The sequence below is a fragment of the Zea mays genome, chromosome 7, assembly GCF_902167145.1.
Source record: "Zea mays cultivar B73 chromosome 7, Zm-B73-REFERENCE-NAM-5.0, whole genome shotgun sequence".
NCBI classification, from domain to species: Eukaryota; Viridiplantae; Streptophyta; class Magnoliopsida; order Poales; family Poaceae; genus Zea; species Zea mays.
Window position 1 is genome coordinate 7,402,025 of NC_050102.1, and position 72,089 is coordinate 7,474,113.

The 72,089-nt window shown below is 44.5% G+C and overlaps 2 protein-coding genes, 1 non-coding gene and 1 pseudogene across 4 annotated transcripts; 2 read left to right on the top strand and 2 right to left on the bottom strand.

The window, feature by feature from the left end:
- Nucleotides 1-2,822: 2,822 nt before the first annotated feature.
- On the bottom strand, nucleotides 2,823-4,024 carry LOC103631970 (probable carboxylesterase 15). The gene has a single exon (NM_001346965.1). It carries the CDS (start codon nucleotides 3,984-3,986, stop codon nucleotides 3,000-3,002), a length of 987 nt encoding a protein of 328 aa, NP_001333894.1. The 5' UTR covers nucleotides 3,987-4,024; the 3' UTR covers nucleotides 2,823-2,999.
- A 543-nt stretch (nucleotides 4,025-4,567) lies between these two features.
- On the top strand, nucleotides 4,568-4,639 carry TRNAG-UCC (transfer RNA glycine (anticodon UCC)). The gene has a single exon. It is a non-coding gene; the product is annotated as a tRNA-Gly (tRNA).
- A 28,544-nt stretch (nucleotides 4,640-33,183) lies between these two features.
- Nucleotides 33,184-56,075, bottom strand: LOC100193936 (uncharacterized). 2 transcript variants are annotated; one of them, XM_008652713.3, is made up of 32 exons: nucleotides 55,845-56,075; nucleotides 55,465-55,540; nucleotides 54,519-54,666; nucleotides 54,265-54,422; nucleotides 53,882-54,147; nucleotides 53,578-53,796; nucleotides 53,369-53,477; nucleotides 53,176-53,291; nucleotides 51,805-51,903; nucleotides 50,074-50,183; nucleotides 48,938-49,012; nucleotides 48,761-48,839; nucleotides 48,536-48,682; nucleotides 48,382-48,462; nucleotides 48,189-48,308; nucleotides 47,688-47,810; nucleotides 46,808-46,885; nucleotides 46,350-46,438; nucleotides 46,145-46,253; nucleotides 45,924-45,992; nucleotides 45,726-45,836; nucleotides 43,531-43,586; nucleotides 43,274-43,451; nucleotides 43,088-43,189; nucleotides 42,938-43,009; nucleotides 42,790-42,855; nucleotides 42,353-42,418; nucleotides 42,176-42,259; nucleotides 40,947-41,063; nucleotides 34,050-34,124; nucleotides 33,858-33,941; nucleotides 33,184-33,759 (listed from the first exon to the last, which is right to left on the bottom strand). In XM_008652713.3, exons 1-32 carry the CDS (start codon nucleotides 55,869-55,871, stop codon nucleotides 33,718-33,720), a joined length of 3,351 nt encoding a protein of 1,116 aa, XP_008650935.2. In that variant the 5' UTR covers nucleotides 55,872-56,075; the 3' UTR covers nucleotides 33,184-33,717. The 2 variants fall into 2 exon arrangements, with proteins under 2 accessions (XP_008650935.2, NP_001346281.1); NM_001359352.1 differs by having other exon boundaries at nucleotides 33,215-33,759; nucleotides 55,465-55,543; nucleotides 55,845-56,072.
- LOC111589808 (uncharacterized) lies at nucleotides 40,437-40,556 on the top strand (annotated as a pseudogene).
- Nucleotides 56,076-72,089: the final 16,014 nt, after the last annotated feature.

The window sequence follows — 72,089 nt, forward strand, 5'->3', positions numbered from 1 at the left end:
CCAAATGGTCCAAAGGTATATCCGGATTGTCCAGCCGTATATGGTGCTACGTGGGTAGTCTCGTACCCAGACCGTCTGTCGTAAAGAACTGGACGGTCCGTGATCGGGGCGAATGGTCCAGGGTTGTACCCGGACGGATCGGTCATGTATGGCGCGACTTGGGCAGTCTGCGTGTGGACTCGTGTAGAGTCGGATGGTCCGGCGTAATACGTCGGTCGGTTCATGCCATATCCGGACGGTCCGACGTAAGATGCACCGGACTGTCCGGCGTGATGCACTGGACGGTCCGTGATGGGGCCGAATTGTTCGGGGTTGTGCCCTGATGGTTCGGACATGTACGGTGCGACCTGAGTGTTTTGTGTGCGGGCCTGCATCGGGTCGGACGGTCCGGCGAAATACGTCGGACGGTCCGCGGTATAACCGGACTGTCTGAGATGATGCTCAGATGGCCCGGTCGCGTCCAGTACCTGCCGCGTGCCTAGTGGTTGCGGCTGTGATGGTGACACGAAAGCGTGCATCGACATACCATATGATGGCTGGGTCAAGGGTGACCCATTTATAGCCGATGTGTTTGACGCGGGTGGCTCTGTATTAGACTCTCGCGATGGAATGCTAGGAGCAGCTGATTTCTCATATGCACGTAGATGCATTTTAACAGATTCATCTGCATATTGCTTTAACTGATCTCCTCGTTGATCCATGAAAGTCGTAAGAGATAGATCTAGAGTACTTACAGCGGGACCCTAAAGTGGAGGTAGGAGAGATTCCATATCGATCTCCCCTTGACGGATGACCTTCTGGTGGCGATCCACCGTGAAGTGTGACAAGTACTTTTCTGCCGCCTCCTTGCGCCGTTCGGAGAGTTTATGCAGCAGTTCTGCCTCTTCCTTGTCGCGTTGTTCGTTCCATTGCCACATCACCTCCTTCTCATCGCGCATTACGAGGTCTTCAAAGGGTCTTTGGTCATCAGCCGGGAGCGCCTCCATGGCCGGCTTGATGATGTTGGTGGTGGAGATCTTGGTGTGATCCTTAGAACCGGCCATCTATATGCCGATTTTTAGCAAGTCTAGACACCTAGTCCCCAGCGGAGTCGCTAAAAGTATGTTGGTGCCTTTTTCGGGCGCCAAACACTGCATGAGAACCGGTGGCGGTGCCCTCTGCAGAGGCGCGGACGGTCCGTGGCCAGGGCCGGACGGTCCGCGACCTGGTACAGGGGCCGGCGTTCTCTGCCTGACGGCCGGACGGTCTGCGCCCTGGGGCCGGACGGTCCGCGCGTGTGCAGGGGGCGGCGAAGGTCGCCGGCGGCGCCTGGATCTCGCTCCCGGGAGGGACCCCGTCGGGAAGGAGAGATCCTAGGGGTTGTCTAGGCTTGGCAGGCCGACTTAGACTCCTCTAATCGACGTAGAGCCGAAGAGAAGCGGAGAATTTTGGGGATTGGAATATTAAACTAGGGCTAAACTAGAACTACTCCTAATGCGTAAGGTAAAAACGAGAGATAGATTTGATTTGATCGATTGTTCGGGGGTTCAATCGGCCGTAGCCCTTCATCTATATAAATGGGGAGGTCTGGATCCGCTTCGATCTGATTTCCGAGTCAATCCCACGGTTTTAGGTAACAAATCCCGCGAGAAACTAGGAACTCTAACTGTCTCTGCGCACGCGCGGACCGTCCGCGTCGCCACCGCGGACCCGCGAGGCCTTTTTTGGCTTCGAATAGTTACACTTACCGTTTCCATTTATTCTTAATTATATAATATAAAACATAAAGATCCATATATGTTCTGCTGGCTAGATGAGTATGGATATGGTTTAAAGTGAACAACTATAGTTTAAATCTCTATTTATATATAATTTTAGCATTTTTAATTTAAATGCGAAGAACGCGACTCCGTCGCTGGACGCGGGATGGCTCGCTGACAAAAGACGCACGAAGATTTTTTTCATTTAAATATAGTAGTCTCACGTTCTAAATAAATAAGGTCTAAGTAAACTTAAATTTAATGGATACTAGCAAAGTGTTACACTTACAGTTTTCATTTATTCTTAATTTTATAATATAAAACATAAAGATTCATATATGTTCTGTTGGCTAGATGAGTGTGAATATGGTTTAAAGTGAACAACTATGGTTTAAATCTCTATTTATATATAATTTTAGTATTTTTAATTTAAATGCGAAGAACGCGACGACGGTGGAAACCTTGAATCTGGAAAAATTGGTGCTTTAATATAATAGAGATAGATATATACTTTGAAATGTATATATTTTTTATGAAAAGTAAATATTTAGAATATAGCCCACGAATCAAAGAATCTCACAAATGATTTTTTTTATCATCTAGAATGTTCCTCGAGCGAATCTAGATACAAGATTCCTACTTAGAGATGTCCAAACGGGCCGCCCGGCCCGGTCCGGCCCGGGCCCGGTGAAGCCCGGCCCGGTCCGGCCCGGGCCCGGTGAAGCCCGGCCCGTTTTGAGCCCGGCCCGCCAGGCACGATTAAAAAACCGGGCCGGGCCGACTAAGCACGCGGGCTCAATTTCTTGTCCGAGCCCGGCCCGCAACGGGCCTAAACGGGCCACGAAAAAAGCGGGCTATGCGGGCCAAAAAACACGTTTTAGTGTAAAAAAAGCGGCCTTAACGGGCTTAGAGCTAAACGGGCCGTGCCGGGCTAGCCCACCGTGCCTAATTTCCTGTCCGAGCCTGGCCCGCTTATTCGTGCCGGGTCGGCCCGGGCCCGCATATAACCGGGTCGTGCCGGGCTCGGACCGGGCCCAAAAAGCGGGCTTCGTGCCGGGCTCGCGGGCCTCGTGCTTATTGGACATATATATTCCTACTAAACACACCGGGCTACTACTTTTTAACAGGAGAACCGTCCATAATAAAAAACGAGCAAGAAAAATATCACAATCACCAAACCACATTGATTTCAACCCGGGAACAACTCGACGGCTCAACCCTAAACCCTCGGATTTAATACTAGAGTTCGACACCGACGTGTCAGTCGAAGTCGAAGCGGCCGTCGGCGTCGACGAAGCGCTTGATGACGCGCATGAGCTCGGCGGAGGCGTCGGACCAGGGGTCGATGGTGAAGAAGCCGTGCTGCTGGCCGTGGAAGTCCCTGACCACGACGGGCTTCCCAGCGGCCCTGAGCCTGGCGGCGTAGTCGACGGCACGGTCGTGGAGGAGGTCGCGGCCGCCGACGACGACCAGGGTGGGCGCGAAGTCGACGGCGTCCAGCGGCGGCGCGCCCGGGCCGAACGGGTTGGCCACGGGGTGGTCGGGCGTGGCGCCCTCCGGCAGCGACAGGCGCCAGTAGCGGTCGTTGAGGGGGCGGTCGAGGAAGGCGTCGGCGGGGCACTCGGCCTCCGACCGCGTGCGCGCCACGCCGCCGAAGAATGGCATGAGCTGGACGTATCCCCGCACGGCGACGGGGGCCAGGTCCGCGGGCGAGCCGCCGAAGCGCACGGCGAGGTGGTGCGCGATGGTGCCGCCGGCCGAGTCGCCCGACACGAAGACGCGGCCGAGGTCGGCGGCCTCGGCGACCCAGGGGTCCCCGCCGCCCTGCCTCGCCAGCCACAGGACCGCCGCCGCGCCGTCGTCGATGGCGGCGGGGAGGCGGTGCTCGGGCGCGAGGCGGTAGTCCGGCGCCACCACGAGCGCGCCCAGGTCGGAGGCCAGGCGCAGGCAGTAGTTCTGGCAGTTGGGCCAGGCGCGGGACCCGATGCAGAAGCCGCCGCCGTGGTAGTAGAAGAAGACCGGCAGGCGCCGCCCGGCCCCGGCCCCGCGGTCCCGGGGGAGGTAGAGGCGGAGCGCCAGCCCGCGGGCCTCGTCGAACGTCACGTCCTTCCAGTCGACCGTGCCGTCGTCCCGCACCGGTGTCGCGAACCCCGGCTGCGCGCGCCGCACCACCGTGCCGTCGCTGTACACGAACAGCACGCCCCGGCACTCGTCCACGACGACCCGCGGCGCGGCCTCGGACGCCATGGGTGGGTGGGCGCTGGCGCGTGGCTGGAGTGGTCGAGTGGAGCGGCGCGGGGTGAGTGACAAGTGTGAGTCATATAGATAGAGCGGGAAGCGTGGGGTGCGCAAGTGGAGGCGCTTTTTTGTCGTTTGGGAGACGAGTGGTTCGGGCCGGGGCCGGGGCCGGGCGATCGCCGGAAGCGACAGGGGGTAAGGACGTGGCGCGGCCGTCCGGTGGCATGGTGGGTGCCAGCTCCGATCCGACTCGGCCGGCACCGGGCGGGGTGCGTACAAAGAGCTGCCGTATCGCCATCGCCCTGGGTGACTCGATGCCCAACTCCTCCTCCAGGTACTGCCAACGACGAACTAAAGTATTCGTCGACATGATCCCGTGACCGATACAGAGGATGATGTCTTATCAGAAACCATCCATAAACAAGCGAATAAGAATGATGGAAAAAATACAAAGGATACCAAAATACGAGTTATACGATGTTTACGTACCCGTGACCAATACAAAAATACAAAATTTTGATGAAAAGACAACTCTCGTACATTCTTGATAGTCGTACTAATAAAGTGTCCGTAAAAAATTAGCATCAGCGGCGTTTGTAGTCCAACGGTTAGGATAATTGCCTTCCAAGCAATAGACCCGGGTTCGACTCCCGGCAAACGCATTCGGTTTTACCTTTTTTTTTTAAATTTATCAGGCGAACACGCTCAGTTTCGTTTCATTGTAACAATGACACCTGCTGCATGGCGAGTCCACTATGCGTTTGGTTGGACGTTCAGCATAGAAATGCCAAGTCATAGAAGACGAGTTAAACACCAAAATAATTTTTATTGGTGGGGTGGTCTAAAAAAATCGAGTGGTCGTTCCTGTCTCTTTCTATTTTGATCTTAAATCAAATACACCAGGCTTTGACTAGAACCACACTTCTCCTTTCTTTTTTAGCACTGAGAGATTGAAGGGGAGAAAAATCTTCTCTGTACTTAAGGGATGTTTGTTTAAAATATAATCTGATCAGATTATATAATCTCACTTATTTTAAATAAACATCTTAATTATTTTGAACTAACACTTAATTCAAAATAAGTAAGATTATATAATCTAAGTATATTATAATCCTAAACAAACAGACTCTTATAGATAGCTTAATGTCCGTTGATATTAATTATAGACAGCTTAATGTCCGTTGATATTAAGCGGTATACATGACTGGTCTAGTCTAGCTGCCATTTAGTTGCATCCAACATCCTTATGTTTCAGTAGGGAAGGATTTGGAAGACATAAAATCTGGTGTCGAAAACGGTGTTAATTTTTTCCCTTTTGTCAAGGAAGACAAAGTTATTTATAGTTGGCAAGACTAACTAAATCTAATGTATTTCTATTCATTATAGATGTTTACAATATAGATTTGCAGTGCGTTTTTTACCGAGATTGTAATTATGAAACTATGTTGTTTTTTATAAGGCCTGAAAGCATGCAGCCCTAGTATGATTTCGGTGATTAACAATAATACAAGATTATTGAAACTGACACGTGTTTTATAGAAATAAGATAAGTTATATCATAATGACGAAAAAATGATTGGTCTTATATGGTATTTACACCCTTATTGACGGAAGTCAATGGTTGGTTTTCGAAGGATAATCGAGAAGTTTAAGGATCAGCTGGTTCTAAGTGTTAATGAAGTAGTTGTTTGACACTCAGATTATTGATAAGATCTTAATTTTCTTTTAGACATGCTATAAAGAGAGCATAAAATGGATAGCTTGACCAAGAGAAATCTAGTTAGGTGTGGTGGTGCATGTCATATATACTAATAACTTACTCGCGCTCCGCACAAGTCTTCTAACAGTTTTTAAACATTTAATTTAATGTATGTAAACAATAATGATCGATATTGTAAAATTATATAGACAATATATAGATCTTTTAATATACATGGGAGCAAGTACATAGTATAGAGTTTGTGTTTAGAAATTTGCAAGGTTTTTTAGATAGATTCAGTGGCTATGGTGAATATAACGTTCTAACTTGATGTCTTGTACTTGTTTATTACGTAACTGAAAGTCGTCTAGAGGGGGGTGAATAGGCAAATCTGAAATTTATAAAGTTTAAGCACAACTACAAGCCGGGGTTAGCGTTAGAAATATAACCGAGTCCGAAAGAGAGGGCGAAAACAAATCACAAGCGAATAAGAGCGGATGACACGGTGATTTGTTTTACCGAGGTTCAGTTCTTGCATACCTACTCCCCGTTGAGGTGGTCACAAAGACCGGGTCTCTTTCAACCCTTTCCCTCTCTCAAACGGTCACTTAGACCGAGTGAGCTTCTCTTCTCAATCAATTGGGACACTAAGTCCCCACAAGGACCACCACACAATTGGTGTCTCTTGCTTTGATTACAAAGAACTTGGGAACAAGAATAGAGGAAGAAGAAAAGCAATCCAAGCGCAAGAGCTCAAAAGAACACAACAAAACTCTCTCTTCTAGTCACTATTTGCTTTGAGTGGAATTGGGACTTGGAAAGATTTTGATTCACTCTATTTGTGTCTTGTATTGAATGTGTTGGCTGAAAACTTGGATGCCTTGAAGTGTTGGTGGTTGGGGGTATTTATAGCCCCAACCACCAAAGTGGTCGTTGGGGAAGGCTGCTATCAAAGGGCACATCGAACAGTCCGGTGCGCCACCGGATATTGTCCGGTGCGCCAGTCACGTCACCCAACCGTTAGGGTTCGACCGTTGGAGCTCTGACATGTGGGGCCACCGGACAGTCCGGTGGTGCACCGGACAGTCACTGTTCATAGTCCGGTGCACCATCTGGCGCCTGCTCTGACTCTGTGCGCGCAGTCTGCACTGTTCACTTGTCGGGTACCGTAATTAGGGGTACCCCCAATACTCCTAAACACGGCCGAAAAATATCTTCAGAACAAAACCATACACGGCTGATAAAGTGCAGTTCAAGTCAAGGCCACGTCTACCGAGGGACGCGACCTCATCCGAGCCCAGCCTCGGGTGGGAACAGTAATCCCGAACGGATTCACGCCTCGCCCGAGGGTCCCCTCAGTCAGCAGACGCACCCTCGGCTCGCCCGAAGCCCAGCTAGGGTAGACTTTCTCGTGCAGCGACCTTGGCCAAATCGCCTTACCAGCCGACCGTATCGCATGCACATTTAATGCGTAGATCGCCTGACACCTTATCCTGACAGCGTTGTTCGCCCCGCTTCGGCTACCGTGCCAACCACCAGGATAAACTGAGTCACGATCTCCCACGAGTCCGGCTTCGGGCGCAACAAGAAGCTCCGCCTCGCCCGACCTCAGGCCTCGGCCTCAACCTTGGCCTCGGAAGAAGATCTCCACCTCGCCCGAGCCCGACCTCAGGAGAATTCTCCGCCTCGCCCGACCTGGGCCTCGGATCGACTATGCTACAGGGGATACATCATTACCCTACTCCTAGCTAGCTGCCTCAGGCTATGAAGGAACAAGACCGGTGTCCCATCTAAGGTTACTCCGGTAACAGGTAATGATGGTTCCCCGCGTGCGCCCATGTCGTCGGATTGCTCTCAACCTCCTACGGAAGCAACACAACGTCAGCAGGATCCATGCCACGCCGACAGTTGTGCTTCTACAGGGCTCAAGGCACTTCTACGACGGCCACGTTAGCTCGTGTACAGGGCTCAAGGCGCTTCTCCGACAGCCACGTTAGCTCGCAGCTACACCCCATTGTACAGCTGGGCATCTCCTTGTATCTATAAAAGGGGATGTCCAGGGCCTTCCTAAGTGAAAGTTGCCTAGAGGGGGGTGAATAGGCAAGTTGAAACTTTTTCAACAAAAACTAGAAACGAACTGGGTGAAACCGGTTCAACCGGTGTCAAAACCGGTTCAACCGGTTTGCATGAGCTCAACTAAAGAATGAGATATAAAACTGAATTGATCTCGAAATCCACCCAGTTAACTTTGGAAATGAGATGTTCTAGTTGATCCACAGGGTTCAAAGTAGTAGATCTAAGAAGGGCACTTCTCAAAATCCACACACCAAAAAGATATAAACAAATCTTCCACGAAATGGTGAGAGAACGAAGAACACAAACACACAATGAGCAAGAACACAAGAGACACAAGATTTATCCCGAGGTTCGGTCACACCACCAAGGTGCCCTACTTCCTCGTTGAGGCGCCCACAAAGAGCCGGGTCTGTTTTAACCCTAATCCTCCCTTTTCCGACCACAAAGGTCAAGCCCACACAATAATCTTTGCTCAAACGAGCGGGTAATACAAACTTTCTTGTGGTCTTCCACAAGATTTGGAGACTCACAAGAGACACCTAGTCGTCTAGGAACTAGAAGCTCCAAGAGTAATGAATCCACAAAGAACTCGATGTAGTACCAAAGCTCGAATCAAGAAGAGCAAGAGAGATTTGGAGATGAAGCACAAAAACTGCAGCTCTCAAACTCACTCAAAGATTTCTCTCCAAAGATTTGAAATGGGAGAGGCAAGAGGTGTGTGAGAGAGAGTGGGAGGTGTTTCTCAGGTTAGGAATGGAGTCCAAGTCATGCTCTCCTATGGGGGAGAGAGGTAGGAGTGAGTATATATAGGTGGGGCTCCAAAACTAGCCGTTTTTGACTTTTCTGCCCAAAAACCGGTTGAACCGGTTTTCAAAAAGCTGCGCACAACTTTTTGGCTGACACAGCAGACTGGCAGAAAAACGTGAACAGTGCAAAAACCGGTTGAACCTGTTTCCACTAGACAAAAACCGGTTGAGTGTCCGGCTGAACCAGTATTTTCCAAAAAGGTGAACAGTGCAAAAACCGGTTGAACCTGTTTTAAAACTGGTTGAACCTGTATTTTCCAAAAAGCATTTTTGGCCAAGATAGACTTAAAAAGGTTGTACTACATACTTTCACTAAGGATTAACAAGGGTAAAATGGAAGTTTTAGATCAAGGATTTTGAGCTTTAGTACCAACACCAACCTTCTTTATGGATCCCCCTTGATAGTACGACGATTCCTATACTCAAGTCAAATAAAAAATAATTAAGTAAACTCCTTGAGTCATTGGTGTCTCAAGTGTGATTTCTCCATGGTGTTGCTTCATAAGGATCACAAACATCTTAGTCTCACCTTCTGAAGCAAACACAAAGCAAACCATGTGACTTGTACCATTTCACCATATATGAGTTCAAATCATGGCTTCAAGTCACCTTACTGATGTATCAACATGTTGTAACTCTTCATAGCTGATTAGTTCATCGACTTATTGCAAGTACTCTCTTCTTCACCTTAGCCATGGTACCTTGGTCTACAAGTCGTCGCTTGGCCTTCACCTTCGCTTAGTTCCTCGAAGCCCTTTCCTTGCTATCTTCACTCTATCAAGCCATTCTTGAGTCACATCCTTGTGTTGAACCTTTGTTCACTGTCATTATACACTATTCAAGTATGTTCATCATACTGAATTTCCTGTTCAACACTTAGCAAACTTGTTAGTCCTTTAAATGTGTTGTCATCCAATTCACCAAAACTCACAAAAGGGATGAATGCACTTCCACTAAGGCACGTGGTGGAACACACAACACACCACGCGAAGTCGCAGACAGACGTGGCAACACCGCCAACATTGGTCGGTGCCCTCTCGCTCTCGCCCTCGCTGTCTCGCGCGACGCTTGTAACCCCTACTACAAGCACCCCAGTGCGAGATAACACAAGCCACATTTCCCTCTTGTGTTCCATCTTGCATCAACCCATCTGGGAAGGGACACGCAACAACAAATTTACTGGTTGGTTGACGGTCCTCGTGGGTCCGAAACGCTGACAGTTGGCGCGCCAGGTAGGGGCTCGCTGCGTGTTAACTAACACTTTCCCGTTGAGTTCCAGATGGGTAGCCTCCAACAGCCTCTTCAGCCGGGGACGCTGCTCCGCTTCGGGAGTCTCGAGTTCATGTCCCTCGACGGCAGCTACGACATGGTACTCCTCCCCCCGTAGCGCGACAGCAACAACGACAGTCGGCTCGCCCGGCAGCGGCGAGCTCGACGACGACTTCCCACCGTGGCAGAAGAGGAACACCCGGGTTTGCCCCGCCACCCTCCTCGCCGGAGGAGGAGGAGACGGGGAAACCGTGGCCATGCAGAAGGCGGCACCTCGTGGACTGTCGGGCCAGAGCGAGTCGACGACGCCGGCACCCCTGCGAGGGCCATGTCGTGTGTTGTCCTCGCACCTGAGACAACGATGGGTGTCGCTTCCCCGCTACGTGCCAACCCCGAGCGGGCTGATGACGCCAGCACCCTCGCAAAGGACTTGCTGGGCATTAGCCTCGTACCTGAGATAACGGTGCAGTCCGTCCCCGACGCGACTTTGCCACCGTCCATCGACCAAGAGGTACCGTCCGTTTTCCACACTGTCCCTTTTAGATTCAGCCTCGATCCACCAAGCGACCCCGCTTCGGTGAGCGCTTTCGCAAGGGCATACCCTGACCTTCCAGGGTATCCTATGCGGTCATCTTGGGACCGACTGACGGCCGTCTCAACCTCCGGACCTGTGGGTTCCGAGGAAGACGATGACTCCGACTTCGGTTGGGATTTCTCCGGACTCAGTGATCCTAGTGCCATGCGAGACTTCATGTCCGCATGTGACTACTGCCTCTCTGGCTGCTCTGACGATGGCCACAGCCTCGGCGACGAGGGTTGCGACCCGAGTCGCGAGTGTTTCCACATCGATCAGGGGGATCACGGCGAGGACAACCACCTCGGCATGCCGCAATATGACAATGCCCCTGTGCCTGCGTCTCACGTTGACATCCCGCGGGAGCTAGCTATGGTCCTAGTCCTTGCGGGGGGTCAGGACACACAGCTCGAGCAATTCCGCGAGATGCAGGCCAAGCTCGACGAAGAAGCGGGGTGGCTTGTGCAGCTCCGACAAAACATTGAGCAGGAGTGGGCAGGCCGAGCACTTGCCGGAGGAGCGCCTCATCGGGCCTAAGACGTCCAGCGCCGAATCGTTGACGATGCCAGGGCAAGGCTGCCCCCGACCTTCAGCGGGGTCGGCAAGAATCTAGCTGCAGCAGCAATGCTACTCCGAGCAATGCCGGAGCCATCCACCACCGAGAGACGGCGTATCCAGGACGAACTCAAGGGTCTCCTGGAGAACGCAGCGGTCCGACGGGCCAAGAGCTCTGCCTCCTGAAGGCAAGGGTGTCCCTCGGAGCATCGCGCAACGTCCTCCCGACTCCTGCGGGAGGCCTCGGTCCGCACCGGGCGCACGCGGGACGGGACGCCTGCAGCCCCGGATCGCCTCGGCGACGAGCACCATCACCGCGACCATCGAGCCCGCCTCGAAGAGAAGGTGCGCCGAGGCTACCACCCCAGGCGCGGAGGGCGCTACGACAGTGAGGAGGACCGGAGCCCCTCGCCCGAACCGCCAGGGCCGAGGGTCTTCAGCCGGGCCATACGACGGGCGCCGTTCCCAGCCCGGTTCTGAGCCCCGACTACCATCACCAAGTACTCAGGGGAGACAAGGCCGGAGTTGTGGCTTGCGGATTACCGACTGGCATGCCAGTTGGGAGGGACGAGCGACGACAACCTCATCATCCGCAACCTCCCCCTTTTCCTCTCCGACGCTGCCCGAGCATGGCTGGATCATCTGCCTCCTGCGCAGATCTCCGACTGGGACGACCTGGTCAAGGCCTTCGCGAGAAACTTCCAAGGTACGTGCGTACGCCCTGGAAACTCATGGGACCTCCGAAGCTGCCGCCAGCAGTCAGGGGAATCCCTGCGAGAGTACATCCTACGGTTTTCGAAGCAGCGCATCGAGCTACCCAACATCACCGACTTGGACGTAATCGGGGCATTCATCGTCGGCATCATGTGCCGGGACCTGGTGAGCAAACTAGGGTGCAAGACTCCCACCAAGGCGAGCGAATTGATGGACATCGCCACCAAGTTCGCCTCTGGTCAGGAGGCGGTCGAAGCCATCTTCCGAAAGGACAAGCAGCCTCAAGGAAGACAGAAGGAAGACGCCCCCGAGGCGTTCGGCCCGCGCGGCTCGAAAAAGAATGCCAAGAAGAAGGCGCAAGCAAAGCGCGACGCCGTTGACGCGGATCTCGTCGCTGCTGCCGAGCACAGGAATCCTTGGAAGCCTCCCGGAGGAGTCAACACATTTGACAAGATGCTCAAGGAGTCGTGCCCCTATCACAGGGGTCCCGTCAAGCACACCCTTGAGGAGTGTGACATGCTCCGGCGCTACTTCATCAAGGCGGGACCCTCGGTAGAAGGTGGCAAGGACCAAGGCAACAACAAGAAGGGGGCGACAAGGATGAGGAGTTCCCGGAGGTCCGCGACTGCTTCATGATCTACGGCGGGCAGGTGGCGAACGCCTCGGCTCGACACCGCAAGCAGGAGCACCGGGAGGTCTACTCGGTGAAGGTAGCGGCGCCAGTCTACCTAGACTGGTCCGACAAGCCCATCACCTTCGACCAAGGCGACCACCCCGACTATGTGTCGAGCCCAGGAAGGTACCCGCTGAAAGTCGCCTAGAGGGGGGGTGAATAGGGCGAAACTGAAATTTATAAAGTTAATCACAACTACAAGTCGGGTTAGTGTTAGAAATATAATCAAGTCCGCGAGAGGGTGCAAAACAAATCGCAAGCGAATAAAGAGTGAGACACGCGGATTTGTTTTACCGAGGTTCGGTTCTCGCAAACCTACTCCCCGTTGAGGTGGTCACAAAGACCGGGTCTCTTTCAACCCTTTCCCTCTCTCAAACGGTCCCTCGGACCGAGTGAGCTTTCTCTTCTCAAATCAACCGGGAACAAAACTTCCCCGCAAGGACCACCACACAATTGGTGTCTCTTGCCTCGGTTACAAGTGAGTTTTGATCACAAGAAAAGAATCAGAGAAGAAAGCAATCCAAGCGCAAGAGCTCGAAAGAACACAAGCAAATCTCTCTCACTAGTCACTAAGGCGTTGTGTGGAGTTTGGAGAGGATTTGATCACTTGGATGTGTCTAGAATTGAATGCTAGAGCTCTTGTAAGTAGTTGAAGTGGGAAAACTTGGATGACTTGAATGTGGGGTGGTTGGGGGTATTTATAACCCCAACCACCAAACTAGCTGTTTGGTGGGGCTGTCTGTCGCATGGTGCACCGGACAGTCCGGTGCACACCAGACAGTGTCCGGTGCGCCAGCCACGTCACCAGGCCGTTGGGTTTCGATCGTTGGAGCTCTGACTGCTGGGCCCGCCTGGATGTCCGGTGGCACACCGGACATGGCCTGTAGAGTGTCTGGTGCGCCACTTCACGCGTGCCTAACTTCTGCGCGCTCTGGCGCGCATTTAATGTTGTAGCAGGTGACCGTTGGCGCCGAATAGTCGTTGCTCCGCTGGCTCACCGGACAGTCCGGTGTACACCGGACACGTCCGGTGAATTATAGCGGAGCAAATTCCCGAAGCTGGCGAGTTCCAGAGTTGCTCTCCCCTGGGGCACCGGACAGTCCGGTGAATTATAGTGGAGCACCTCTGGATTTTCCCGAAGGTGAAGAGTTCAGTGTGAAGTCCCCTGGTGCACCGGACACTGTCCGGTGGCACACCGAACAGTCCGGTGCGCCAGACCAGGGCACACTTCGGTTATCCCTTGCTCTCTTGTTGAACCCAATTCTTGGTCTTTTTATTGGCTAAGTGTGAACCTTTGGCACCTGTATAACTTATACACTAGAGCAAAACTAGTTAGTCCAATTATTTGTGTTGGGCAATTCAACCACCAAAATTAATTAGGAAATAGGTGTAAGCCTAATTCCCTTTCAATCTCCCCCTTTTTGGTGATTGATGCCAACACAAATCAAAGCAAATATAGAAGTGCATAATTGAACTAGTTTGCATAATGTAAGTGCAAAGGTTGCTTGGAATTGAGCCAATATAAATACTTATAAGATATGCATGGATTGTTTCTTCATTTTTAATATTTTGGACCACGCTTGCACCACTTGTTTTGTTTTTGCAAATTCTTTTGTAAATCCTTTTCAAAGTTCTTTTGCAAATAGTCAAAGGTAAATGAATAAGATTTTGCGAAGCATTTTTAAGATTTAAAGTTTTCTCCCCCTGTTTCAAATGCTTTTCCTTTGACTAAACAAAACTCCCCCTAAATGAAATCCTCCTCTTAGTGTTCAAGAGGGTTTTGTTGTATAAATTTTGAAGTACTACTTTCTCCCCCTTTGGAGCATAATAAGATACCAATTTGAAATTTCCAATTGAAAATTATTTTAAAAGGTGGTGGTGCGGTCCTTTTGCTTTGGGCTAATACTTTCTCCCCCTTTGGCATGAATCGCCAAAAACGGAGTCATTAGAGCCCTTTTAGTAACTTTATCCCCCTTTGGTCATAAATAAATGAGTGAAGATTATACCAAAATAGGAGAGATGCTCTCTCCCCCAAAGATGGAGAGTTGCTCGGAGTGACGGCGAAGGATGAGTTACATAGTGGAAGCCTTTGTCTTCGCCGAGGACTCCAATTCCCTTTCAATATACCTATGACTTGGTTTGAAATTCACTTGAGAACACATTAGTCATAGCATATATAAAAGAGACATGATCATAGGTATATGAATGAGCTATGTGTGCAAATCAACAAAAGAAGTTCCTAGAATCAAGAATATTTAGCTCATGCCTAAGTTTGTTAAAAGTTTGTTCATCTAGTGGCTTGGTAAAGATATCGGCTAATTGATCTTTAGTGTTAATATATGAAATTTCGATATCTCCCTTTTGTTGGTGATCCCTTAGAAAGTGATACCGAATGGCTATATGTTTAGTGCGGCTATGCTCAACGGGATTATCCGCCATGCGGATTGCACTCTCATTATCACATAGAAGAGGAACTTTGGTTAGTTTGTAACCGTAGTCCCTAAGGGTTTGCCTCATCCAAAGCAGTTGCGCGCAACAATGTCCTGCGGCAATGTACTCGGCCTCGGCGGTAGAAAGAGCTACGGAATTTTGCTTCTTTGAAGCCCAAGACACCAAGGATCTTCTTAAGAACTGGCAAGTCCCCGATGTGCTCTTTCTATTGATTTTACACCCCGCCCAATCGGCATCCGAATAACCAATTAAATCAAATGTGGATCCCCTTGGATACCAAAGCCCAAACTTAGGAGTATAAACCAAATATCTCAAGATTCGTTTCACGGCCGTAAGGTGAGCTTCCTTAGGGTCGGCTTGGAATCTTGCACACATGCATACGGAAAGCATAATATCCGGTCAAGATGCACATAATTAGAGTAAAGAGCCAATCATCGACCGGTATACCTTTTGATCCACGGACTTACCTCCTTCGTCGAGATCGAGATGCCCATTGGTTCCCATGGGTGTCTTGATGGGTTTGGCATCCTTCATCCCAAACTTGCTTAGTATACTTCGTTTGGCTAAGGAAGGTGCCCTCTTGGAGTTGCTTCACTTGAAATCCCAAGAAATACTTCAACTCCCCCATCATAGACATCTCGAACTTTTGCGTCATGATCCTACTAAATTCTTCACATGTAGACTCGTTAGTAGACCCAAATATAATATCATCAACATAAATTTGGCATACAAACAAGTCATTCTCAAGAGTTTTAGTGAATAAAGTAGGATCGGCCTTTCCAACTTTGAAGCCATTAGTGATAAGAAAATCTCTAAGGCATTCATACCATGCTCTTGGGGCTTGCTTTAGCCCATAAAGTGCCTTAGAGAGTTTATAGACATGATTAGGGTACTCACTATCTTCAAAGCCGGGAGGTTGCTCAACATAGACCTCTTCCTTGATTGGTCCATTGAGGAAGGCACTTTTCATGTCCATTTGATAAAGCTTAAAGCCATGGTAAGTAGCATAGGCCAATAATATACGAATTGACTCAAGCCTAGCTACGGGTGCATAGGTTTCACCGAAATCCAAACCTTCGACTTGGGAGTATCCCTTGGCCACAAGTCGTGCTTTGTTCCTTGTCACCACACCATGCTCGTCTTGCTTGTTGCGGAACACCCATTTGGTTCCTACAACATTTTGATTAGGACGTGGAACTAAATGCCATACCTCATTCCTAGTGAAGTTGTTGAGCTCCTCTTGCATCGCCACCACCCAATCCGAATCTTGTAGTGCTTCCTCTATCCTGTGTGGCTCAATAGAGGAAACAAAAGAGTAATGCTCACAAAAATGTGCAACACGAGATCTAGTGGTTACCCCCTTATGAATGTCGCCGAGGATGGTGCCGACGGGGTGATCTCGTTGGATTGCTTGGTGGACTCTTGGGTGTGGCGGTCTTGCTTCTTCATCCTCCTTGTCTTGATCATTTGCATCTCCCCCTTGATTATTGCCGTCATCTTGAGGTGGCTCATTTGCTTGATCTTCTACTTCATCAACTTGAGCTTCATCCTCATTTTGAGTTAGTGGAGATGCTTGCGTGGAGGAGGATGGTTGATCTTGTGCATTTGGAGGCTCTTCGGATTCCTTAGGACACACATCCCTAATGGACATGTTCCTTAGCGCGATGCACGGAGCCTCTTCATCACCTATCTCATCAAGATCAACTTGCTCTACTTAAGAGCCGTTAGTCTCATCAAACACAACGTCACAAGAAACTTCAACTTGTCCAGAGGACTTGTTAAAGACTCTATATGCCCTTGTGTTTGAATCATATCCTAGTAAAAAGCCTTCTACAGTCTTAGGAGCAAATTTAGATTATCTACCTCTTTTAACAAGAATAAAGCATTTGCTACCAAAGACTCTAAAATATGAAATATTGGGCTTTTTACTGGTAAGGAGTTCATATGATGTCTTCTTGAGGATTCGGTGTAGATACAACCGGTTGATGGCGTAGCAGGCGGTGTTGACCGCCTCGGCCCAAAACCGATCCGATGTCTTGTACTCATCAAGCATGGTTCTTGCCATGTCCAATAGAGTTCGATTCTTCCTCTCCACTACACCATTTTGTTGTGGCGTGTAGGGAGAAGAGAACTCATGCTTGATGCCCTCCTCCTCAAGGAAGCCTTCAGTTTGAGAATTCTTGAACTCCGTCCCGTTGTCGCTTCTAATTTTCTTGATCCTCAAGCCAAACTCATTTTGAGCCCGTCTCAAGAATCCCTTTAAGGTCTCTTGGGTATGAGATTTTTCCTGCAAAAAGAATACCCAAGTGAAGCGAGAATAATCATCCACAATAACTAGATAGTACTTACTCATGTCGATGCTTATGTAAGCTATCGGGTCGAATAGATCCATGTGTAGGAGCTCCAGTGGCCTGTCAGTCGTCATGATGTTCTTGTGTGGATGGTGAGCACCAACTTGCTTCCCTGCTTGACATGCGCTACAAATCCTGTCTTTCTCAAAATGAACATTGGTTAATCCTAAAATGTGCTCTCCCTTTAGAAGCTTATGAAGATTCTTCATCCCAACATGTGCTAGTCGGCGGTGCCAGAGCCAGCCCATGTTAGTCTTAGGAATTAAGCAAGTGTCGAGTTCAGCTCTATCAAAATCTACCAAGTATAGCTGACCCTCTAACACTCCCTTAAATGCTATTGAATCATCACTTCTTCTAAAGACAGTGACACCTACATCAGTGAATAGACAGTTGTAGCCCATTTGACATAATTGAGATACAGAAAGCAAATTGTAATCTAATGAATCTACAAGAAAAACATTGGAAATAGAATGGTCAGGAGATATAGCAATTTTACCCAGTCCTTTGACCAAACCTTGATTTCCATCCCCGAATGTGATCGCTCTTTGGGGATCTTGGTTTTTCTCATAGGAGGAGAACATTTTCTTCTCCCCTGTCATGTGGTTTGTGCACCCGCTGTCGATGATCCAACTTGAGCCCCCGGATGCATAAACCTACAAAACATTTTTAGTTCCTGACTTTAGGTACCCAAATGGTTTTGGGTCCTTTGGCATTAGATACAAGAACTTTGGGTACCCAAACACAAGTCTTTGACCCCTTGTGCTTGCCCCCAACATATTTGGCAACTACCTTGCCGGATTTGTTAGTTAACACATAAGATGCATCAAAGGTTTTAAATGAAATGTCATGTTCATTTGATGCACTAGGAGTTTTCTTCTTAGGCAACTTAGCACGGGTTGGTTGCCTAGAACTAGATGTCTCACCCTTATACATAAATGCATGGTTAGGGCCAGAGTGAGACTTCCTAGAGTGAATTCTCCTAATCTTGCTCTCAGGATAACCGACAGGGTATAAAATGTAACCCTCGTTATCCTGAGGCATGGGAGCCTTTCCCTTAACAAAGTTAGACAATTTCTTAGGAGGGGCATTAAGTTTGACATTGCCTCCCTGTTGGAAGCCAATGTCATCCTTGATGCCAGGGCGTCTCCCACTATAAAGCATACTACGAGCAAATTTAAATTTTTCATTTTCCAAATCATGCTCGGCAATTTTTGCATCTAGCTTAGCTATATGATCATTTTGTTGTTTAATTAAAGTCATAGGATCATGTATAGCATTAATATCAACATCTCTACATCTAGTGCAAATAGAAGTATGTTCAACGATAGATGTAGAGGGTTTGCAAGAATTAAGTTCAACAATCTTAGAACGCAATATATCATTTTTATCTCTAAGATCGGAAATAGTAGCATTGCAAACATCAAAATTTTTAGCCTTAGCAAGCAATTTTTCATTTTCATCTCTAAGGCTAGCAAGAGAAATGTTTAATTCATTAATCTTAGCAAGTAAATCATCACTATCATTTCTAAGATTTGGAATTGAAACATTACAAGCAATGGAATCAACCTTAGCTAACAAATTAGCATTTTCATTTCTAAGGTTGTCTATAGTCTCATGGCAAGTGCTTAGCTCACTAGATAATTTTTCACATTTTTCAACTTCTAGAGCATAAGCATTTTTAACTTTAACATGCTTTTTGTTTTCCTTGATCAGAAAGTCCTCTTGGGAGTCCAAGAGATCATCCTTCTCATGGATGACACTATTTAATTCATTTAATTTCTCTTTTTGTTGCATGTTTAAGTTGGCAAAAAGAGTACGTAAATTATCTTCCTCATCACTAGCATTATCATCACTAGAGGATTCATATCTAGTGGAGGATTTAGATTTAACCTTTTTCTTTTTGCCGTCCTTTGCAATGAGGCACTTGTGGACGACGTTGGGGAAGAGAGGTCCCTTGGTGACGGTGATGTTGGCGGCGTCCTCGTCGTCGGAGGAGTCGCTAGAGATTTCGTCGGAGTCCCACTCGCGACAAACATGGGCATCGCCGCCCTTCTTCTTGTAGTACCTCTTCTTCTCCTTTCTTCTCCCCTTCTTATCGTCGCCCCTGTCACTAGAAATAGGACATTTTGCTATAAAGTGACCGGGCTTACCACACTTGTAGCAAACCTTCTTGGAGCGGGGCTTGTAATCTTTCCCCCTCCTTTGCTTGAGGATTTGGCGGAAGCTTTTGATGACAAGCGCCATTTCCTCGTTGTCGAGCTTGGAGGCGTCGATGGGTGTTCTACTCGGTGTAGACTCCTCCTTCTTCTCTTCCGTCGCTTTGAATGCGACCGGTTGAGCTTCGGACGTAGAAGGACCGTCAAGCTCGTTGATCTTCCATGAGCCCTTGATCATAAATTCAAAGCTCACAATATTCCCGATTACTTCCTCGGGAGTCATTAGTGTATATCTTGGATTGCCACGAATTAATTGTACTTGAGTAGGGTTAAGGAAAATAAGTGATCTTAAAATAACCTTAACCACTTCGTGGTCATCCCATTTCTTGCTCCCAAGGTTGTGCACTTGATTCACCAAGGTTTTGAGCCGGTTGTACATGTCTTGTGGCTCTTCCCCTTGGCGAAGACGGAAGCGACCGAGCTCCCCCTCTATCATTTCCCGCTTGGTGATCTTGGTGAGTTCATCACCCTCGTGCGCAGTTTTGAGCACGTCCCAAACTTCCTTGGTGCTCTTTAGTCCTTGCACCTTGTTGTACTCCTCCCTACTTAGAGAGGCGAGGAGTATTGTTGTGGCTTGGGAGTTGAAGTGCTCGATTTGGGCCACTTCATCCTCATCATAATCCTCATCCCCTACGGATGGTACCTGTGCTCCAAACTCAACAACATTCCATATACTTTTGTGGAGTGAGGTTAGATGAAATTTCATTAAATCACTCCACCTAGCATAATCTTCACCGTCAAAGGTTGGTGGTTTGCCTAATGGAACGGAAAGTAATGGAGTATGTCTAGAAGTACGAGGATAGTGTAGGGGGATCTTACTAAACTTCTTGCGCTCATGGCGCTTAGAAGTTACGGAGGGCGCGTCGGAGCCGGAGGTAGATGGCGATGAGGTGTCGGTCTCGTAGTAGACCACCTTCCTCATCTTCTTTTTCTTGTCCCTACTCCGATGCGACTTGTGGGAAGAAGCCTTATTCTCCTTCCCTTTTTCCCTTTTTGCGGGACTCTTCCGATGAAGCCTTCCCGTGGCTTGTAGCGGGCTTGTCGCCGGTCTCCATCTCCTTCTTGGCGTGTTGTCCCGACATCACTTCGAGCGGTTAGGCTCTAATGAAGCACCAGGCTCTGATACCAATTGAAAGTCGCCTAGAGGGGGGGTGAATAGGGCAAAACTGAAATTTATAAAGTTAATCACAACTACAAGCCGGGTTAGCGTTAGAAATATAATCAAGTCCGCGAGAGAGGGTGCAAAACAAATCGCAAGCGAATAAAGAGTGAGACACGTGGATTTGTTTTACCGAGGTTCGGTTCTCGCAAACCTACTCCCCGTTGAGGTGGTCACAAAGACCGGGTCTCTTTCAACCCTTTCCCTCTCTCAAACGGTCCCTCGGACCGAGTGAGCTTTCTCTTCTCAAATCAACCGAGAACAAAACTTCCCCGCAAGGACCACCACACAATTGGTGTCTCTTGCCTCGGTTACAAGTGAGTTTTGATCACAAGAAAAGAATCAGAGAAGAAAGCAATCCAAGCGCAAGAGCTCAAAAGAACACAAGCAAATCTCTCTCACTAGTCACTAAGGCGTTGTGTGGAGTTTGGAGAGGATTTGATCACTTGGATGTGTCTAGAATTGAATGCTAGAGCTCTTGTAAGTAGTTGAAGTGGGAAAACTTGGATGACTTGAATGTGGGGTGGTTGGGGGTATTTATAACCCCAACCACCAAACTAGCCGTTTGGTGGGGCTGTCTGTCGCATGGTGCACCGGACAGTCCGGTGCACACCGAACAGTGTCTGGTGCGCCAGCAACGTCACCAGACCGTTGGGTTTCGACCGTTGGAGCTCTGACTGCTGGGCCCGCCTGGATGTCCGGTGGCACACCGGACATGCACTGTAGAGTGTCTGGTGCGCCACTTCGCGCGTGCCTAACTTCTGCGCGCTCTGGCGCGCATTTAATGCTGTAGCAGGTGACCGTTGGCGCCGAATAGTCGTTGCTCCGCTGGCTCACCGGACAGTCTGGTGTACACCGGACACGTCCGGTGAATTATAGCGGAGCAAATTCCCAAAGCTGGCGAGTTCCAGAGTTGCTCTCCCCTGGGGCACCGGACACTGTCCGGTGTACACCGGACAGTCCGGTGAATTATAGCGGAGCACCTCTGGATTTTCCCGAAGGTGAAGAGTTCAGCATGAAGTCCCCTGGTGCACCGGACACTGTCCGGTGGCACACCGGACAGTCCGGTGCGCCAGACCAGGGCACACTTTGGTTACCCCTTTCTCTCTTGTTGAACCCAATTCTTGGTCTTTTTATTGGCTAAGTGTGAACCTTTGGCACCTGTATAACTTATACACTAGAGCAAAACTAGTTAGTCCAATTATTTGTGTTGGGCAATTCAACCACCAAAATTAATTAGGAAATAGGTGTAAGCCTAATTCCCTTTCACCCGCTCGTCGTCGACCCCGTCATCGGCAATGCTAGGATCACAAAGGTCCTCATGGACGGAGGCAGCAGCCTCAACATCATCTACACCGAGGCCCTAGGGCTCTTGGGGATAGATCTGTCCATGATCCGGGCCGGTGCAGCACCCTTTCATGGGATCGTCCCCGGTAAGCGTGTCCTTCCCCTGGGGCAACTTGATTTGCCCGTCTGCTTCGGAACTCCCTCCAACTTCCGCACAGAAACCCTCACGTTCGAGGTGGTCGGGTTCCGAGGAACCTATCACGCGGTGCTGGGGAGACTGTGCTACGCCAAGTTCATGGCCGTCCCCAACTACACGTACCTCAAGCTCAAGATGTCGGGCCCCAAGGGAGTCATCACCGTCGGATCCACGTACCGCCACGCTTACGAGTGCGACGTGGAACGCGTGGAGTATGCTGAGGCCATCGCCGAGTCCGAGGCCCTCATCGCCGACCTGGAATGCCTCTCCAAGGAGGCGCCTGACGCGAAGTGCCACGCCGGCAACTTTGACCAGCTAAGGCAGTTAAGACCGTCGCCCTCGACCCCAGCAACGATGACTGCAAGCAAATCAGGATCGGCTCCGAGCTCAACCCCAAATAGGAAGCAGTGCTCGTCGACTTTCTCCGCGCAAATGCCGAAATTTTTTCGTGGAGTCCCTCAGACATGCCAGGCATACCGAGGGATGTCGCCGAGCACTCGCTGGATATTCGAGCCGGTGCCCGACCCGTGAAGCAGCACCTGTGCCGCTTTGATGAAGAGAAGCGCAGGGCCATAGGCGAGGAGATCCACAAGCTGATGGTGCAGGGTTCATCAAAGAGGTATTCCATCCCGAATGGTTAGCTAACTCTGTGCTTGTGAAGAAAAAAGGTGGGAAATGGAGGATGTGAGTGGACTACACTGGTCTAAAAAAGCATGTTCGAAGGTTCCCTACCCTCTGTCTCGCATCGATCAAATTGTGGACTCCACTGCTGGGTGCGAAACCCTGTCATTCCTCGACGCCTATTCAGGTTATCACCAAATCAAGATGAAAGAATCCGACCAGCTCGCGACTTCTTTCATCACACCTTTTGGCATGTATTGTTATACTACTATGCCATTTGGCTTGAGGAATGCAGGTGCCACCTACCAAAGGTGCATGAACCACGTGTTCGGAGAACACATCGGTAGAACGGTCGAGGCTTACGTCGATGACATCGTTGTCAAGACCAGGAAGGCCTCCGACCTCCTCTCCGACCTCGAAGTGACTTTCGGGTGCCTGCGCGCAAAAGGCGTAAAACTCAATCCCGAGAAGTGTGTCTTCGGAGTCCCCCGAGGCATGCTCCTGGGGTTCATCGTCTCCGAAAGAGGCATCGAGGCCAACCCGGAGAAAATCGCAGCCATCACCAACATGGGACCCATCAAGGATTTGAAAGGAGTACAAAGGGTCATGGGATGCCTTGCGGCTCTGAGCCGCTTCATCTCGCGCCTCAGCGAGAAAGGATTACCCTTGTACCGCCTCTTAAGGAAGGTCGAGCGCTTCACTTGGACCCCTGAGGCCGAGGAAGCCCTCGGAAACTTAAAGGTGCTCCATACAAACGCGCCCATCTTGGTGCCCCCGCTGCGGGAGAAGCCCTCTTTATCTACGTAGCCGCAACCACTCAGGTGGTCAGCGCCGCGATCGTAGTCGAGAGACGAGAAGAGGGGCATGCACTGCTCGTCCAGAGGTCGGTCTACTTCATCAGTGAGGTGCTATCCGAGACCAAGATCCGCTACCCACAAATCCAGAAGCTACTGTACAAGTAATTCTGACGCGGCGAAAGTTGCGACACTACTTCGAGTCTCATCCGGTGACTATGGTGTCATCCTTCCCCCTGGGAGAGATCATCCAGTGCCGAGAGGCCTCGGGTAGGATAGCAAAATGGGCAGTGGAACTCATGGGCGAAACAATTTCATTTGCCCCTCGGAAGGCCATAAAATCCCAAGTCTTGGCGGACTTCGTGGCTGAATGGGTCGACACCCAATTGCCGACAGCTCCAATCCAGGACGAACTTTCGACCATGTACTTCGATGGGTCGCTGATGAAAACAGGAGCAAGCGCTGGCTTGCTCTTCATCTCACCCCTTGGGAAACATGTGCGATATGTGCTACGCCTCCATTTTCCGGCATCAAACAACGTGGCCGAGTACGAGGCTTTGGTTAACGGGTTGCGCATCGCCATCGAGCTAGGGGTTCGGTGCCTCGACGCTCGGGGCGACTCACAGCTTGTCATTGACCAAGTCATGAAGAACTCCCACTACCGCGATCAAAAAATGGAGGCCTACTGCGACGAAGTTCGGCGCTTGGAGGATAAGTTCCACGGGCTGGAACTCAACCATATTGCTCGACGGTACAACGAGACCGCATGGAGCCTCTTCATCATCTAGCTCATCAAGATCAACTTGCACTACTTGAGAGCCGTTAGTCTCATCAAACACAATGTCACAAGAAACTTCAACTAGTCCAGTGGACTTGTTAAAGACTCTATATGCCCTTATATTTGAGTCATAACCAAGTAAAAAGCCTTCTACAGCCTTAGGAGCAAATTTAGATTTTCTACCTCTTTTAATAAGAATAAAGCATTTGCTACCAAAGACTCTAAAATATGAAACATTGGGCTTTTTACTGGTGAGGAGTTCATACGATGTTTTCTTGAGGATTCGGTGAAAGTAGAGACGGTTGATGGCGTAGCAAGCGGTGTTGATTGCTTCCGCCCAAAACCGGTTCGAAGTCTTGTATTCATCAAGCATGGTCCTTGCCATGTCAAGTAGAGTTCTATTCTTCCTCTCCACTACACCATTTTGTTGTGGTGTGTAGGGAGAAGAGAACTCATGCTTGATGCCCTCGTTCTCAAGAAAGCCTTCAATTTGTGAGTTCTTGAACTCCGTCCCGTTGTCGCTTCTAATCTTTTTTATCCTTAAGCCGAACTCATTTTGAGCCCGTCTCAAGAATCCCTTTAAGGTCTCTTGGGTTTGAGATTTATCCTGCAAAAAGAACACCCAAGTGAAGCGAGAATAATCATCCACAATAACTAGACAGTACTTACTCACACCGATGCTTATGTAAGCTATGGGGCCGAATAGGTCCATGTGGAGTAGCTCAAGCGGCCTGTCGGTCGTCATGATGTTCTTGTGTGGATGATGAACACCAACTTGCTTCCCTGCTTGACATGCGCTACAAATCCTGTCTTTCTCAAAATGAACATTTGTTAGTCCCAAAATGTGCTCTCCCTTTAGAAGCTTATGAAGATTATTCATCCCAACGTGGGCTAGTCGGCGATGCCAGAGCCAACCCATGTTAGTCTAAGCAATTAAGCAAGTGTCGAGTTCAGCTCTATTAAAATCAACTAAGTATAGCTAACCCTCTAACACTCCCTTAAATGCTACTAAATTATCACTTCTTCTAAAGACAGTAACACCTATATCCGTAAAAAGACAATTGTAGCCCATTTTACATAATTGAGAAACTGAAAGCAAGTTATAGTCTAAAGAATCTACAAGAAAAACATTGTAAATAGAATGGTGAGGAGATATAGCAATTTTACCAAGTCCTTTGACCAAACCTTGATTTCTATCTCCGAATGTGATAGCTCTTTGGGGATCATGATTTTTCTCGTAGGAGGAGAACATCCTTTTCTCCCCAGTCATGTGGTTTGTGCACCCGCTATCAATTATCTAACTTGAGCCCCAGATGCATAAACCTACAAAACAAATTTAGGCCTTGTTCTTAGGTACCCAAACGGTCTTGGGTCCTTTCACATTAGAAACAAGCACCTTGGGTACCCAAACACAAGTCTTTGAGCCCTTGTGTTTGGCCCCAACATATTTGGCAACTACTTTGCCTGATTTGTTAGTTAAAACATATGAAGCATCAAAAGTATTAAATGAAATGTTAGGCTCATTTGATGCAATAGGAGATTTCTTTTTAGGCAATTTAACATGTGTGGATTGCCTAGAACTAGATGCCTCACTCTTATACATAAAAGCATGATGAGAGCCAGAGTGAGACTTCCTAGAATGAATTCTCCTAATTTTGTGCTTGGGATAACCAGAAGGATATAAAATGTAACCCTCGTTATCCTGAGCCATGGGAGCTTTGCCCTTAACAAAGTTGGACAATTTCTTAGGGGCATTAAGCTTGACATTGTCTCCCTTTTGGAAGCCAATGCCATCCTTAATGTCAGGGTGTCTCCCACTATAAAGCATACTACGAGCAAATTTAAATTTTTTATTTTCTAATTCATGCTCGGCAATTTTAGCATCTAATTTTGCTATATGATCATTTTGTTGTTTAATCATAGCAATGTGATCATGGATAGCATCAATATTAACATCCCTACATCTAGTGCAAATAGAGACATGACTAACCATAGATGTAGATGATTTGCAAGCATTTAATTCATCAATCTTAGCATGTAACATGACATTTTCATTTCTAAGATTGGAAACAACATCATTGCAAACATTTAAATTCTTAGACTTAGCAATTAATTTTCCATTCTCAATTTTAAGGCTAGCAATTGATTCATTCAACTTTTCAATCTTAGCAATTAAACTAGCATTGTCATTTCTAAGATTGATAATTGAATCATCACAAACATATAGCTTTTAAACCTTAGCAATTAAATTAGCATTATCATTTCTAAGGTTGGATATGATATCTTGGCAAGTGCTTAGCTCACTAGTTAATTTTTCACATTTTTCTACTTCCTGAGCATAAGCATTTTTAACCTTAACATGCTTCTTATTTTCTTTAATTAGGAAGTCCTCTTGGCTATCTAAGAGTTCATCCTTCTCATGAATAGCTCCTATTAATTCATTTAATTTTCCCTTTTGTTGCATGTTTAAGTTGGCAAAAAGGGCAAGTAAATTATCTTCATCATCACTAGAGTTCTCCTCATCACTAGATGTTGCATATTTAGTGGAGGCTCTAGATTTTACCTTCTTTTTGTCGTCCCTTGCCATGAGGCACTTGTGACCGACGTTGGGGAAGAGGAGACCCTTGTTGACGGCGATGTTGGTGGCGTCCTCGTCGGAGGAGTCGGTGGAGCTCTCATCGGAGTCCCATTCCCGACAAACATGGGCATCGCCGCCCTTCTTCTTGTAATACTTCTTCTTCTCCTTCCTTCTTCCCTTCTTGTCGTCGCCCCTGTCACTATCACTTGATAATGGACATTTAGCAATGAAATGACCGGGCTTACCACACTTGTAGCACACCTTCTTGGAACGGGGCTTGTAATCTCTCCCCTTCCTTTACTTGAGGATTTGGCGAAAGCTTTTGATGATTAAAGCCATCTCCTCATTGTCGAGCTTGGAGGCGTCGATGGGGAGCCTACTTGATGTAGACTCTTCTTTTTTCTCCTTCGTTGCTTTGAATGCGATGGGTTGCACCTCGGGTGTGGAGGTGGCGCCTCGCTCGATTATTTATTTGGAGCCTTTGATCATGAGTTCAAAGCTCACAAAATTTCCTATCACTTCCTCGGGAGACATTAGTTTATATCTTGGATCACCACGAATTAATTGAACTTGAGTAGGATTAAGAAAAACGAGTGATCTAAGAATAACCTTGACCATCTCATGGTCATCCCACTTAGTGCTCCCAAGGTTGCGCACTTGGTTTACCAAGGTCTTGAGCCGGTTGTACATGGCTTGTGGCTCCTCTCCTTGGTTGAGCATAAATCGACCGAGCTCCCCCTCGATCGTTTCCCGTTTGGTGATCTTGGTCACCTTGTCTCCTTCGTGCGCGGTCTTGAGCACGTCCCAAATCTCTTTGGCACTCTTTAACCCTTGCACTTTATTATACTCCTCTCGACTTAGAGAGGCGAGGAGTATAGTGGTGGCTTGGGAGTTGAAGTGTCGGATTTGGGCTACCTCATCTGAGTCATAGCCTTCATCCCCCACGGATGGTTCCTGCGCTCCAAACTCAACAATGTCCCAAATACTAGCGTGGAGTGAGGTTAGATGGTGCCTCATTTTATCACTCCACATAAAATAATCTTCACCGTCAAAAACCGGTGGTTTGCCTAGTGGGACGAAAAGTAAAGGAGTGTGTTTGGAAATGCGAGGATAGCGTAAGGGGATCTTACTAAACTTCTTGCGCTCATGGCGCTTAGAAGTGACGGACGGCGTGTCGGAGCCAGAGGTGGAAGGCGACGAAGAATCGGTCTCGTAGTAGACCACTTTCTTCATTTTCTTCTTCTTGTCGCTACTCCAGTGCGACTTAACGTGGGGAGGTGATTCCTCCCTCTTCTTGTTGTCGGACTCCCCCGATGGAGCTTTTCCGTGGCTTGTGGCGGGCTTCTCGCCGGTCACCATCTCCTTCTTGGCGTGAGCTCCCGACATCACTTTGAGCGGTTAGGCTCTAATGAAGTACCTGCCTCTGATACCAATTGAAAGTCGCCTAGAGGGGGGTGAATAGGCAAATCTTAAATTTATAAAGTTTAAGCACAACTACAAGCCGGGGTTAGCTCTAGAAATATAATTGAGTATGAAAGAGAGGGCGAAAACAAATCACAAGCAAATAAGAGCGGATAACATGGTGATTTGTTTTACCGAGGTTCGGTTCTTGCAAACCTACTTCCCGTTGAGGTGGTCACAAAGACCGGGTCTCTTTCAACCCTTTCCCTCTCTCAAACGGTCACTTTGACCGAGTGAGCTTCTCTTCTCAATCAATTGGGACACTAAGTCCCCACAAGGACCACCACACAATTGGTGTCTCTTGCTTTGATTACAAAGAACTTGAGAACAAGAATAGAGGAAGAAGAAAAGCGATCCAAGCGCAAGAGCTCAAAAGAACACAACAAAACTCTCTCTTCTAGTCACTATTTGCTTTGAGTGGAATTGGGACTTGGAAAGATTTTGATTCACTCTATTTGTGTCTTGTATTGAATGTGTTGGCTGAAAACTTGGATGCCTTGAAGTGTTGGTGGTTGGGGGTATTTATATCCTCAACCACCAAAGTGGTCGTTGGGGAAGGCTGCTGTCAAAGGGCGCACCGGACAGTTCGGTGTGCCATCGGACACTGTCCGGTGCGCCAGCCACGTCACCCAACCGTTAGGGTTCGACCGTTGGAGCTCTGACATGTGGGGCCACAAGACAGTCCGGTGGTGCACCGGACAGTCACTGTTCACTGTCCGGTGCGCCATCTGGCGCCTGCTCTGACTCTGCGCGCGCAGTCCGCACTGTTCACTGTTCACTGTACACTTTTGCAGTCGACCGTTGGCGCTGTAGTCGTTACTCCGCTTGGCACACCGGACAGTCCGGTGAATTATAGCGAAGGGCAATTCTAGAAACCCGAATGTGGCAAGTTCGGAGTTGATCTCCCTGGTGCACCGGATAGTCTGGTGCGCCAGACCAGGGCAACCTTCGGTTGTCTTTTGCCCTTTTTATTTGAACCCTTTCTTGGACTTTTTATTGGTTTGTGTTGAACCTTTGGCACCTGTAGAACTTATAATCTAGAACAAACTAGTTAGTCCAATTATTTGTGTTGGGCAATTCAACCACCAAAATCATTTAGAAAAAGGTGTGAGCCTATTTCCCTTTCAGTAACAAAAAAGTATCTTGTCGTGCAAGTATTTATGCAAAAAGAAATATTGTCATGTAGGTTGAATAATTAGATGATGTGGCATGTAATTTGGCCCAGTATTTTTGTTACTCTAATCTTCTATATCAAGCACATAAATTGTAGTTAGGGATCTAAATTGATAACCATCTCAATTCGGTCAATATATAACACTTTCCTTGGCTGGCATCTGATAAAATATGATATTGATGCAATAATAAATTAGAATAGCATATTTGAGGGAATACAATTTGAGGAGTGAAGTGATGCAACTAAAACAAAGGAAAGCAAAGTAATGGAAGCAAGATAGATGGGGAAAATACGCTGGTTTGTTGAAATGAGTAAGGTAAGATTATCTCCAGCAGAGTCTCTATCTCACTCTTTATTTCAAACTACACTCTGCAAACAGTGCAAAACAGTATTTTGCACGACCATTTACATGGCCTGTTGGAGATGGCCAACAACATGAACATGTTTGCAACTGAAAAGTTGGAATGTACAAATGTAGAATTCAGATCAGATTGGATATTATTTTACAATGGGTCTTAGTTGTCACAAAAGAACTGTGTGCTAAAATGAAATTTTCAGGGACTTTGTGAACGAAGCGTACTTGACAACGGTGATCTTGTGTATGTGCATATGTTTATTTATGTATAGCAGCACATCTTCGACCATGTGAACTTGAACACTTAATTGAAGTGTGTATCTACATGTACATTATATGCCAAAAACAAACCTTTTATTATTGGAACATGTCCCAACTAGTGCCACTTTTGTATCCCTCGTGCGCACTGGCCTATTAAACATCTAATCGACACTCTTCGCATTGCAACAACCTCCTCTATTGTATTTATTATTTATTGCGCTAGCGCTAGGTTGTAATGTTGAACTTGTTACTACATGTAGACAACTATGGACATTTAATCAAATAGGATATGTACTCATTTTTTTGGTGAACCGATGAAACAACATATGATAGGACGACGTGGTCTTCACGACATCAGTAGTACTGGAATTACTTCTCATGGAATATCCTAAGTAGTACTAGAAACATCTAGAGACTCCTTTCAGCAAGAACAAAACAATGTGTTGGAAAATCAACATTGTAGGGAAAGTGAATCTGGACATTGCAGGGGAAGTGGATCTGGATCATCCGCAGGACTGAGAGGGTGAACCAAAACACAGGGTAAGCAGATAGAGGAAGACACTATCTCTAATACGTATCGGAGCTTCCCGATGTGGAATACACTGAAGTTGTTAGCGTGTGCGAACTAGACACCGAGGAATGCGTCATTGGTGAGGCCTTTGCCTGCGGATGGCATGAGTTGCCGATGTGAAGACTAGTAATGGAGGGAGGACGAAGGGGGAGGCGCACAACCGGATGCCGAGGAATGTGTCATCGGTTTCGTCTAGTGAGACGAAGTGTGGTGAAGACGACGAAACTCCTATTCTCTGGAACGATCTCGTCGTGGTGAGAAGCCGAGAAGACTATCGTGTTTGGTTCGACTTTTCAGCTGATTCTGGTCGCCATAAGCGGGTTTTGGTGTCCAAAAGCCTAGATTCTGAGGTGATTCTGCCCACAGCTGATTTTCTGAGAAGTAGGTTTTCAACGGCGGCAGAGAAGCAGCTCAGCACCCACCTGCGTGAGAAGACTCGTGAATCCCGATCTCATCCGCTTCGTACGTACGTAGGAGATTAATACTCTGGCTCTCTCTTTATCTCAGCCCACATCGATCTTATATTACTGGTAAATACACACTAATTGTACTACGACGATCAATAATCATCAACACTTTAGTCGTGATGTTAATTACGAGCGTTATATTACATAGATATACGAGGTGTTTACATCCATGCCAAATAAAAGCTAATGCGTTAGTGTCATAGTTAGTTATCTGAACTAGTCAATAGTTATGTTGTAATGGACAAATCATGTCTAATTTTAATCAGGTTTTGATTATTGTGTCTTTGCATGTTTCCTTTTTCACTAAGAATCTACAATCTCAGAGTCTGCGTATCCAAACACCCAGATTCTAACTACCAACTTCTCCCCCACAGCCAGCTTTTCTCTACAACCAGCTTTTCAGAAAAGCTCCTCAGAAAAAGTCGAACCAAATAGGCCCTCGTGTCGCTTAGATATGTTGATGGTCGTTGGATGAGCATCGTGCGGCTACATAAAAATCGACGACGTGAACACACGGCTGGGTAACTTTGTGTCCTGCTTTAATATATAGGAATATATGTTATGAGATAACTTTTTCATATATCTAATAACATATATGTGACATGTCATTTTCTCCTAGGTTTAGGAGTTCAAATGGCATACTATATTTGTAAGATTTTTCTATAGAGTTTTAAAGGAATTTCATCTACATAGGTTAAATTCTATTTATCTCAAGCATGATTGAGTGTTATAAAACAAGTGCCTTTTCAAAGGCATCTCTTCAAGATGCCTCTCTAAATATACATCTTTTTATGAGTGGTCTTATCAAAACTAGAGTAGACATGTACCACAACCACCAAAGGAGCATATCCTTATGAGAATACTTATCTTATTTTTCATGATCAGATCAATGCAATATAAAAATTCCACATTTCTACTATTCTATTTTACATTTCATGCTTCAACATAAATACCTACCAAACACATCTTATGCTTGTATACAATATGTGTAGAAGATGATAATCAAAGATGTGGGACGACTAACGATAACATATATAAACATGTTTATCTGCAAACTCATAAATAAAGTTAATTTTACCGATCACATGAACCCTAAACCAAAAGAGATTAACTCACTTGTTTTGCTTGGTGCTTGGGCCTTATGGAACCGCCGCAACCAATGTTTTGGTACCTAACCCGATGAGTGTAGATACGAGTGAAGATTTTGACCCTCGGCCCACACCCAACCTTAAGTTTTGCGGGTATGGATGCGAGTTTTTATTTCTACCCACAGGTGACCCACACTCGACTCGAAGTTTGGTTCGTTTTTATTTTTACGTAAAAATGATTGAGATACAATATTATATATTTTGAATAAGTAACTTAACTAATGATTCATGAAATGTTTTATTGTTGCTCAACGTGAGAAGACTTAGCTAATGATGGTTGACAGGTTCGATCACGGGCAGATGTTAGCTAATGACGGTTTTAAAACAGGTTTAGAATTGCACCGACAGGTACGATAGGGGGCAAGTTTATGTAGAGCTCACAAATGCCATCGTGGACAGATTTTTCACGGATTCAATCGTAGATAGATTTTTGATGCAGCTGACTCATTGCCTGGGAGTTTTAAACCCTGATGTTTTAAGTGTGTATGGCATGGGTTGTACAAGCTTGTGCCCAACTCTTCTCTTTGTAATATAATGATACATATTTTCCTGCGTATGCATACGTATTCCAGAAAAATCGATCCCGATCAAATTGAAATCAATTGTACTGTTATTTAATAACTATTACTCCTTCCGGTCTAGATTATAAAATATTTTACCTTTTCTGGATTCAAAGATTTTTTTATGCACTTAGATATACACTACACAATAAAAGCAGTACTACCTTTGGTGTCCATTAGTTATAGTTTTAGATGACTCAAACTTATAAAATTTTGACAATATATAACTATTTTATTATTTAGTTTTGAAACCTATGCACAGATTTATCTACTTTTATAAAAGTATTAATGAAGTAAGAATTTATTTATATTGTAACAAAAAACATGAAAGTTATAATATGGAGACACGTTATAATATGGAGACCGTGTCACTATTCTAAACGACAACTAATAGAAAATCGGAGGCAGTATATCTTAAAAAAGTCAAACTGCCTTATAATTTTAATTTAGAACAGATGGATCAATATCTAACATAGAATGCCAAATTGACACCATCCAGGCAAGTACGTACTGAAGGACCTGGAAGTGTATCACTGAAATTACAAAACACCGTGTAATTGTCAACAACAAAGACTTGTACACTCTACGTCATAATATACAGCAGGGCAAGTACCCTCAACAGCTCAAGGCCTCCTAGCACCAACAGCAACTGGAGAACGGAAAGATCGACTAAAATGCCGGCTATTCGACTGTATAAAGTCATCTAACGGGAAGTACTGGCTTATCTACTAAAGACAATTGTTCGGTGGGGTCATCTCTGCACAACTTTATATGTATCCGGGGAAAAGCAGGGAAAGATGAGAAGCCGCCCCGATCATACTTGGAGTCTCATGAACTAGCTCACCAGCTCCACGAAAAACCTGAGCAACATGCCCCGGCACGCTTTATTTCAGGACAGCAATTTTAGCCCTTGCTTGGCAGCTCATTGCTCAAATTTCTATCATGCCTAGTTATAAATTTTTACAGGTCTCTCAAATGAATGCCGGTTCTGCACAATGAGCACATAATACACATTACAGATCACAAAAAAAGGATTTGTGAAATCAGTAGAAACGCAAAGCAACGGAAACAATGCGTTAGCTGTACCTGATTAATTGTGTGTGCCTTCCTAGGAGCTGTGTCTGGATGTTCCAGTCCAAGATACTGCTCCCAAGCTCCATACATGTTTCTCTTAAAAAGGTCAGATGTCAAGAGAAATAAAGTTAAGACGCTGGCAAGATAAAGATATAGACAATAAATACTTCAGCGAATAGATATAAAATAAAAGCTTGATCGTACCTGAAATTTTAAAGCTACAGTATCTGAATCTTCAAAATAGTCTGGACGACCAAGTGAAATGTATGCAAACTTCCACTGTCCAAATAGCAAAGTTTGGTTACTTACTAGGGAACAGAGTTGTTAAGACGGTAAGGCGAGGTAAGGCAGCTAACCCTTTTTTACCTTTTAAGCAGTAAGGCGTGAAGCAAGGCAAGGCCTTACTAATATATAAATATAGGAATATAATCTTAAATAAGTAGGGATAGTAGCACCAAATAGGATGACAACTTCAACATAAACCAACATAATACACTTAAAATCTAACATAACTAATACATAGTAGTAGAAGATTAGGAAACAATGAATACATAACTAATTGATTTACTGGTTTAGTAGAGAAGAAAAAAGAGAAGAAAAAAAATAAAAGAGATTAAAGACATATGGGCCACCGGTCTGCTGTTTCCTGGCCCAGCCCACTTCTTAACCTAATCTTCCCAGCCAGCATCCTCCCTCTCCTCAGCCGCCACAGAGGACAGGGAGGAAGTGAGTCGCCGCTAGAGGGAGGAGGGGAGGTTGCCGCCCGCCCGCCTGCCTGAGAGAGAGGGAGGATGTGCACAACACGCCTCTTCCCTGTGACCCGCGCGATGCCGCCGCCGCCTCTTCCCCGCACCGCCACTGCCTCCGACCCTCGCCTTACTCTTGCGGCAAAGCGACATGACGCCTTGCCCCCTTCCAGTTGCCTTAAGTGATTCCTAAGCCCTAAGCTACGCTTTAACAACTATGCTAGGAAATGTTAGCAAGCTACTGTTCATGTAACTAAACAACCAGATTGTCCACACTAACTACAAACTATGGTTTTCACATACATATTGTTAAGGCCCATAATGGCCCATATTATTGTGCCTATCAGCCTATATATATTCTACCAAGTCCTAAAGACTAATTATACTCTCTAATCCAAGGCTAGTGACATGGTACCAAAGCAGGTTAGGGTTAGGGCCTAATCTCCTTTTTTTCCAAACCGCCGTCGCTGCCCTACCTTCTCAGGCCACCATCGCAACCTCACTCGCCACCGTCGCGGCATCTAATCCCTGACCTTGTCCGGCGGCTGCCCGCGCCCGGACTCGTCCTCAAACGTCGGATCCGCGCCGCCTCCAGTTCGCCGTGCCGGATCCGCGCCATGCCACACCGGATTTGCGCCCATCCGCCGGATACACGCCGCCTCTAGTCTGCCGCGCCAGATCCGAGCCCTGTCGTGCCGAATCCGCGTCTCCGCCAGATCGACGTTCGTTCGGCCGGATCCAGCAGGACCTGCCTGCCTGGACCGTTGTCTGCCCTTTTGTGCCGGATCTGAGACTGCCTCCAGCCAGCCCAGTCCATTGTCTGTCATCTGCGCAGGACCTGCTCAACTGGGATCCGCACGCCGTCCGTTCCAAACTAACTAGATCAGTGCCAGTCCGCACAGTTCCCGCCAGAGGATTAGGTTTGGGACAAAGAAGGTTACCTCTTCACTGATTTGCATTATTCACTGGCCTGCATCCTTTGTACGCCATATCAATTGATCATCATGTCAGTCAATGCTATTGTGGTTAATATCATCCTTGATGGTCAGAATTATCCAGAGTGGGCTTTTTGTGTTCAGACAGCTCTACGTGGTCATGGTCTGCTTTTTCACTTAACTGACGATCCTCCTACTTTATGTGAGGATTGTAACAATGCTGCAGACATTAAAACTAGGCAGATCAATGACGGCAAAGTGATGGTTGTCATGGTTAATAGCACTAAACCATCCATGATTATGAGTCTATCCAAGTTCACCACTGCTAAAGCAATTTGGTCTCATTTGAAGGCCCGGTTTGTTCAAGACAGTGGTGCTCTCTTACACACTATTATGCAGCAAACACATGTTATTGAGCAGAATATATGACTATTGATGAGTACTATTCTGCTTTTGATCGTTTGATGAGTTTTTTGCTATCTATGGTGCCAGTCTGTGCAACTAATCCATGCCCGGCTCATCAGTTTATTAAAAAGTTCTTTACATACATATTTGTTATGGGGGTCGGGCTGAATATGACTCTTCGTGCACGATTGCTCACAGTTCTGATACTCTCACAATGGCAAAGGTATTGTCTAAACTATTTGTTGAAGAGACTCGCCTCAAAGCATTGTCTTCTACTACTGGTTTTAGCTCTCAAAGTGTGTTGGCCGCTGCTCGGAAGTCCTATGTGGCAAGGAGTTATTCCTCGGTACCTTGTGAGCATTGCAAGAACACTCATCGGTCTGAAAATTGTTTGTTAAATTTCCAGAGAAGTTGGCCGATTTCCGTACACGACGGGCGGCTCGTGGTCGTCGCACAGGTTCAGCACCTTGAGGTTCAGTTGTTATTGCATCTACTTCACCAGCTACAGCCTCGCCATCGTCTTGGGCTCTTGACTCAGGGGGCCTCCTTCCATGTGACATCTAATCAGTCACAGTTAGTCACTTCTACACCTGTCACAGAAAATGCCTCTGTTCAAACCGCAGATTATACTTTATGCCATATAACCCACAAGGGTCTTTGCACTCCTCAGTTTACTGTTCCTAATATATTTTTTGTCCCTGGGTTATCCATGAATCTTCTCTCAGTTGGAAAAATTACAGACCACAATTGTTTTGTTAGATTTGATGACTCATCTTGTTTTGTACAGGATCGTCGCATAGAGATTGTGATTGGTCACCGTAGCACTGATCCTCGCCTCTACATCCTCGATAGCTTGCGCCTTCATCCGCTTCATCATCTATGACCCATGTGCTTTCTGCAGCATCAGTTCATGTTGCCTCTTTTGCCCAATGGCATCACCGTCTAGGTCATTTGTGTGGTTCGCGTCTGTCCACCTTAATAAAATCAGGTTGTTTAGGTCATACGTCATCTGAGTCTAGCTTTCATTGTAAGGGTTGTCATCTTGGAAAACAAATACAACTTCCTTAGTTCCTTATTTTACCATTGACTCATTCTGCTAGACCATTTGATCTTGTTCACTCTGATGTTCGAGGCCCAGCTCCTTTGGTTTCAAAAGGTGGAAATAAATATTATGTTATTTTTGTTGATGATCATTCTCATTATGCTTGGATCTATTCAATGAAACATCGTTCTGAGTTACTTTCTATCTATAGGTCTTTTGCTCGCATGACTCACACCTAGTTTTCTGCTCCTATTAAGATTTTTTTGATCTGATTCTGGTGGTGAATATTTATCCGATTCTTTTCGACAATTTCTAACTTCAGAGGGTACTCTTGTTCAGCTTTCGTGCTCTAGTGCACATGCTCAAAATGGTGTTGCTGAACGCAAGCATTGTCATGTAAGAGAAATTGCCCGCACTCTTTTGATATCTTCTTTCGTTTCCTCGCATTTTTTGTGCGAAGCAGTGTCTACCGTTGTCTACCTCATCAATAAACAACCATCATCAAAACTCTTAGGGAAAACTACTGGTGAAGTTCTATTTGGAACTCCTCGCTATGACCATCTTAGAGTTTTTGGATGTACATGCTATGTGTTGTTAGCCTCTCGTGAACGGACTAAATTAATTGCTCAATCTGTTCAGTGTGTTTTTCTTGGATATAGTCCGGAGCACAAAGGCTATAGATGTTATGATCCTTCAGCACGTCGCCTTCGTATTTCACGTGATGTAAGTTTTAATGAAAACCGACCTTTCTTTTATAACTCTCTCACACATTCATCTTCTTTTTCTACAGAGTCAACCTCTTTCATGTGCCTTCCTCCCATCCATGCTCCTTCATCTGGGTCTTCATCTTCCACTGCACCATCGTCTATCACATTCTCACCCGATGTTCTCATTCCCATTACAAATCCTTCTGCATCAACACCCACTTCACACTTTGCTTCAAAACCACCAATTCCCAAAACCTACATTCGTCGTCCTCGCACTAGTCCCACAACCAGTCCTAATGGGCTGATGACGAACCTGTTGTTGATGTTTGTACTAACAATGGTGACTCTCCATCTGTTCTGATGATCTACAGATTGTTGATGGGTCACAGTTTACTGATGTGTTACCAAATCACCAGGGATATCATCTTCATGATCGTACTACAATGGAACCTCCACATCGCTATGGATTTTCTAATGTTGTTGTAATTGTTGAACCATCTAATTAGCATGAAGCTTCTAGTATTCATGAATGACGGCTTGCTATGCAAGATGAGTTGGACGCTCTTGATCGAAAGGGTACTTGGGATCTTGTTCCTTTACCATCACATGCAGTCCCTATAACATATAAATGGGTCTTTAAAATGAAGACCAAATCTGATGGTTCAGTTGAGCGATATAAAGCTCGTCTTGTGGCCAGAGGTTTTCAACAGACTCAAGGACTAGATTATGATGAAACCTTTGCACCGGTTACACATATGACCACTGTTCGTACTTTGATTGCTGTTGCAACATCTAGTTCATGGACTATCTCTCAGATGGATGTCAAAAATGCTTTTTCTTCATGTGATTTACACGAAGTTTATATGCACCCACCACCAGGAGTTGATATTCCTTCCGTACATGTATGTCGTCTATGCAAAGCTTTATATGGATTGAAACAGGCCCATGTGCTTGGTTTCAAAGGTTCGTCGCTGCCATAAGGGTTCCTGGTTTTATCCCTAGTGACCATGATCCAGCTTTATTTCTTTATTCCTCTTCACCAGGGCGCATCTTGCTTCTATTATAGGTTGATGATATACTCATTACGGGTGATGATCCAGAACATATTTCTCAAGTAAAAAAGCATCTTAGTGAGCAGTTTAAGATGTCTGGTTTAGGCCCTCTTGGATATTTTCTAGATCAACAAAGGGCTATTATCTATCACGGTCTAAATACATACAAGACCTCATCACTCACTCTGGTCGGACTGAATCGTACAGCTGCAACAATCATGGATATTCAATTACAACATTGTTCAAATGATGGTTCACCACTACAGGATCCATCCAGAGTTGGCAGTCTAGTCTATCTCACTATCACGCGGCCGAATATTGCATATGTTGTTCATATTCTGAGTCGGTTTGTTTATGCGCCTACTTCAGTCCATTATGGTCACTTGCTTCGTGAATTAAGATACTCATGGGGAACCACATCTTGAGGCTTATTCTATGATTGTAATAGCCCTCTTCGGCTTCATGCCTAGTCTGATGCCACTTGGGCGAGTGATCGCACTAATCGCTGCTCTATTACAGGTTATTGTATTTTCCTTGGTTCCTCTCCTATTGCATGGAAATCAAAGAAGCAAGTTGTTGTATCAAGATCCAGTGCAAAAGCAGAACTTCGAGCTCTTGCTACCACTTCTGCCGAGATTATATGGCTACGATGGTTATTGGCTGATCTTGGTGTCTCTTGTGATACTCCTACGCCTCTTCTATGTGACAGCACTCGAGCCATTCAAATTGGAAATGATCTTGTGAAGCATCAACTTACAAAACATATTGGTGTTGATGTTTTCTTCACACGGTCTCATTGTCAACAGAAAACTATTGCTCTTCAACATGTGTCCTCAGAAATGCAAGTTGCAGACTTCTTCACAAAAGCACAAACAAGAGAACAACATCGTCTCAAATTGTTCAAACTCAATACTTCAGATCCTCCGCTTCCACCTTAAGTTTGAAGGGGGGTGTTAAGGCCCATAATGGCCCATATTACTGTGCCTATATATATTCTACCAAATCCTAAGGACTAATTGTACTCTCTAATCCAAGGTTAGTGACACATATAAGCACCAAGATAAGACCTCAAATCTTGTACTCATGTACCAACTATCTCTTCCTATTTTTTAAGGCATAGAAAAGGTTTCTTAAGCTTGTTACGCTAAAATGAAAAGTAAACCATTTAAAAAACAAACTTCCATTTAGCCCATTCTTAATCTCTACTATATTAAAGCAGCAGTTTCATGTGTCGTGTGTCACATGCGAAGTGTGTAGGTCTATTCCTCTTCCCCGCTTCTCGCCTAACAATGGGACGTCACCTAACAATGTGTCGTTACACCACATATGGGCCTTGACAAACCACCAAAGCCCAACATGACAGGAAACCATAAGCAGCGTAACGCTCCCACAAATTACCAACTCGCTAGCTAAAGGAGGACGAGCGGCCTATAAAAAAAGGGTCGGGCTCCTTTCAATTCATGCATTTCTTAGCCTTTTCTACTACAATAAAGCAGCAGTTTCATGCGTCGTGTGTCATGTGTGAAGCATGTAGGTCTATTCCTCTTCCCCGATTCTCGTCTAACAATGGGTCATTACACCACATATGGGCCTTGAGAAAACACCAAATCCCAACACGACAGGAAGCCACATGGAGCGCAACGCTCCCACATATTACCACCTCGCTTGCTGAAGGAGGACGAGCGACCGAGCAGCCTACAACTCATACATTTCTCAGCCTTTTGGCTAAGATAAGGTGTAATATTTGTTCTTATCAACTTAATATCTGAGGTGTGGACCATATGTTCACTTTGATATTAAATTTATTTTTTATGGGTATCAAATATGATTGTGTGCCGTCACAACACGTGGACATTGTATTAGTGGTGTTTTAAGTCCTACTAGACCTTTTAACGGTCAGCATATTGAAAAGCATAAAATATTATAAGAATAGAAATGCTAGGCACTAATTAACAAGGCAATGGGATGATACCTAACACCTAGGTGGCAATTGTTGAGGGCAATTGCCTATGTGGTCTACGTAAGCTGCTATTATGCTTTGTGGCAGGCTAACACCTTAGAACGCTGAGGGCAAATTCAGTGCCGAAATCTGGCCAGCATGCATGTTCCAACATCACTTCTTAACAAGATCAACAAGCAAGACATCAAATGGTTTAAGAACAAAACATTTGGAAGTCAGGAACCTACACATATGGAAACATATAAAGAAAATACCTTTGAGAAATCCTCATCTGGAACCTTAAGCTTTCTCTGTATACGCTCTTTGATAGAAGATAGGGTCTCATCCTCACGAATAACCATAAAAAAAGGTTCTCCAAAGTTCTGAACTTGCTGTTGACAACAACACAAATATTCGGTATAGTTTTAGCTATATAAAAGAATACGCTATTAATATCAGAATGATTGAACGTTAACAGTTACTGAATAGCAGTATTGTACTATTGTTCTTCCATCCATGTTATATACTTCATCCCAAATTATAAGACGTTTTGGCCTTTCTAGTTTCATAACTTTTTACTATGTAGTGCATAGCAAAAGCTGTGAATTTAGAGAAGTCAAAATATCTTATAAATGTGTGTCATTTTAGAGAAGTCAAAGTATCATTTTTTTCTTGAACAAGGAGAAATGTGTGTCATTTTATTAATAAGAAAATAATACATATGAGGGTCAACCGGTCAAGAGTCCACTTCTAGTACAGGGGAGACAGAGGCTCCCGGACACAACACACTCACAGTACAAGAATTACCACGAACAAGGACTACTAGACCAGGGCCAAGGAAAGTATTTTTAAGATATTTGAGCAAGAATGAGCATTATAATGTCAAACATATATCATAAGAAGGATACAGAATAGTAACTAGTATATGTCCAAAAGGAGTACTTAGGCAAATTTATCCTACTGTTACAGTATAGTAGTTATTAAAGACCCATGTATTCAAGATGACATATACATACCTAAGGAAAATTACTAGAAATATGTGAACAAGATGAGGAAGATACTGTTAGATAGCACTTATTTTCAATAGATATCCAATAGATAATACTCAGATGAAAAAGAAAAAAAAACTCAAGCAACTATGAATGGTCGTGGGGATGTACAGTAACACCTCCCATGGTCCCACAAATGTAGGATTGGTTCCTAGCACAAGTACAACCTGCTTAACTCAGTGAACATGTATAAGGCGCACACCCTGACAGAGCGCAATGTACAGGTTTATCTAAAAGGATATTTTAAGACACACCACTGAGGCAACAGATTTAGAAAAAAAATGAAACCGAAGCCATCCGACACTACATTGAGACTAAGGGTGTTATAATGAATTAATAATCAAAAGAATTGTGTCATTATATTCTAGAACTTCAGCTGTTTTTTTATATACACGTTAAAAATAATGACAAGACTGCGACATTCAGATGAACATTAGCCAAGTTTCCATCATTACCGTTTGGTTTTGAGTATCTTTTGTAAAATGATATACATGAATCAATCGATCAAAGGGACCAAGGTTTTTTTCCTCATCTGGAACCTAGAAAGAGAAGGTAAAAGTAGCCATTAGTAAGTAAGAGACAAATGAGAACCTTAAAAAACCAATCTAATTGTGAAGCATGAAATAACATACCTCCTCCGCACGCAGTGTCCAGTACTGATCATTAATGTTTTCAATCTTTTCATTTGGTGCAAACACCTGCAGGAATTATTACACGTTAAATAACAATAGCCCATGGAATTTGTTAGTATGAGATGCACACATACTTAGCAAAATGCATATATTCCTTTTGCCTACATGCCACTAACGAAGTACATACATTGATACATAAAGAATACTACAACATAACTAAATGCAATTTAGCACCTTGTATATCTTATTATAAAATATCTCAAGTAATCTTAGCTAAGCATTGGGGTGAGACAACTCGATAGCCCATGGAATTTGTTAGTATGTGATGCATGTGTACTTAGCAAAATGCATATATTCTATTTGCCTACATGCCCCTAACTAAGTGCATGGATTGATACATAAAGCATACTGCAGCAGAATTAAATGCAACTTAGCACCTTGTATATCTTGTGATAAAAGACCTCAAGTAATCTCAGTTCAGCATTGGGATGAGATAACTCAACCTGATATGATTCAAGACATTAGTTAACTTCACAATGCAAAGGGTCCCATAATTAAAGTATGTCAAAAAAAAACATGGGATACCTTTGTTTTGATATCGTTTAGCACATCGCCAACAGTGCTGTTTTTTGGCAATCTTATACTGTGAACTGACACCTGATGATTGATAAAACATATTCTAGGACAGACATACAAAGGTCAACAACAGCTATTGAGAAAGTCCAGGAAAATAACCTCATCTTTTGTGGCATGATGGTATGTAACTTTTAATGTCTTCAGCGCTTGTAATTCTGGAAGTGGTATGTCCAATACTTCATAGTACAGAATATCAGAAGTCTGATAGATGAAAAAAATATGTTATCTTGTACTTTACTTGCATGGAGACCAACTGAAACATAGATCAAAACTCAGTGTAGCGACCTGGTTATAATGAATCAGCATGTCCAGTAGACGTTCAACGCCTCTGTACTTTATTGGCTGAGGCTTAGGCTGCTGCGAATAACAATTATGTGATGTAAGCCGAATTTTCGATGGGTCATCCACGCCAAGTTTTTCAGCTACTTTTTCCACGACTTGATCATATGTGAAAATCTTTGACCTATATAAAAACAAAAAAAAGAAAAGGTTTCATTAGCAGTACAGAATATCAGTCTGCTACAGCATGTCCAAATTCTTACATCTCGAGGAAAAAATCGTCCTCCTTGGGCTTCTCCAGTGAACGAAAGTGGACCACCTAAATATTACAGCAAAATGAATTATGATAGCATTATTAAGATGTAAATCACAGATTAAAACTTCAGATCAGTGTATGCAAAATGTGAAAAACAAGATTATAGGCAAAATCATATATAATAACCACAGAGATGTATTGTTCTTTTCTGGAGAAATGTTGTATTGTTCACAAGCTTTGTGCTCTAATTGATCAACAACCAATAAATAAGCAAAAAAAAAAAAACTTAGCACAATGTTGTCTTTTAGATCTTCCATGTACAATGTTAGGAGGGGGGAAGAAATGTCAAATAGCATTCAATTCGGAAATCAGAATTCTAGTACTACTAGGTTCCAAAATGTTGGTCGTTTTAGTTTTGTCCTAAGCCAAACTTTTCTTATATTGACCAAGTTTATACAAAAATATGTTAGAATATTTATATTCTGTCATTTGGTTTGGGCTGGGCCAACTCCTGCGCGTCTATGGCCCAACCTAAGGTGCTGTGCCACCTTCCTATTGCATGTCCCTGCAGTAGTTGCACTGCGCCAGCCCTAGGGAAGGGTTTCCCTGCGCCTCCAGGGATGTTGCCTATATATGTGTATTGTTTCCCTCAATCAATACAGCACAAACACATAGCAGTATATCCTCTAGCAAAATATGTTAACATCTATAAGACCAAATAAATGCACGGTCAACACATGTTTCAAGGTCGTCAAGAAAAAACACATGTTTTTTTTTCTCGAACCACGCAGGAGATCTTTCATTAAGAAGAAAAAGAGGGTCTAGATACAGACTTAGGCAAAAACAACAAACAAAAACAAAACAAGACCACCAGACCAGCACCCCTGCAAACAGGATCTGAGCTACTAGAACTCAGTCTGTTACAGGGGTGAAACCTAGACCAAAAAAGAAAAGGGTCAGGCCATCAGGATCTGTTCATCCCTGACCCTTGCCTAAACCAAAAATCATGCAGTTCGGGTCTGTTCTGCCCTGGCCCTTGCCCAAACCAAGAAATCATGCAGTTTGGAGGCACCATCCCACCACCAAAGTCGACATTCCTCCACAATTCTTGTCATCAGAACAGCAATGCAAGGTTATGTATTCTCAAAGACACAGGAATTCCTGTGCTTCCAAATCTCCCAGGTCGTTAGAATGGTTAAAGAGTTCAGCCCTTGTCTTCTTTCCTTTGGAACCAATTTGACCACTTTCCTCCACCAATTAGGAAAGGAAGGTTCAGCTATGTTAGATACCAGCTCTGTAAGTTTTAGAGCCTGAAAAATATAAAACCAAAGCTGCCTGGAGAAAACATTAGGATGGGGCAGCCCCCTTTTAGCCAACTTGTCTGCAGTCCAGCATCATTTTTTTGAAAACCAACCAAATGAAAAATCTGCATCGAAGTGGTGCCCAGCTTTTCCAAATCTTTTTCCAGGGAGCATAACGAATAGATCCAGTGAAAAGAGCTGTACATGCTGATTTGCTGCTGTAATCCCCTGTTTGTGTTAATTTCCATCTGAAAGTGTCAGGGACCTCAGGTTGTACATTAATTCTTCCCACATGGTCCCAGATCATAAGATATTCCTCTAGAACTTGAATAGTTAAAGCCCCTTTAATATCTGACACCCATCTTCTGTTGCTCAAAACTTCTGCAACTGTCCTTTTTTACTGTTCGCTTGCCAATGGTTGACAACAGATTGGGTGCTAATTCAGCGAAGTTCTTTCCATCCAGCCACCTGTCTTTCCAGAATCAATTCTTTTACCATTGCCAATTATGAGGATTGCTGCCATGTTGAAGAGAGCTCTGGCATTTCGAGGTACCTCCACTTGGAAGCCATCCCAAGGTCGAGGCCGGTCCATTTTTTCTGCCCAAAGCCACCTTATCTTCAGTGCCCAACCCAACTTTTCCAGTTTTAAAATCCCTAACTCCCCATAGTTTAAGGAGCTTTGAACCTTGTCCCAGGAAACTAGACAATTTCCTCCATGTGCCTTTTCTCGACCAAAAAAATGTGTTTCATGGTTGATTTGATGAAACTAACTTAATGTTGTATAGGTGTTTGTGCATTTTTCTGTACAATTGGTGAAAGCTAGAGAAGCTAGACTTAGGACAAACCTCAACTTATGTTTTAGAACAGAGTGAGTACTTGGGACACTCTAGAGTCTAGATACCTGTCGGTTACGTATATACGTCAAAAAGGATGGTACGTCAGGAAATCGATATCGGTCAGCACTATCTGCCTTTGAAGATTTTTGAAAACAGATTATGTCCCCATCTTCAAGCTGCTAACAAAAAATGAGTCCATGTAAGGAAGTATCACAAAAACAAGTTCAATACCAAGCAGAAACAACCTTACAATCAGCATTTACCTGGCAAGATCGGAACAGAAGCCTGTTATCAATGTATTCACACATCACATTGGGTTCGAACTTAATTTCCTAATGTAAGAAAAAATGCATTAAGATAATGAAATCAAATAATTAGAGAACTACATAAATATCATCACAGGGAAAGAATGAGATAATGAACCAGAACAATGTGCATATTATAAGCATTGGCAATGTATGCTTTCCAAAAAAACTAGACTAACCTCATAAAGTTCAATATCATCATCTTGTGAAAAACCTGCCAACATCTTTAGCTTCGGCAGAATGTCCTGTGGTCTTCCTGAAGCCTTTACAAAGAGCCTACCAACATACCTGAAAAATCCATCCAGTAGAGGAGTAAATATCCAACAAAAAATCAAGTATTGAGTGTATGACAAATAGTGGTGAGTTGGAATGTATGAAAAGTACCGTAGCTGTTCCTTTTCAGGTTCATAGAGTTTGAAGAGAAGAAATATATCTTCTCTAGTCTTGTCTGGAAGAGGAAGAGGTTTAAGGTCCTAAATTGCCCACAAAATAATGAGAACAGATCCTATCAACTTCAAATCATATTAATGGGTTGGTGAAATCAAAAGTGCGAAAATGTAGGCCCTTTTGGTTCGTATCTAATGATGCTCAAGTAAGGCAAACATTTATTTCCTGCTTAAGTTGCCAACAGTGCAGAAAAAATTGCGCCACAATTCTTTGTACCTATTACATGTAAAGCCAAGCTGGAAACAAGTGAAGCATGCCTAATTTATGATTAGCAAAAGCAAACACCTTACTACTATGATCAAAGTTGCCTAACAGAGGAGTGGCAAATTTTGGCTTGCAGCTGAACACCCTCTGCACCTTAAATAAATAAAGGCTCACAGGAAAGAAGTTATTACCAGTCCAAGTTCAACTTCCAAGAACAATTTCAATTCAGCGTTGTGGGCCTTGTTCACCAATTCCTTTAGCTGTCCAACCTATATAAAATGCTCTCCTTTAGAACTGGCCTATTCCTTTACAGACAAGAGAAGGCATAGAAGTAGCAGCTCAACAATAAACCCCCACAGTTAATTGAGTTCAAGAAAAAGCATACGGATTTTGCAATGGCTAGAACAGCACCAAAGTATCTCATTGTGATGTGAATTATTAATGTTAGTCATGGTAGTAAAGATTTTACAATATGGATCTTAAATGGTTGAACTAATTCATATACTGATGGGTGTTAGGAAGTTGGACAAGCTATAATGCAACTTAGCTGACTCAAAAAAGTTCTACATGCCTTACCCACCACAGCAGTATAGTAGAAAACTACTCGATTGAGGTGTTTCAACCATAATAACTGCTCAAGAAGATACAGGAAACAGAGCTACATGCACGATGAAATTGATCAACAAGTACAAAACCAGCTATGAAATCAGCTTGCAAATTAGCTGACTGAAAAAAAAAGTTCTGCATGCTTCCCTCCCTGTAGTATAGTAGCACACTACTTGAGTGAGGTGTTTCAACCATAGTAACTGACTAAACAAGATATAAGAAATAAAGCTGCACGCACGATACAATTGCTCAACAAGTAAAAAACAAACTAAGAAAATCAGGACCTTAACATCCAAAAGAAGCAACTTCTATGAAGACAAACTTAGAGAAAATGATGATTCAAATACACATTTGTAAAAACTAGTGTGCATCATGCAGCTTTCCAAGAATTAAAAAATGGCCTAAAAACTGCCAAGGCATCCTTTTGTGTTTTGTCCAACTCAATGTGTAACAAAATCATCTTACAGTATGCGCTTCGTCTTGAGGACACAATGGCCTGTTAGGTCGGTAAGTATGGTTTTGTCGCTTGGCCCACAGCCAAAATCGTTGGAACTGTGTGGGAATACCAAACTCTTTTGCTACCTCCTCCTGTAAAGCACATCATGGATGAATAATCAGTATGCCAACTACGAAATTCTACCCTATATCCTATAAGAAATGAAAAAATATTATTAGATCAACCATCAAATGATTCCTTAAGGTGTGAAAAGAGACAACAAAACACATTTCTTAAGTAATCTATTATTGCACCACCATTTACATCTTATTGGCACTTAAATTCTTTTAGTAAACTATGAACAGCAGTTGGTCTGCCTGAGATAAACTCAAATGTGCTTTCAAGTTTCAACAGCAAAATGTGACACTAGTAAACATACTTGAGTCCTTGAGTAACAGACACCAGATTGAAGATATATCATATTCCTTTGACAGGACATGCTAAGATACACCCTCACATCATGTAATTACCTTGAATTGAGCAAAGGCCATCTGCTTTTGGATACGGAAGCTTGGGACTTTATCATGGTCAACAAGATCAAAATATATGTCTTTCCCTATCTGAGTTTTTAAGTCATCATCCCTTGCAACCTATATAACAGAGCATAAGATAACAAAACAAAAACAAAAGGATGTTCTACGCACAGAAGGTTGACTAAGACACCTTGATTATGGTATAGAGGTGTGCCTCAGCTTTTTCCTTCTTCCGACGTTCCTTCTCTTCACGGTCCTTTTCCAATCTAATCTGAGAGTAGATTTAAATATTAGAACCGACAAAAGAAGATCACATGAAACTCAAATCTTAGGGGACAGCTTACCCGAAGATGCTCTGCTATATCTTTCTCATCCACATTACAAATAATTTTGTCCTTGTCGCTTTCACGAATGTACACAAGCATGTATGCATTTGAATATTTAGTAAACTTGAAGGGAGTGTTGTTCAAGCCAGGATTTGTCTGAGGTAGCTGCAAAATGGAATTGGTAAGTTCAGTGTTTATAAGATACCAAAGACAATAACTGTAGCCTTAGAAATTGAAACATACCTCCTCCTCACCACCATATTGTTCTTCCAGTGCCCTCTTTGCATCTTCTTTTGTCACACGCTCATCATCAAACTTGAACCTGGGAATTTTTCGCTCCAGTAAATACTTGAAGTGAACAAATGAACTAGTCATAAAAAAAAGTATGTGCATGATGTTTCTAGAATGAAGCAAGCCTACCATTGATCAGAAAGGGTAGGTCGTATGAAAGCATAATAATGTCCACCATGAACACCACCGCTATGGACAAGAACGCTGTAAGAGTAATTGTTATGAACTGCATCAATATAAAAATATTAACAGAAACACACAACCACAAATTTCATCCGATTAACACTTCTTAGCTTTTAGCTAGACCGTTAAATATGTCAAGGCCTATATGACCCATAAGGAATACTATATATATGACTATTATCCCTAAGGGTCAATTAGACTCTCAAAAACAAAGGTTAGTAACATGGTGATAGAGCAAGGTTTAGGGTTCAAGTTAGGGCTAATCTTGTCTGTTTAATGTTTGAAAGTCTAATCTGACCCTTAGGAATAAGTCATATACAATTCCTGATGGGCTATGTAGGCCATGGGCCTGATATATGTAACATAGATCATTTGTATCAATTTCACTCCTACCCCTCACCCCATAACCATGTCTGGCTGTTTATCTGATCAACAACAGCACATCTTATTGTGTCATGTACGGCATCCCGTACGCCAGGAGACGGCGCGGCCGCGATGTGCGCAGGGCCGCCGAGCGTGTGGCGTCCGCGCAAAAGGGCAGCACTAGCAGCTAGAATTAGGCAACAGATTATAGTTAGCCTAGAATAAGGCAACAGATTATATCTAGCCTTTTATTTAGGAGTGAATTACTCCAATCAGTTGTCAGCCTTGGGCTATTTATGCATTGTAATCGGCACTTGAGGGGAATAAGAAATACATTCCGCATCTCTCTCTTTCTCTGTTAAGCCTACGGTTGAGGGGAATAACCTCACCGGAGAAGACGGCCGACGGCTACGAACTGCGTAGCCGCGGTCCGGCCAGTCAAGGGTTCGGCGCCCTTGACATATTGCTTGAACAATTAAAATATTATGAATATCTGCAAGTTACAAAATTCGAGCAACACATGACAATAGCTATGCTCTACGCCAGCATCATGGTTATCAGAATCCAGGGACAGGCCGTATTGTAAGGCCAGAAATTCACAAACATCACTTCTGGAAACAGGTAGCCAGTATACCAATGCTTGACATATCCAACCATGAAGATTTGAAATATTAATGCATGTAAGTATATAGAAAATTATCTGAAAATATATTACTAACCTGTGAAGGGTATAAAGGTTACGCACATTCCTGTCAGCATCAGGAGATAAATATTTTCCATCATCTCTATCAAGGTCCAATTGAAGTGGGAATTCATAGCGATCATTTATCTGTGGTTCACAATGGATGGTAAGTACCTTGACATGCTAAAAACATAAAATATAGAAGGATAAATATCACACGGTCACAATAAAGCAAAATACTTTATGAACTTTGTTGCATATAAACACATTTTCATTTATGCAAGCCCAAGATGACTCATACTTTCAAATGTAAAAAAACAGAAGAAAAAATATATCTAGCGAGTGTGGGATATTACAAAGTATGTGAGCTCTTTTTTTGCACTGTGATATTTTAGCATATACTTCTGCAACTTCCATGAGCTGATGCTCTGTATACATGGATTTTAAGAGCCTTTTATCCTTCTCTTTTTTGTGTTTGCGCTCGTTGGGTCTAATCTCTAGCCTGCTCAGGTTGCTTGAGATAAAAAAGGTATTAGAAAGCTTAAGCTGATGAGAGAAGGTAGTCAATCCACTTATACACTTCAACACGCCCACTCATGTGGGGCCAGAGAGAAAGGCGCAAACATGGAAATAAATGGGTGGAGGCACAAATAAAGCATCTGCCAGGATTCGGACTTAAGACATCTGGCTTTGATATCATATTAAATTGCATGTACTAACCCGTTCAAACCAAAAGCTTAAGCTGATAGGAAGAGCCAGGCAATTCACTTATATTATATTCCAACACTCCCTCTCATGTCGAGCCTCTATTGGGTCTCAGACATGGAATAGGAGCGAGCAACAATTATTTATTTAATTGCGCGCTAGCTGGGATTCGAACTCGTGACCTCTGTCTCTGATACCATAATAGAGTGGACGCACTAACCAATTAAACCTAAAAGATTAAGCTGATGAGAGAAGGTAGTCAATCCACTTATACACTTCAACAAAAGGCTTTATTGATGTTTGAAATGTGAAAATTGCACTTTTTGAGAAGTTCGTGCATACAAATATAAATTTCGAGTTGTATTATCTAAAAAGATCAGCATTCATATAAAATGGTATTATTGCAACTTCAATTTCAAGCGCGCATAATTGTTGGTGTCATCTAAAAAGTAACTTAACAGTGGTAAACAATCCAAAATGACATCACCAGAATTAATAGATTGAAAGGAAACAAAAGATAGAAAGGCTTTTCCGTATGGCTACTGTGGATTCCAAATGTAACAGCCAGATGCATGGGTTAATAGTTAAATTTAATCAGCACATATTTTCCAGATTTCAGTTGCCCTAGAAGTACAATTGTTACTTGTGAATAGTAACATATCCACTTACTCAAGGTAACAATGCAACGCATTATCACAACATATAATCATTTTTCTATGGTAGCTTATGTTTTGACTAGACCAAAATAATTTAACATTGATCCATCTAATACATAGCTTGGAATCAATAGTAATCATCGAAAACTTCCGACAAACTGTGCGATAAATTAAGCCGAAATAGAATGAACGCAATGCCCACATTATGCAGTATTTCTGTTTAAATTAAGCGCGTCTAAGATTTCTGCTCAAGCTAGGAATACAGTCTCATATATCATCATGACTAAAGAGCTGTTGAAGATTTTCCTAAAAAAGGGCTTCTAAAATTTTCCTCGAAAAAGAGCTTTGAAATCCTGAAAGCAAATTGACTGATGAAAAGGAAAACTAATTAGTGCACTGATACAAACCTTCACCATCGTGTCACGCATGAAATCATATTCAAAACGTTTTAGCTGAAGCTGCAGAACAGGAGGGAAGTCGATAAAAAGAACTCCTTTCTTTGCATCCTGAAACAACAGAATTTCTGTAAAGAAAAAAACATACAATGAAATGGTAAATCAGATTTTTCGGTTGCCACTTGTCAGATATTTGTGGGATGTCATAAGCAGTAAATTTATTATATATTGGTTTAAGCAGATAAAGAAGGGTGGATTACTTTAGGAACCGAGCCTGATGCAGTGGATCACTGAGTTACTAGGTCACGGGTTCAAAGCAGCCTCTCCACATTTACAGGAGGACGGCTCACCTCGGTTTATCCCTTCCCTAAACCCCACTCATGTGGGAGCCTCTTGCACTGAATTAGCCCCCTTTTTTACTTTAGGAACGAAGCCTAGGTCAGTTGGTGGGAGGTCTAGGTGTATACTGTCTATTTATTTACAATACCCCTATGTAACTCTTAGATGGGTCGAGTTTTTACAGGGTGGATTAATTTGATAATTTCTGGATTCTTAAGGGCATGTACAACCTAGACACTGTTGTACGGTACTCCAAGTATAAGACACAACTAAAACACAACATAATACAGTGGTCGTGTCTAAAACATGTGTCTTACCATATTCATTGTACCAATCAGAGCATTCAATAAATTAAAGTGATCAATCAGCTAGTCTCTTGTCTCGAACATTGAGCTAAGACACCGTGTCTTCGTCAAGATACATGTCTTGAGTTTTTTTACATTCACCCCCCTAGACACATTCTAAGACATAACTTAAGACACCCATTGTACATGCCCTAAGGAGTCTCAAGTCTGTATGGAAACAGGTGCCCGAACGTCAAGAGGGTCCTAAGGTCCAATCATTAACATCACAAAGTTTCAAACCAACAAGACGATAAACAAGGACAAGCATCTGATATGATTACACTGCGCCACAAATCTACCAACTGTGGATAACATTATTGACTTATTGTCATGGTATGATGATTGTCTTGAAATATTAAAAAGTTTGAATCTTGAGGATGCACAATATGGCCTTTACCCTTCACTTAACTGCTTGGTAAATAATTTAGCATTTTCAATGTCCCCTTTTACACCTGAGATGCATCCTAGCACAAAATGTATAAATATGATTTGAATAAATTGCGGTATTGAGTAGAAATCCCTGAGTTGCTTTAAGAAACAAGTTTGTCCTTATCTTAGTGATTCCATTTAGGTAATAACTGTTAAACAAATGTAAGCTTGGTTACATTGAGTTTGATATTTTTCCATGGCCATGTGATTATATGGTCATGCTGCCTGAGAAAAAAGAGGGTTTATCTATCACATGATGCATAATACTAACCTGCAGACCATGCTTATCGGCATGATACTTGTTGTCACCTTCCAATTGCTCCACTTCTACGTACTTGTCAAATGAAGCGTAGACATCCTGACAACCTTTGACATCAAGCTGGAGATCTGCATTAGAATTACAACTATGTTAAACAACAGTCCAGTTTAAACTTCGCTATTTATGTGGAAACAACATCACTTGCCATAGAAGGATTCCTTTCTTGTTGATTTGAAATCTACATTGATGCACTCAATGTAGTTCATGTGGTGCCCTTCAAACAATTGTTGTATTGTGCCCTCTACAACAGTTCCCTTGAGTCAACATTTTACAAGCATAATTCAGTCAGAGCTACAACGGTTCAGTAAACAACACCGGAGGATATAAAAAGGAAAGACCTTACAGACGTCAAACCTTCATCTTATCTTCCAACTTCTCAGAAAGAACTCTGTTCAATTCTTGAACATCATGTTGCATAAATGAATCATGCATGTCCCACCCGAATGATTTTGTGAGCTCCTTTGTAGAGACACTGCTGTCATTATACTGCAACTTATAGAAGAGTGACTGTAGAGCTAAAGGGATGCTTCCTGAGGGCATATCATTCTCAGTGGTGGGCATGTGATAAACAGCCTGGCAAGAAATATCTGTAGTTAGCTGCATCTATCCAAGCAGGTTGAGCAGGGGAGCAATGACATGTGAATTTTCTCGTTTGTACCTTTCTGAAATATGGGATGTGGTACAGCGTCTGAAGAAGAGAATTCATATAGCAGGTAGCACCTTGATTTTTAAGACCAACATAGCCAGTTTCCTTTTTAGAGTCATAACTCCAATAGTCAACAACTTTACATACAGCAACTTCAGCTTCCACTATACAAGTATCATTTACAAGATAACCTCTACTGTGGTTGTAGAGTTCACCCAACGGCATAAATGAAGTGAAACCCCAATCACTTTCTCGAGCAGAGAACTGATGTTGTGTTTCTGCAAGAATTATAAGTCAGACGCCTAAGTTTGTCACTAAAACCTCAAAGTATGGAAGCCAATCAATATCTTGACATGTGCTAGGTTGAAAAACAAGGGCAAGATAAAAGAATGGACCTTTTCTTATTGTGAATTTGTTGTGAATTTGATTAACCACAGAGAGGCTGAATTGTGCATATCTAGTCCACCCATAGGGCAATACCCCAGAATCAGCCACATCCAAATACATAGATAAGAATTCAACATTATTTCCCCTTGGGAAAATCAAGATTCGCCTGCAAAGCAAAAAGGACTCCATCAAATACAAAAAAAAAGGTAAAATTAAATAAATATACTAATTTGGAGTAAAATGGAAATCAATAGGCACTTACCACTTGTAGCCTCCGACAACAAAGATTTCGGAGTACAGCTTCTTCGTGCTAACTCTTGATAGGTTCTCAATGGTCCAAGTAAATCTCGATATTGGTGGATCCTCTATCTGTTGGTTTTCCACAGTAGCAGCTGGCTCAGCAGGCACAACTGGCACAATAAAAGAAAGAAACCATCTGATAAACTCAAATGTGATCGCATAACAAACAAACCAAAGAAAAAACAAAGGAGTTCAAGTTTATTTATGGTGCATAAAGGCTCTAAAAAATTCGCTGTGTACAAAGAAGTGAAGAACAAGCAGAAAGTAACTTTAACCTACAGCAAACAGTAACCAAAATGCACCCCCACACATAAAGTCCTCATGCCAATGTGATTTTGCATAAAAACACAACTATGGTCAATCATGACAATTAAAAAAACTTACATCAGCATAAAAACATCAAATGTGTGGGCACACACAATCTATCCAGCATTAACTCAACTTAACTCCTCGAAAACAGTACAATAATCTAGTGACAGTCACATACACAATATATAAGCTATAAATAAGTGCATAATAAAATGAACAGACTACATAAGACATTACAGCTAACAGCTCCATACAAAACAGCAGTACCAAATCATAGAACAAGCAAATAAACAATCACGCTGCATGTCATAAAGTGATAACTCTGGCCACAACACTTACAAGGTCACCATTTGCACAAAAAAAAATGAAAATAATCAGGGTATAGAGTAGCAACAGCACCACACATGAATAGCAAGCAGATAAAAATTCATAGCAAATAGGAGGCAGAAAAATGCAGCATATCTAGGCAGCTGGCCTGAGTATTTAGACATCACAAGTCACGGAACATCAACTAACGAGCTGACAGGCCATATAACGAAACTAGGAATAACGTGATGAGCAAACTGAACTAATCGCTAGGCGAGATGGGCCAACCAGACCTTCCATTGGCTGCGCTCCATTGGGCAACTCCAGGTGCGGGCCATACGGCACCAGCACCTCCTCTTCCTCATGCTGCTGCTGCGAGAAAAACACGAGAGAGGCACAATATCAGATCCATTGCTCCAACCTCGCGAGGGGGTATCAAAACCCCGAACCCTAGAATTCCGTACGCGCGCGCGGTGGGCACGCCCAGACCTACACGCCACGCCAGAACTCCAACCCAGAAACCAACCCCAGAGCCCTAGGGCAACGGCGCCCGCCGCGCCTGACGGCCGGGATGCGCACGGCATCGCGGACCGATGCAGCAGGCAGGTCTCGCGCGAGGAGGCGGGAAATGAACGGAGGAGGGGGGGCATCTGCCCCTCGCACACACGCTTACCTCGGCGGGCGGCGGCGAGGTCGTCATGGCCGGCGGGACGCGGGCGGCGGGTAGCGAGGGAGTCAAGGAGGGGAGGTGCTGGTCGCCGGCGGCGACGTGGGGCCCACCCGGAAGTGGGTTACGGGAGTGGTGGTCGAGGGAGGTGGAGATCGCGACTCGCGAGTCGGGGGAGGCGGAGGAGAGAGAAAGGGAAGAGGAGAGGAGAGAGAGAGAAGGTTTTGGACCCGTGGAAAGTTCCAGGCCTCGTGCGGAGGCTTGCGGGGCAAGAACGGTGCGCTGGTGGACGGCTAGGATGAAGGGCAAGTGTGGGATGGACGGCCGCGATATTATGGGCTCGATGCGGCAGACCCCTTCTCCCATGCGATTCACCGTTGCATTTGGCGAACTAGTTTTTCAGTGCGTTGGACAGATTTTCAGTCCTCGTTCCCGCACGGGGATTATACACCCGATGGGATCCCGTCCCCTGATGGCCTGATAACCCTCGTTAAACAGCAGCACAAATTTGAAAAAAAAAACTCTAGACTTTATAGAATTAATAGAGTATTCGTATTAAAAGGGGTATCTTTTTTTCGAAAATCTGTCTCAAAAGATACCTCTGGTTAAATGTGGTTGATCCAGAGCAATCTTAAATAGGCCACCGATCGAAAAAATCTTCTGAGGTACGTATAAGTAAGAACAAAGTATGTATAAAAGATTTGTGTTAGTTTGTAAAAAGTCTATCAGGGTGTTTGGTTTCTAGGGACTAATTTTTACTCGCTTCATTTTATTTCAAATTAGTCTCTAAATTACCAAATACAGAAATTAAACTAGATTTTAGTTTTCATATTTAGCAATTTAGTGAGTAAAATCAAATAAAATAGAGAGACTGAAAATTAGTCCATATAAACCAAACACTCTTTATGTTTCTAGAGAACTGCTAGAAGTGAATACGGTTGGTCCGGAAGTGACGCAGGTTAGAGTAACACATGCATGAAAAATATAAAACAGATTAATATAGATAAGACTCCAATGAGGCACTGACCCGTCATCCATCAACATTCAACAATTACATCGGCATCAAAGCAAAGGCTCAGCCATCAGACCATCCCCATCACCACCGAGTTCAAAACATTAACACAAGAATACAGCTAAGCAAGATAGTGATGTCCAGTGTCTCGTACTCTAATGTTACACTCTGTAAACCCTAGAATGGGGTCGTAGAACTTGAGTTTCTAAATAAATAATATTAAGGTGATTTTGTTATGTGATTCACTATTGGAGCATATTTTTTAGGGTTAAAAAATATATATAATAATAAGATGAAATATTCGAACTTGTACTCCAAGCTGAAATTGTTTTGGTTTGTGCATATCTGGATTTATTACCTAAATTGGGATTTGAGTTCAAAATTCGAAATTTAGGAGAGAAGCATCTTGATTAAGTAAATTAACTTCCCATAGCTAAAACACTATTAGGTAGAATAAATAATATCAAAATCTGCAGTAAGAATTTTGTCCATATTGAAAATCATGTGGTACAATTAAAACCTGAAGTTCAAATCTAAACTAACAATTTAGTTTGAAATTGGAAACAAAACAAAGAAAAAGAAAGAATAAGGTGTTAACCGAATTGGGCCTTAACCTTGATTTTGGCCCACGACCTCTCTCCACCCACTTGGCCCAACCGGGTAACATGTCGCGCTGACAGGGGGGCGACCTGTCAGCCACCCCACTTTGCGCGCCCTGCACCGCCCACCAGGGGACCTCCTGTCCGTCAGCCCCGCGCCGCGCTTCGTTCCACTTACCTGTGGGCCCTTATCGTCAGGCTCATCCCTTACCTTCCGTCCAAACCGGGATCGGCTGTTAGGACACGGTCGGGGGCTGCCGACCTCCCCATAACAGGACCGCCCTGGACTCGCCCGCGATGCGCGGAGTCCGTTCGTGGTGCCCAGCCGTGGTCTCCCTCTGTTATCTGGACCCACCGGTCGGAGCCATCCTCTTCTCCTCCCTATATTTTCTCCGCGTCCAGCACTAACAGCACGACGAAATCCTCCGGGGGACTCGGTCTTCACTACCGCGACCGCCGTTCTTCTGCCCGGAAACCGTGCGCTGCAACGAGTATATATCGAGACCCGTTCCCTAGGTTCCGAGCCGTTTTGGCGTAGCTCCGAGTCTCACCGGTGCCGCAGGGGAGAGAGAGAGAGAGAGGAAGCTGTACACCGCCGTCGCGTCCCCGATTTCGGCCCTGTGAGTCTCTCCGTGCGTCGGGGATTGAACCGGGGAGTTCCCTGCTGTGGATTGGCGGCCGGAGCCCTTGAATTTCGTCGTCGTGGTGCGAACTCCGCCGCGTGTCCGCCAAACTCAGTGGGGCGGTTCGTCCAATGCCTGAATCAAGGTAAGAAACCCTCATCTAGTTCGTCTTGTTGGTTACATCGTGTAGCTCCGTTCAATTTGACAGAGGTCGGGGAGGTAGCAGGATCGGTCTGCGCCGGCGTGATGCTCACCGCCGTGGAGATCGGAGTGCCGCTAGCTATGCGCTATTGGTAGAAGAAAACCCTCGTCCGCTGATCTAACCACCAATGGCTAGGATTAGGTCAAGCTGTATCCCTCTGCGCGATGCATCGTGACCATAGATCTAGTGATGACCGGCTCTGGGTGCATACAGTTCCATGTGGGATCTAGCCCGTTGGATCAAGATCGAGTGTGCGGGTTTCCATCTCAATATTTTAAATCCCGAGCGTTGTTATTTGATCGGGTGGCTGGGGTGGCGTACCGGTTGGGGGCCAACCTGATCTAATCTGAGCTCTTGGATTTGAATCCGACGGCCCAGCAATACTCATACCCCTTCGCCATGGCAGAATTACGTATGAAACCCCTCGGAAGAGAGAATTCAACCCGCCGTCCTAGCGCTGAGTACTCTATGTCTTAGGAGGTTTTGCACCAAAGCCCCTGCACTCCTCTGTTTTTATGTGCCCAGTCCAGGATCCTTAGGAAATTCAGAAATTAATATAGAAATTGGATTTTTAGTATAAAAATAAATTCAAAGACATATTTAATTCATATTTAATCTATTTTAATTTCTTTTGATCCATTCCAGTGGCATTAATTTTGTTTTAATACTGTTTATCACTTAGTAACTCCGTTTAGGCATGAAATATAGACTAAAAGTGTCTACTTAATTTATTCCATGACAAGCACTTAATTATTCGGAAAATCATAACTCCTCAGTTTTAACTCCGATTTGATCCGTTCAAGTTGAGTTAGTTTCGTATAAATATTTTTCACACAGTAGCAACATTGATTATATGATACCCCATACTTTTATATTAGGTAACTAATTTAACTAATCTATGTTTTTTTGGATTATCTTATTTTAATATTAATATAGTATTATGATCTTATGGTTATAATTTGGTTAGATGATCTTTAATCAAATAATGACTTAGATTAAAGTTAAGATAATTGTTTATAGGATAACCTCTCCTATGATTTATACTAACCAATTTATAATATAGTTTAATATTTTAAATCACATAGATCTTCTATAAAATCATAACTCCTTAATCGTAACTCCGATCTTAGTAGTCCTCGATCCCGCGATCTCGTAGCAACGCATAGATTATTATTATTCAGTTTGTACTTATGTTTGGTGTGATGATAATTTTATCCATACCATGTTTGTTTGTATTGCTACGACTAGCAGTGAGGCCACGAGGATCTAAAGAATCACCCTGGTAACTGGAATCTCAAGTGCCAGGCAAGTTGTGCCCTTGATCACTTTTGTTACCCAATAATATTCTTTATAATCATTTACCATGCATAGGATTAATTTTGATGGGACCCAATAGGTCACCCTAGTTTTTTTATCCATTTTACCTTGTTTACTGTTGGGGGCCTTCGGCTTCCGAAGGTCCTCAAAAACATGATTTAACAATGTTTCTGGAGTATAATGTGTGAACAGGTATCTTCGGACTTGTATCAGAAAGGGAGAAGCTCAAAAGATACGAAGGTTGACACAGTGCCGAAGCTGTGAAGCAGGAAAGCTTCGGCATGTTCGCAGAAAAAGGAACCGACTTAAAGATGAAAAGGCCATTTAGACCTCGATAGATTGCTATGGAATTATCACCAAATGTAAAGGGCATGTATGTAATTTTGTATGGGTTGTATCCCGTGCCTATAAATAGGTGAACAGTACCCCCGTACTGTTCACGCTGACTTGGCATTTGCTTTTGCGTCACGCTTGTACTTTTTACCTTCTCTCAGGACCGAAGGTACATTTGTAATTTGAAATCATTTCTATTTTTCCATGTTAATAAAATAGAAATGATTCTATGATGATGCTTATATTATATTTCATGCTTTATATGAATCCTTCGTCATTACTTGTTATGTTTACGAAGGTATGTCTCTTATGACCTTCGTCCGAAACTCATTATTTCCCGAAGGGACATAATGCTTCGAAGGACGAAGGACTTTAACACTTAACACTTTTTATGTTGCCTTGTTCTTAACTCTTAGCATTTGAGAACAAGTCCCCAACATTGGCGCCCACCTCCGGTGAACTCACTTCCACTTCTTGAGCTTTTCGACACCTTCGGCAAGCATCAGCTTCGTCATGCCGCCGAAGAAGGCTTCAGCACCAGGGGCTGGCACGCTGCAGCCGCTGGACCCCAATCAAGACGTCCTTTCTCTTAGAGAGGCACGAAGCCAGAAGAGGAAGGCTACCAGTCCAACACATCCGGAGGATGATCTAGATCAGGAGATTCAGAATCTGGAAATCCTTCAGCAGCAGGTTCAACGCAGGAAGGAAAAGATGGCCAGGCTAGCTGAACTGCAGAGGCAGATAGATGAAGCCTCTGAAGAAGTTCGTCATCTTGCTCAGGATGAGCAACACCGAAGGCCTCAGCATCAAGACCTTCATCAGGAGGGCTTTCATAACGAAGATGACTGGTATGACAATTTCCATCATGGGAATTTTGTTTTTGATGATGCTTCTCCCCTGTCCGCTGAGTTACAGGCTACACCTTGGCCTCCGTCATACAAGCCGCCTCAGCTCCCCGTATTTGATGGCCATTCTGATCCGAAGCAGTTTTTGATGAGCTACGAAGCAACAGTGTCTTCGTACGGTGGCAATGCTTCAGTCATGGCCAAATCTTTCGTCATGGCTGTCAGAAGTGTTGCTCAAACCTGGTATTCCTCCCTTCGACCAGGAACGATCACTTCATGGCAGAAGCTGAAGGACTTGTTGTTAACCAGCTTTCAAGGATTTCAGACGAAGCCGGTCACTGCTCAGGCTCTGTTCCAGTGCACTCAGGACCACGAAGAATACCTTCAGGCATATGTCCGAAGGTTCTTGCGTTTGAGGGCACAGGCACCGACAGTGCCCAATGAGATTGTCATTGAGGCCATGATCAAGGGGCTTCGGCCAGGGCCATCAGCGCAGTATTTTGCCAGGAAGCCACCACAAACGCTGGAGAAGCTGCTCCAGAAGATGGATGAATATATTCGAGCTGATAATGATTTTCGCCAAAGAAGGGAGGAGGCCTTCAGATTTTCTGAGATGACCAGGGGCTTCGGAGGAAGATTCTATCCGAGGCATGTCAGATCAATTCATAATTCCAATCAAAATGATGATAAGGGGAGCCAGCAGCAAAGGCCACAGTACTCCTCACAGGCTTCGGGGCAACAGCAAAGCTCCTTCCGACCACCAGCTCCAAGAGGCAGAGGCGCCAGGGGCTTCGGCGGAAGATTCGGGGATCAACCCAGAAGAATATTTTGCTTATTCTGTGGTGAAAACAAAGGTCATACTACCAGGATGTGCCATGTTACCATTCAGAAGCAAAAAGAGATAGCCGAAGCTGCCGCGCAACAGGCTCAGCCGAAGCAGGTGATGCACACTGCTTCGTATCATTCGCCTTACATTCCAGAATATGTAGGCAATCACCCTGCAGCTTCTGTTGCTTCGGCGAGTCAGCCTCAGGCTTCCTGGCAACAACCTCCGCCTCCACCACCGCTACAACAAGGCCAGCAGCCAGAAGGGAGCCAATATGCTCCACATCAAAGGGACTTCAGAGAACAGTCCGAAGCTCGCACGGTCAACAGCACCGTGCCAGAGTCAAAGCACATCTATTGACAAATATCCTACCTTAATAGCAATCTTTTTCATTCAGTTTTATTCTCTGTAATAAAGGACATTGTTTAGGTTTCATGTAATCAGTTTCATTGATTCCTACAAGAAAAATATGTTTTCTTCACAGGTTTGTGACAATAAAAAGGACCTTCGGACTATCGAAAATCCTTCGAAGCAACAAAAAGTCGTTCTAAGGAACGCAGAGTAAGTCTGACGAAGTCACAAAAAGTCGTTCCGAAGGGAGCGCAGTGTAAGTTTTCTGCTCCAAAGTCGTTCCAAAAGGAATGCAGAGCATACAGCGAAAAGTCAACGCTGATACCGCCTAAGTAAAAGGCGAAGAAGCTCCAAAGACGTTCCTAAGGGAATGCAGAGCTTATACCGCCTAAGTAAAAGGCGAAGAAGCTCCAAAGACGTTCCTAAGGGAATGCAGAGCTTATACCGCCTAAGTAAAAGGCGAAGAAGCTCCAAAGACGTTCCTAAGGGAATGCAGAGCTTGCAGCGAAGAATCAGTGCTGATACAAAAATATTGTGTGGGGATATGTGTGTATCTTTCGAAACAAATGTCATCTACGTAACATAACATCATCACATCATTTTGCATAGCATAAGCATCATACATCATGTTGCATATGGCACAAGAAGGGGACACAATATTGATCTTCGGAAGTATGATTCAAAAGAGTGAAAATCGTGTTGTCACAAGGAGACATAATCTTCATCTTCGGAGTATAGCTTCGGAGAATGTTTTCACGAAGCTTGATATTCTTCATCTGAGCACTATGGACATTGTTGTGATATATAAAGATTTTTCTTCACGAAGCATGAAAAGAAGGGAAGGTGTTTTTTCGCCAAAGGCTCAAAAAAGGTACGTATGTAAAGTTTCATGCATCGTAAAGAATTGAACCACAAAGAAAAATAAAACAAATATGTTACATACAGGATTACAAGTTATTACACATGTTACATTTAAAATGTTTTTACAATAGCACCTAGTCTTCCCTAAGTACCACTTCTGCAGCTTCGTTCAACAGTCGATCGACAACCTGATCCATGATAGCTTCGGCCATCTTTTTAATTTCGTCGTCATCTTTAGGCTGAGGGCCCGAAGATGCTTTAGTAGGATCTGAGTGAGGACGGGATACTATTACAGATCGCGAACGAACTATAAAATTAAAAGTTATAACGCAATGAAAACTATTCGTTAGTACCTATTTGCCCTTCGGGCTCTGCGTTTTTCTCAGCAGCCTCGGCTACTTTTCTAGCCTCATGAATCCCTTTCTCGCTTTTCTGAACGATTTCTTGGGCCATTTCTCTACCACCGTTGTCCCAGATGTCGGTGAAAAATTTTCCCCCAACCGCGCTAGCTTCGGCTGAAGGATCTTTTATATCTTCAGTGGACAAGGTGGCTTCGGACTGCGATAAAATCTTTACATGTTCACATCCTTTCCCCTCCAAAATGGTGGCAATCCCTCTGGCACCAGAAAAAGCGCAGATGTCTCCGCGACTATTTAAAATTTCTTCAAAGGCCTCCGCCTCATGATTGATCCATTCCAGGGGACCTTCGGGGTTACCTCTTATAAAGTTTTCTTCTTGCGAAAATGCGCCAACGCTGGCGAAGCTAGTTTTTATTTTCTTGACACACTCTATAGATTTGTCGAAGCATTTCTTCTTGGCTGACCGAAGCTCTTTAACAGTTTCTTCTAAATGATTTGCCCATTGGTCGCTGAGTTCTCGCCTTGTTTCTTCAAGTATGCATTCCTCTTTAGCTCTGGCTAATTGTTTACGAAGGTTTTCAATTTCACGCTTCTGAGCTTCGGTCTGACCTTTGAAAATAGCTTCGTCTTCTTTTATTTTATTTATTAAGGAATGCAATATTTTGTCTTTTTCAAGACCTTCGTTCCTCAGTTCAATTACTTCGGAACGAAGGTTGCTCAGGGCTATAGTACATCCTTCGTCCTCAGCATCTTTCTGTGCTCTGAGGGCATTGCTGAGTATCAGGCCCTGCAGACAGGAATATGTCTGTGTCAATAGTTTTAAACAAACGAAAAATTTTGAACTCAACAAAAATATAAGAATTCCATTTGTCGCACCTTTAAACTGTTGTAAGCTAGGCTGTCAGCCAGATCGTTCTTTGACAGCACCGAAAGTCCGTCTTCTAAAGTCGGGAATCCGAAGCTTCTGCTCATCTCCCGACAGACAGAAATTTCCTTGCTGTCGGGGAGGCAATACAAGAAATCTTCTTCTCCACTGCCATTAAATATCAACGCCCCCTTTGGATATTTCAACTTTTGGGCATAGTGTTGGGCCTCTTGTTCCTCTTTTTCTGATAATTTTTTCCCCGAAGCATGACGAAAAATATAATCACGAATTATGGGGGATGCTTCGGGGGTAACAACACCAGTTCCTTCAGCAAAAGTTGGCTTTGTTATTTTTTCTGCCTCACTTTCCAAGGTTTTTGCCTTTGAGGGCTCTGAGGGCCCAGCTTCGGCTTCAGCTGTTGTTTCAAAAGTAACAGCAGCCTTCTTCGGAGGTGTGCTCGAAGATATGATCGTTTCCAGTACATCTAGCACATTAGCCATTCTCTTCCTCTTCGGAGTTGCAGCTGGCACTTTTTCATTTTTTGATGTCCCAATAATTGCTGAGGGACTCAAAACTTCTGATGTTTTGGAGTCCTCGGTTGCTTCCTTTACCTCTTCCATTTTTTCTGTGAATGGCGCTTCGGCCTTCTCTTTCGTTTCTGGTAACAAAATTTTTGATTGCTCCAATTTTGTCTTCGTTGGTACTTCGGCTGTTTCTGCGACTTCTGGCAGCAAAGTTGGCTCGGCTGGTTTTTCAGCTTCGGTGGCCGAAGAAGTCTCTCCGGTAAACTCAGGCACCGAAGCTGGTTCAATATAACGCGGCCGATGCGTAAGAACCTTTATCTTCTTCCTTTTTGGTTCTGACTCGCTAGGAGCAGCTGCAGTTTCTTCTTTTGCAGAGGTTGTATTTTTTCTCTTCTGCCTTCGAATGGGGTAGCAATAGTCAGGGTAGACAAACCCGATGGCATCAAATACCCGATTCAGCCTTTTCTTTTTTCGGCCTCCGAAGGCTGCTGACATTGCAGTATCTTCGGCCTTCGAGTATGTCCCAAGCAGCTCATCACTTAAATTGTCAATGCTTTTCAACCACTCATCATCTGGCTCAATAAATTTATCTCCAAATTTAAAAGTGTACTTAAACCTGACAAGTCCACCTTCGTCGGCCTCTTTAATGGTTTCTTGTGGCATTTCCCATTTCTCCGCAAGCGGCCACACCCTGAAGGCAATATGCTCTTGTACTAAGTCCCTTGTTCCTATAAAAGAGCAGACAACGCCGAAGGCTCTTTGGCACTCTTCGGCGGCTTCGTTCATTTCAACCTTCGGCCTCCGAAGGCCGAAGCTTTGCCAAATAGGACGCATAATTATACCTTTGATGTCTTCTCGTGCTGATAAGTCATTCTTCACATAAAACCATTCTGTCATCCAATCCCCGGGCCATCTCTTCCGAAAGGTTGGTACGGGACAGCTTGCCCCGGACCGAGAGACGAAGCTGTAGCAGCCAAAGTTGTTATGGTACTGTTCTTTGCCCCAAGGCTTTGTTTCATATAATAATTCATGAACGTTACAGAAGCTTCTTGCGTCAGGCTTCAGACCTTGGCTTCTCGCGGCCCACACGAAGATATTTAGCCTTATAATTGCCTCGGGAGTAAGTTGATGAAGATAGACTTCGAAGATTTTCAACACCTCCACGACGAAGCTGCTCAAGGGGAATCGCAATCCAGCTTTCAAAAAGCTTCGATACACCACAACTTCATTTTCTTCAGGGTGTGGACAAGTTTTTTCCCCTTCGTCCGCCCTCACAATGGACAGATCCCGGAAATACCTTCCTCTCATATTAACAAGATGATTCTCTTTGATAGTTGATTTACCATAAACTGAATGGCTTGGTCGCCAGGGGCGATCTTCGGAGTCTTCGCCACCGCTGTCCACATCATAACTTTCACTGTCACCAGTATCTTCAGACAGCCCTTCCAGAATTTCCCTGGTGATCTTTTCTGTGTTGGTCTTCGACATTGCTATAAGAAACCCTAAGTTTTTCTCTTCATCAAGATTTAGCTTCATCTCAGCAGCAGCCTTCTTAGCAGCTTCAGACATCTTCGGAAACACTAAAAACTGTTTTCAAAGCCGAAGCTTCAAAGCTAAAAGCTTAGCGGATCACAGTGCGCAAGAGCTAAAAAATGAGTGAGCAGGAGTGGTTGGCCAGAAAGCGTGCAAAATAAGTTTGCGGTATGGCCGTATTTATACGCTTGATGCGTTGAAAGTTGAAAGACCCCACTTGTCATTGAATGTTGCTATTCTAGCAAAGGGAAGGTGTTTTTTCGGACCTTCGGCTTAAAAGCCTTCGTCCATGTCGCAATCTAAATTTATTAACAAATTAATATTGCGAGGGGCTACTGTTGGGGGCCTTCGGCTTCCGAAGGTCCTCAAAAACATGATTTAACAATGTTTCTGGAGTATAATGTGTGAACAGGTATCTTCGGACTTGTATCAGAAAGGGAGAAGCTCAAAAGATACGAAGGTTGACACAGTGCCGAAGCTGTGAAGCAGGAAAGCTTCGGCATGTTCGCAGAAAAAGGAACCGACTTAAAGATGAAAAGGCCATTTAGACCTCGATAGATTGCTATGGAATTATCACCAAATGTAAAGGGCATGTATGTAATTTTGTATGGGTTGTATCCCGTGCCTATAAATAGGTGAACAGTACCCCCGTACTGTTCACGCTGACTTGGCATTTGCTTTTGCGTCACGCTTGTACTTTTTACCTTCTCTCAGGACCGAAGGTACATTTGTAATTTGAAATCATTTCTATTTTTCCATGTTAATAAAATAGAAATGATTCTATGATGATGCTTATATTATATTTCATGCTTTATATGAATCCTTCGTCATTACTTGTTATGTTTACGAAGGTATGTCTCTTATGACCTTCGTCCGAAACTCATTATTTCCCGAAGGGACATAATGCTTCGAAGGACGAAGGACTTTAACACTTAACACTTTTTATGTTGCCTTGTTCTTAACTCTTAGCATTTGAGAACAAGTCCCCAACATTTACCCCTGATCATATGGGTAGTTATGTTATTGCTTTACATGGTTTTGGGATAATCTTTCATTATATCCATGTTCCAATTCTTTTTTTATTCTATTTATGTTCATATCAAGATCATTAATTGTTAATTGGAACATGGAGCTTAACTTGAGAAACACGTGCCACCACAAGGGTTTAATGGACGCCCTTGGCCAACTAACTAGGAAAGCTAGTGGAAGACTAGTAGGGGATTGCATGCAAGGAGGTTCTCGGGTTGATTTTGCTGCGATGGCGGTCAGACAGGGGATTCTTGCAAGTGCCCTTCCCATAACTGTAGCGAGTTTTAGGAAGCTAGTGGAACTTTGTAAAGGCCTCGTAGTGGATCCCTAGCCATTCACCTCGGTAGTGTCTAAGGGCCTTGTAAACCCTGGTGACATGGGATACATGACTTGTGGGTAAAGGGTACAACCTCTGCAGAGTGTAAAACTGGTATACTAGCCGAGCTCACGGTCATGAGCAGCTCAGGACTCTCTGATGATTAATTTATGGAACTATTCAATTTGTCATATGCATTGCATCGCAGATAATGTTGTTACTTTTGTTCTACTACTTAATTGGGTTGGTATTTACTTATACTTAGTAACTGCTAATAAAATTTTGACCAACTTTAAAAGCAATGTCAGCTCTAACCATCCTCTTTGGTAAGCCTTACACTTCACATGAGCTCCCACTTTTGGCGAGTTCATGCACATTATTCCCCACAACTTGTTGAGCGATGAACGTATGTGAGCTCACTCTTGCTGTCTCACACCCCCCACAGGTAAAGAATAGGTACCACAGGATGAGGCTCATGAAGGATGCTGTGACGAGTTCGTGAGAGGTCTAGGTCGTTGTCTCCCAGTCAACTTTGGGTTGCTGGACCGTTGTCTCCTTATAATGTAATTATTTATTTATTTTGTACAGAACTCCTACTATATAGTAAAGGTGTGACATTCGATCATGTGCAATGATTCATCATATGTGTGTGACTTGGTCCCAGCACACCTGGTGATTATGTTCGCGCCCGGGTCTTGGTGCCCCGAAACCCTGGTGTGACACACTCGGATTTAAGGATAAACATAGGTGTGACTCAAATGTGTGCTAAGATCAACTATCACGCATATGATGACTCATGGTACAGAAATTAATATCACATCTTTATTATATAATAGAGGTTATGTACAAAATAACTAAATAAAATACATCATATGGCGACAACGATCCTCCACCATCAAAGTTGATTGGGAATCAAAGTTGATTGGGAGACGACGACCTAGACCTTTCCAAAAACTTATCGTAGCATCCTCCATACTCCTCATCTTGTGATATTTATCCCTGACCTGGCGTGATTATAGCAAGGGTGAGCTCTCATCCGGTCGTCGCTCAACAAGTGTGGAAAAAAGTGTAGTGTAAGGTTACCAAGAAAAATAGTTAAGGTTGAGCATTGCTTTTAATAAATTCATGAAAATTTTATTAGTGATTACTAAGTGTAAGTATATACCAGAATAAATTCCACAATATAATACAATCCATGATAGATTAAGTTTAGTTCCATAGATTATTCATGTGATGGTCCAAGCGTTCTTAACCGTGAGCTCGACTGATATACCAGTTTTACACTTTGCAGAGATTGTGTATCTTTACCCACAAGCTGTGTTACCCATTTTGCCAAGGGTCTCGAATCTGAGTCATCTCTACCGAAGAGACGAGACAGGCTAGTACTATGAGGTCTTTCCAAAGTTCCACCAACATGAGAGAACCCACTACGGTTCCCCGCAGAATGGGGTGATACAAGAATTACTCGTCCGAAAAGCTATCGTAGACAGATTAACCCGATGACCTTCGTATACTGGCAGCTTCTCCACCCCGCTTACCCTTTCAAAAAAGGATTAACCCACACTAGCTTTCCTAATTAATCAACCAAGAGCGTCCAATTCCACTCTTGTGGTCTCGGGCGGTCGTTCCATGTTCCAATTAACAAAATAATATTATCATGAACAATAATTAAGCCACCACAATGGTAAAAGCATGGCCATAATTCAGATATAATACTAATCCAAAATCAGGTAGAGCATAGCAAGACTACCCAATAATTCATTTATATACAAGGTGTAGGGTAAACAATACTAGGTAACATATTAGGTCCCATCAACTTAATCTAGCAGTGTCACGTTGATTAACAGAACATTATTAGGTCAAAGAATGTGATCAAGGACACAATTTGCATTTTACTTACGATTTCAGGTACTTCTCTAAAATGGTGCCTCAGATTCTCGCAACCTCGCTTCTATTCGTATCAATACATACAAATAAATAAATAATGGATGTGATAACATTACACCAAAATGGAATCAACCACACAATAATATTCTACGTGTTGCTACGAGATCGTAGGTTCGAAAACCACTAAAATTAGAATTAAAATGAATAAGTTATGATTTACTAATTTTATAATTATTTTTATACAAGAAATATATTTCTCAGATTTTATTTCCTATATCTCATTAGGTCAGAGACTTTGTGCATTATTTTTCAAAAGTTCGGGTCAGTTTTACAAAACATTATTTTCAAAAGTTCGGGTCAGTTTTACAAAAAATACAAACACAATTGTATTACTTTTTATGTGTGAGGGGACTGCGGGTTTATTCACTAGTTTTTGGAGGTTTCTTTAACAAAACATCACGCCCGAAGGGGTACGCTTGATTCTGCACCATCCGATCAGATTACAACGGCCCAGATTGAATCCCAACCCGGTCAAACCCGTGAAGCTCTCGAGTCGTCCATCACAAGATGTACGGTCTCGATGTTGGGGCGAAGGCAAAGACGCTACCCTTCGCTCCAGGCCTTCGTCACCTCACTGCACCAACGGAGGAAAGATGACCGGTGCAAGACGAAGGCCTACGACGAAGTCTCTCCATCCCACGTCCTCACCCGACCTGGAGGCCCACGTGGGATTCGGTCCACTGTAACAGGCCCCGCACGGAGAAGCGTGTTATGGGCCTAATTTGTAATAGCTTTTCTGTAATGACGGTCTGTAACCCTCCCTTATGTGAATATTCTGGGGATAGTCCAGGTGCCCGAGGGCATAAACGTCCTTACATTGGGACGTTGGACACTCGGGCACCTATAAATACCCCGTTACAGTACCCTTGAGAGGCTAGATTAACAGAGCAATTGCCATCTCGAGTTAAACCTTGTTTGCACTCTTTCCACTCCCCCGTTGGATCAACTTGCCCAGGAGAGCAAGTTCCAACATTTGGCGCCCACCGTTCGTGCTACGAACAAACCACCCGTGATGGCACCCAAGAGAGCTAGTTCGAAGGCAACCCCATCCGTTGACGAAGCAGCGAAGGCAGCACTGCTAGCCGAGAAAAAGGGCAAGACCCTCGCAGATAACACCCCCAAGAAGCATGCGAAGACGAAGCTCTCAGCAAGAGACAGCGCAACGAACAACTCACTCCCGAAGGCACCCTACGCACTTGCAGCTCCGGAGGACAACCACAAGCACCACCCCCAGGCTTCGCTCCACTAGAGGGCGAGGACGCAATAGAGGACGGCGAAGTCATCAGCGTCTCAGCAGAAGAACAGCTACAACTATGGGGCCTGCGCATCAAGAACCGCAACCTCCAAAAGTAGAAATAAATCCTCGAGGCCAAGCGCCAACGTGTCTCCGCGCAAGCCAAGGTGTGCTAGATGATACGAGACGAGGAGCAGAGTGCTCGGGAACTCGAGCAAGAGATTGCGCTCATGCAGCGCGAAGGCCAACACGATCTGCAGCACGGCCCGCCCCTCCAACAGCGCGCGCCAGTCGGAGACTTATTCATTCCCCAGCGCGGACCCTTCATCCCTCACGCCGCAGCTTTCTAGGGCATCAACTACCTTGATGAGCGAAGCCCCCTAGCACCGCAACTCCAAGTGTCACCATGGCCTGCCAACTTAATTCAGGGCAGGGACCTACCCCAAGTACAACAGCAGCACCGACCCGGCACAATATATCATGAGCTATCAAGTCGTTGTCGCATCATCCGGAGGAGTCGACGCCACAATGGCCAAGTCTTTCATCATCGCCCTCGAGGGTCCGACCTTGACCTGGTACACCAGGTTGCCCCCACTGTCCATCGACTCTTGGAAAGGACTCCGAGACAAGTTTCTACTCAATTTCCAAGGGTACCGACCCGACACTGATGCTTTGGCCAAACTATCACTCTGCAAACAGCAAGAGAAGGAAACCCTATGGGAGTACTACCGCAAGTTCCTGACTCTCAAGTCACAATTGCCTTCGGTCGACGACCAAATTGCCATACACTACGCCATCAGTGGCCTTCGGGCTGGCGTCCTATATAGTCACTGCATCAGGGACCCACCCAAAAATCTCCAAGAGCTCTATCGGTTGTTCGAGAAGTATGCCAGATCCGAATAGCTCCATCAGCGCAAGGTCGAGTCTCAGAGAAAGCCCAAATACCCTCTGCAGTCCAGCCGGACCTGGACAAGGCCCCCGCAGTCAGACTCCGGGCGGGACAGCCGCAGTCAGTAGCAGGTGCACAACATAGCCAACCAGCACCCCGCCGGCGAGGCAGCTCGCCGTCAAGATTATCCCCCCAGGGCCGCGGCAATGGCACGCGTGGCCGGGGTTGGGAACGAGCGCAGCAACCACACAAATATTACTGCCTGTTTCATGGCGAAGACTGCGCGCACCCGACGAGGGACTGCCCGGAAACAAAGGCCACCAGGGACAGGATGTCTCGGGCACAACCAGCCGACAACCAAAGAGTGGCCGTGCACACATATCAACACCACCACCCACAACCATACAACCACGGCCACGCCCAGCATCTACCCCAACCACGCATATCAGCACCACCAGGAGGTACAAGTTGTACCACCCCCACTCCCGCCTCCGCATCAACCAAACCTACACCACCAAAATCACCCCCAAGCACCAAAACAAGAAGACTTCACCGATCAGCCGTATCGCGGAGTCATTCACATGAT

Bases quoted from the DNA above. Each gene is read 5' to 3' on its own strand.
- LOC103631970 (NM_001346965.1), bottom strand. From the start codon at position 3,986: ATGGCGTCCGAGGCCGCGCCGCGGGTCGTCGTGGACGAGTGCCGGGGC.
- LOC100193936 (NM_001359352.1), bottom strand. From the start codon at position 55,871: ATGACGACCTCGCCGCCGCCCGCCGAG. The intron at 54,667-55,464 runs GTCTGGTTGGCC...TTATTGTGCCAG, and splicing joins TGGAGCGCAGCCAATGGAAG to TTGTGCCTGCTGAGCCAGCT. The intron at 46,254-46,349 runs GTACTTTTCATA...TGGATTTTTCAG, and splicing joins CCTGAAAAGGAACAGCTACG to GTATGTTGGTAGGCTCTTTG.